The sequence below is a fragment of the Juglans regia genome, chromosome 1 (assembly GCF_001411555.2).
Source record: "Juglans regia cultivar Chandler chromosome 1, Walnut 2.0, whole genome shotgun sequence".
Lineage (NCBI taxonomy): Eukaryota > Viridiplantae > Streptophyta > Magnoliopsida > Fagales > Juglandaceae > Juglans > Juglans regia.
Window position 1 is genome coordinate 21,643,465 of NC_049901.1, and position 72,089 is coordinate 21,715,553.

The 72,089-nt window shown below is 35.4% G+C and overlaps 2 protein-coding genes and 1 long non-coding RNA gene across 3 annotated transcripts; 1 reads left to right on the forward strand and 2 right to left on the reverse strand.

The window, feature by feature from the left end:
• Positions 1 to 34,146: 34,146 nt before the first annotated feature.
• Positions 34,147 to 37,371, reverse strand: LOC109020422. Its single transcript, XR_002000926.2, has 2 exons — positions 37,098 to 37,371; positions 34,147 to 34,638 (listed from the first exon to the last, which is right to left on the reverse strand). It is a non-coding gene; the product is annotated as an uncharacterized LOC109020422 (long non-coding RNA).
• A 4,756-nt stretch (positions 37,372 to 42,127) lies between these two features.
• LOC109020425 lies at positions 42,128 to 42,622 on the forward strand. The gene has a single exon (XM_019002876.2). It carries the CDS (start codon positions 42,128 to 42,130, stop codon positions 42,620 to 42,622), a length of 495 nt encoding a protein of 164 aa, XP_018858421.2.
• A 7,239-nt stretch (positions 42,623 to 49,861) lies between these two features.
• Positions 49,862 to 52,969, reverse strand: LOC109020427 (E3 ubiquitin-protein ligase RMA1H1-like). The gene is made up of 2 exons (XM_019002879.2): positions 52,799 to 52,969; positions 49,862 to 50,879 (listed from the first exon to the last, which is right to left on the reverse strand). Exon 2 carries the CDS (start codon positions 50,837 to 50,839, stop codon positions 50,069 to 50,071), a length of 771 nt encoding a protein of 256 aa, XP_018858424.1. The 5' UTR covers positions 50,840 to 50,879; positions 52,799 to 52,969; the 3' UTR covers positions 49,862 to 50,068.
• Between the last annotated feature and the right edge of the window lie 19,120 nt (positions 52,970 to 72,089).

The following is a 72,089-nucleotide window of genomic DNA, read 5'->3' on the forward strand; positions in this document are numbered from 1 at the left end:
CCAAGAAATTAACCTGAAGTCGAAACCTTAAATCTTGTTAGAATAATTTCCTACAATCCATAGAATTACGCCTACCGGAATCAAAATCTCGAATGTCTAAAAAAAAAAATCGTTTTCCTAAAATATGCAAAAATCTAAAACCTCAGATGTCGCAGAACTCATTCCAAAGGTCCGCAAGTGCTAAAACCTTACATATCATAAAGAAAAATCATATCCTGGAGCCCGCAGAGTTCTATAACCTTAAGGGCAGGTTTGGGGAGTGGGATGAGACACAAAATTCTCATCTCATCTCATCTCATCATTACACCTTTTTCAAATCTCCATACAAAATATAATAAACAATTCAACTTTTTCAAATCCCAATTTAACTTTTTCAAATCCCAATACAATAATAATACTAAAACATAATATTTTAAACACTAAAACAAAACACAAAATTCTCATCTCATCCCCCAAACCTGCATCTCCTCAAAACTACTTTTAAAGTATGTGCCATCTCTAAATCTCAAATCTCCAAAGTTTCGAACTCGACGACGAGCAGCCATCTTGAGATCTTAAACTCAGTTAAATGTTCTAGGGAAAGAAAACAAAATATGTATAAATTAACTATAAATACCAGATAAAATATTTAAAAACAAGTTAAAAATAAATAAATGAATCAATGAAATCTTGAACTTGTTTTAACCATTCTTAGCCATTTCTTTAACCAACTCATACAGTCCATCCTACCCTTTATAATTGTAAACCCGACATCGATCTAAACTGTCTTACGTCTTAGAATCTAAACCTCAAAAATTTAAACCTTAAATTAATCTTTATAAATATTATCTCCTATATTCCACAAATTAAGCTTGTCGGATCTAAAATCTCTAAACTTCAAAATCTCAAAACTCAATCATAAAGTCTTGCAAAATCTAAAACCTTAACTATCCACATAATCATCTCTTATTCTTTAAAATTCTGCACCGCAAATCTGAAATTTCTTCCTAAACCCACAGATATCCACACCTCAAATGTTTATAATCTGCAGAACCTCAAACCTGCCCCGTTCCCGAAGGTCCGAAGAGTTAGCTCTTAATACTTAATATCAACTTCAATAACACAATTATAAAATCCAGAAAACTCCATAAAATGTTAATCCATTTAATCAACCCAAATATCTATGTTCCTTCATCGGGATAACAAAGAAATTCTCAATAACATAAATTAAAAACTCTCCAAAAACTCGAAAATATCCTTAACTCATCAAATCAAAATAATCGAAAATAAATCAGTTTACTAACTACGACTCTCAAATAAGCATTTGTACCCTCAGTTACATATTCCACTACAATCATCACACATTTCTAAAACTTCCTACTCTTATTCTCTAACTGAACCATCAAATTTATCTGAAAAATATTTGGAGATAAGGGGTGAGTTATCAACATCTCAGTAAGTTGAGGACATATACTAGTATGTAAACATGAGCATTTACAGAGTTAAGAATGCAGAACAAAATATTTTCTTTCAGAATGCAGAATTAGAATATTGTTTTCAAAATATAGCGTCAGAATATGTTATAAAAAATATTAGAGCGAAAGTTCGAAAATATTCATAATCAAAATCCCTTTGGCATAGCATAAACTGAAACATCACATTTTATCATATCATATCAGAATAAATACCATGTTTAACCCCCGTGGTAGGGTTGTTCAAACCCCGTAGCTAACCGAGCAGAAACAAAATGTGAATCTTCCCCTTATTCATTCTCGGAGCCCCGAGTGTGCACATAGGAAAGACTACGCAGAAAACCACTTTGTTTCCAAAGTGGGTGCACCAGAAACAGAAAAGTTGGTACCAACTTGAACAGAGGCCACAGTTTTACACCCGTGGTAAGGTCAGAATGGAACAAAAACAGAAACGGAATGTTATGCCAGAGGTTTTTAGAAATCATATCATAGTACATAAAACCTTCAAAACAGAACAAAATTAGATCACAAAAACATAATTTATGCACAAAATTTCATATTCACTCCTTTTTTCAAAGTTCAGAAACAGAATGTCAAAAATAAGCTCATGTTTACACCAGTCATGACAGAATATACTTTCTTCTTAAATAGAATCTCATGAGTAATGCAGAACAAATAACTAAGGTAGTTCAAATTTCTTTTCATAACCAAATATGTATATTTTCCAAAAATCAACCTCAGCTCATTTTATTTTAATGCAAAGTCTAGCACAAGAACCCCGCTTACCTGGATTTCTTAGCTTTTTTAGAATTTTCCTAAAAAACATCGAACAATAATTAATCGCCACCTATAACATAATCACGCAATTTTCATAAATTCCCAATCGAATACATATTTCAATATTTAAGCCTAAGATGCTAAAATGACCTATTTTATTTCTTCAAAAACTTAACTTCACGTAATCCTAAAATATCTTCACATTTTCTAAATTCATCAATATCCACTTAATCGAATTCATACCGAATAAGAATTTAATCGAGCAAGTATTAAGATAATTACATAACTCAATAAAAAGTAATATTTAAAATATCTAAAATACCAACAACATTTTATAAATAAATAGAATACATTAGCTACTAGAATTTCCATAAAATAAGTCATGAAAAACTCATCTCTTAAGAAAAATTGGTCTACTTCCTTTAATTAACAATATTATCAAAATATTATCTACACAAATATAATATTTAATGAGACTTAAAACAAAACCCATTTAAACATAAACCAAAAACAAAAAAACCTCTCACCCAAAAACATAAATCTGGGAACTTTCCATATATATATATATATATATATATATATATTAGGTTAAAACTGGTAAGTTCCCAACCTAGGTTAAAACTTTACATATATATACGAGTATATATATATATATATATAAATACACCTTATGAGCAAAAAAAACTGGTGATGAACGTAAACAAAAACATATGAATAATAGAAGTGTAGCGGTGGCATGGACTTACACCAGGAGAAGTTAGGGGACGCGTGATGGCTGGGCTAGAATACCGCGGTGGCGTGACTGGAGAGCAGGCGTGAGGTGGTGAAGCTGCCTACGTGGGGCGGTGAGAGCAAGAGAGATGCGAGAGAACAGAGGGTGAATGCATGAGAGGATGAAGCTGATCGTGAGCCTGAGGTGGCGCGCGGCAGACCAAAGGCTAGGCGGAGGTCGACAATGGTGAGCTCGGCGACTGGGCAGTGATGTTGCTTGAGGCTAAGGCAACTAGCGTTGAGGAGTTGCTGTATGGAGATTGCTCTGTTTTTAGTTGTGAAAAATAGAGGTTCACCGTGTGACTGCAGGTGACTTGGTGGCTTCCTTGCACGGTGGTTACCAGGCTGGATACGGTGGCTGGCCAGTGGTTGACTGTGGTGAGCAAGGGGGCTGGGCACCATGTGGTGGCTTCAATCGAAAGAGCACTGGGCTGTTGTTGCTTTGTTTTCGGGGGCTATATAACGCCCAATCTCGAATAGGTTGGAGAGTTACCTCTTAACACTTAAAATCAAATCTCATTGTACAAATGTAAACTCCAATTCCTCATTTACTCATAGACCTCATTGCTTTAAACGATCTACTCCAAAATAAATAACTAAGATTATGATGAAATCTCAACATAAAAGTCAACTTCCCAAAGTACTAAGTCAACAGAGCAAAACGAAACTATTCAATGAAGTTCTCCAATAATAAGTACCCTCTCTGTATTTAATAGACTATGCTCACAAAGCCTTACCCATGGTTCCTATTCTTGAACCTTCTCTGGAGTATCCAACGTATCTGAAAAATGTTGTGGAGATAAGGGGTGAGTTATCAACAACTCAGTAAGTAGAGGAAATATACTAGCATGCAAAGATGAGCATTTATAGAGTACAGTATGCATAACAAAATATTTTCCAGAGTTATCATGCAGAACAAAATATTTTTTTAAACGTAACAGAGCGATGGTTTTAAGACATGTAAAACCCAGAGTACTTTGGCACAACATAAGCTAAGCATCATCATCACATCCAAACAGAGTGTCTCACAGAGCATAAACCATTTTTCACCCCCGTGGTAGGGTTGTGCTAACCCTGGTGGCCAAACTGGGCAGAGACAGAGGTGAAATATTTCCCTTATTCTTCTCGGAGTCCCGAGTGTGCACACAGGAAAGATCACAATAAAACTACTTTCTTTCCAAAGTGGGGGCACTCAGAGACAGAGAAGTTGGTATCAACCCAAACAGAGCATAGCATAACAGAGCAGAGCATAGCAGAGACAGAGTCAGAGTCAGATACAAGATCAGTACACCATGCCAAAGGTTTTCAGATGTTATTTCAAAATAAAACAGAGTACCAAAATATAATCAGATCATTCTCACATACTGAAAACAAAAGTCGGAGCATCTTTTTAAATCAATGCACAATTTTTCTAATTCTCAATATTGCTCTTTTTCAGATTTCAAAGACAACATGAAAAAATTTAGCTCATGTCTACACAATGCATGTCAGAAAATATTTTTCCTTTTTCATATAGATTTCATGAATAGTACAAATAAGTGACCGAGGTTGGTTTTTCCCAAGTTCTCATTTCATCACAAAATATGCAAAGTTTTCAAAAAGTCAACCTCAGTCTTAATAACATGTATAAAGCCTAGCATAGGAACCCCACTTACCTGAACTTCTTAACTTTTCACAATTTCTCTACAACAGTACTAAATGAAAATCTATCGTCACCTATAAATTAGTCACGTACTCCCATAAATAACCAAATTTAACACAAATTTTCAATGCTTACAACTGAAACACTAAGTAATCTATTTTCCTAAAAAGCTAAATTCCGCAAAATCCTAAAATATCCTAAATTTAATACCACCAGCATATGATGTAGTAGGAAACCGTAAATTTCTTTAAACAATAGTAGTTCATAAAAAATAGTTAATAATATTTTTTAAAAATCATTGCAAACTACTAATCATATCTAATTTAAAACCATACAAGGTTTATTTCATATAATAGGCTTAAAGTGCTTAAAAAAATAAAAGATTAAAATACTTAAAAAAATAAAAGATTAAAATACTTACAGTTTACTACAAAAAATCAAATTGTAAGAATATTTAGTAATTTAACTTGAATCCGTAAATGTAAATTCTTATGCTTCAAACAAGACCCACTTAACATAAGTTTAATATGAAAATGATCCAATATGAAACCATCTAAATGAAAAGGGAGTTTTGCAAAATAAAAGTACCAACATGCATGCACGTTGGGTACGACTAGAAATAAGAAAAAAAAGTGGGACAAACTAAAAGGAACGCCTGGATCAAAACTGAGCAATACAGAGGCATACTCACTGAGGGAAGATGAAAGGCGCGACGGGACAGTGAGCTGGACAGGGATCGACGATGGTGAGCACGGCGGCCTGGCACATGAGGGGTGGAGGTCATGCACAGTGGTGCAACCATGGATGGAGGATTTAAGCACAACATCAGTAGTGGTCAGAAGATTGACTGTGTCTCGAGCCCTCATCTATCAACTGCGAATGGCCGAGCGTGGGGACACTTGGAGCAACGACTGGTGGTTCAAGGTAGGGCTCATGGTGATTGGGTTGTTGCTCGAGTGTGGCAGGGGCTACAACGTGCGACGCTTGTGGTGGCTGGGTAGCTTGCGGTGGGTTCGCTTGACACAAGGCGTTGCGGTTTAAGGTGGAACTGGTGGTGGGTTGCTCTATTTTTGGCATAGCAAGACAGAGGAAGTTGCTGGGCAATTGGGGCACAGTGGTTGGGCTGTTTTCATGGTATTTCTGATGTGAGGCAGCACCTTGCGAGGTGGTTGAGGAGGACGGTTGTTGTCTGATTCGCAGAGGAGGGATAGATGCGTGCGTGGGACAGGCTTATGTTGAGAACACAGAGGCACTAGGCCATGGGGGTTGACCCATGGTGGTTGGATGGTAGAGTTTCTAGGTGCCTCGCTACTTGGTGTAGAGAAGATAGCTTAATAGAGAGAGTTTGAGAGGATAGAAAAAGAAACAGAAAAGCATTGCAAGTAGAGGACAATGAAAAAAAAGGTGGAAGAGACTCGAGTGCTGGATGGAAACGAAAATAAAAGAAGAGAACTCAAAAAGGGGAAGGAAGTTCAAACTTCAAACTGCCTAGATCACGTGGAGATAATAGAGATTGGGTGGAGAAATCTTCGGAAGTGTAGAAACTAAAATTGAAAAACAGTTGAGAAGATAAAATGAGATAAGCTCACTGCAAACGACGTTGTGGGGTAGGAGAGGTTACTCAGCTGTGTGAAAACAAGAGAGAAAAAAAAAAAAGAAACAAGAGACTCCAATGGAACGGCCTTGGGTTTAATTGGCCCGGGTGCTACAGGCTAAAACAGGAGTCTACGTGCGATGGGTGTGGGGATGTCGTGGGTAAGGGGAGAGGGGGAATGATGGAAACCAATGTGGACCTAGTCTTAAAGATATGTTGCAAGTTCTAGATGAGTCAATTACAAGTTCAAGGGCTTAAAGGATGAAGATTCAGTTTTGATTCATTTGATAAGCTATGAAAAGGACAACAACATGACTTAAAGGCTTTGGGCACTTGAAGGCTTTCAATTTATTTAATTCATTTAAATGACTTATTTATTAGTTTAGAACAATTGAGATTATTACGGGAAGGACTTAAGAGGGCCTATGCAAGGGCATGCTGGGAAAATTATTATTTTATTGAACTAGGGTTTCAAGAAATTACTGTAGCGTTACTGTAGCCGCGGTACTGTTCATGCATGGGTGTTTTGGGTAAAAGAGACTTTATTTTAACTAGGATTTTAATTAAGTTTTGGTTTAAATACTCTTTGTAGCCTCATTTTTAGAAGTTTACGAAATTTGATGAATTTGTTCATTGTAAGTTGAGTTTATCTCCTCTTGTTCTTAATTGAACTTTTGAACTTATCAAAGGTAAATCACAGCCTTTGTGGCATTCCTCCTTTGTAATCTGGGTTCTTGAGACGTGTTCTTCAACGGGTCTAGATTTTAATATAATCTAGGTTCTTGAAACGAGTTCTCATCGGGTCTAGGTTCTCCATCCATTGACTTGATTTTGCCTTTCTTGGGGAGTTTTCAAATTGATTGTGGGTTCAAGGGATTCCATTTCCGCAGGTTCATATCATTTGGTATCAGAGACAGGTTTCCAATCAGGTCTAATTCTATCTTTTAATTATTGTATCTTTAATTTTGATTATAGGGCTTCATTGTTCTAGGGTTGCAAAAAAAAAAAATTAGAAACAAAAAGTACGCTGTTGAAATTCTTAGGGTTTTTTTGGTTTGACTAAAATTTGCATCTCCTAGGGTTTCAAAATTATAGGGTTTCTTACATCTCTAAGTTTGTCCATTGCTTGGAGTGTCGTTTCGTTGATTCTCTTCTACGTCATTGTCAATTCTTGTGTACTTGAATTCAATTGCTTGATTTTCAGAATTGAGTATTGCTGTTTGTGATTTCATTAGAGAGAAGAAGAGAAAAGAAAAGAAAAGACAGGAAATGAAAGGAAAAGAAAAGAAAAGAAAAGAAAATTCAAAAAAAAAAAGAGGAAAAGAAAATGTGGCATATTCAAAGGTTGCTACATAATTACAAAAAAAGAAAAAGAAAGAAATTTGTTGATTGAACCTTATCATCAAAGGAGCTGCATACATCATTAAAGTTGGTATCTTGTCTTATTGTAACTCTTTCATTCGTATAACTTTCTTGATTTTCGGGTCGTTTTTATTCCTTCCATGTTTCTCTTATTGTTGTTTCTTGGACCTAATTACTAGTTGGGGATAAAATAAGGTTGCATTGCCTTTATTGAGTTGAATTAGTTCTGAAAGAACTTGAGCGGGAAAACTCTTGTGGTAAAAGGCAAGAGAGGTGAGACTATTATCGAAAAAAAGCCAATTAAGAGTGAAACACGAGTGGAGTGCCATTATTCGAGTGTAAACACGTAAGGGAGTGTGTGAGGTTTTCTTTTTTACCACTAACATTATTTTGTATAGCACCTTATAATGTCTCATCGGAGTAGCTCATCACCAAGGGGGAGAGTAGATAACTCTTCCTTTGTGTTGCAAGCCATGCAACAACAGTTTGAGCGGTTGAACTTTGTGTTGGGTGAAGTGAGGGATAGGATGGATCATCAAGAAGCAGCGATTAGAAATCTGCAAGGTATGAGAGATAGGAGGCGACATGAGTCTAGTGTTGAAAATGAGTATGAGAAAGAAGAGTATGGTGATTCTCTTGTTACTAGGCGTGCATTCAATACACAAATTAAGATGGATGATACAAAGAAGCAGAGTGAGAACATTTTTCATACTAGATGCCACATCAACAACAAGGTATGTAGTATGATCATTGATTTGAAGAGTTGTATTAATTGGGCTAGCACTACTTTAGTTGAGAAATTGAATTTACGTACCTTAAAACACCCTAGACCATACATGTTGAAGTGGTTGAGTGATTGTGAGGAGGTTAGGGTAAATAAGCAAGTGCTAGTTTCTTTTTCAATTAAGAAATACCAGGATATGGTCCTTTGTGATGTAGTGCCTATGCATGCTAGTCATATTTTGTTGGGGAAGCCATGACAGTATGATAGAAAGGTGATTCATGATGGGTTAAAGAACATGTACAGTTTTGAAAATGATGGAAAAACAATCAAACTTGCTCCTTTAACTCCAACACAGGTCCATGGGGATCAATTGAAGATGAAAAGTGAGGTTGCTCAAAAAATAAAAGAGTGAAAATGAGAGTGATAAAAAAAGAAAGAGTAAAAGTTAGAGTGATCAAAAAAGAAAAAGTGAAAATGAGATTGTGCAAACAAGCAAGAGTGAAAGTGAGAGTGAAAGTGAAATTGAGCTGAAAAGTAAGAGTGAATGTGAGATTGAGAAGAAAAGAAATAGTGAGACCGAAATGGAGAAAGAGAGAAAAATGAGAGAGAAAAAAGAAGAGGGTGAGACTAAGACCTCAAGCAAAAGAGAGAATGAGTTGAAAAATAATTGTGAGGTCAAGAGTACAAAAAAAGATGAAGAAAAAGAGAGTGACAGAAAAAAAGAGAGTGAAAAGAAAAAAGAGTGTGAAAGCGAAAAAGAGAGTGAAAAAGAAAAAGAAAGTAGAAAGAAAAGAGAGTGTGAAGAAAGTGAGAGAAAAACAAAGAGAAAAGTGAGTTTTTATGCTAAGGCGAGTCTTAATCCTAACGAACTTGACGTATGTTTGCTTAGTATTGTTGTCTCTTTGTTGCAGAGATATGAGGTCGTGTTTCCAAGTGATGTATTTAGTGGATTGCCACATATTAGGGAGATAGAGCACTACAGTGATTTTGTGCTAGGTGCAACAATTCCTAACCGACCTTTCTTAGAAGAACATGAGTCCTTGACACACTTAAAGGGACAAGGTTTTTGTTTGACTAGAATGCGTGCTAAGCAGGAGGATTGTATTGAGACTTTTCCTCAAGTATTCAAATATACACAAGGTATGGAAAATTTTGTGGTTGATGCTTTAGCAAGAAGGTATGTCCTTGTCTTCATTTTAGATGCAAAATTTTTGAGACTTGAATATGATAAGGAATTACATGCTAATGATGATAACTTTGCTAGTGTGTATGGAACATGTGAGAAAGCATCATTTGGTAAGTTCTATAAACTAGATTGGTACTTGTTTAGAAATAATAGATTTTGTGTGCCTACTAGTTTTATGCGTAAGTTGCTTGTGTGTGATGGACATGGTGGTTTGTTGAGTAACCTTGGTGTAAGGAAGACTTTAGTTGTGTTTCAGGAACGTTTGTGGGAGTATCATTTACCATACATTGACTTGTTGTATGAATGTTTGTCGGAGTATCATTTGCATTTCATTGAGTTTGCATATAATTGGAGTAGTCATTCTAGTGTCAAGAAAACTTTAGACACTTTGCATGAACATTTATATTGGTCTAAGATGAAGAAATATGTCAATCGCATTTATGGCAGCTGCATTACAAGTAGAAACGTCAAATTTAAGCTTTTGCCACATGGGTTGTATACACCCTTTCCAGTTCCTAGTGAGTCATGGGTAGACATATCTATGAACTTTGTTTTGGGGCTGCTTAGGAAAGAAATGAGTAGAGATTCTATATTTGTGGTTATGGATGGATTTATAGAATTTGCATATAATAAGACTATGCATACTACCACTTTATATTCTCTTTTTGAAATTGTTTATAGACTTAATCCATTTACTCCTTTAGATTTAATGCCTTTACTTGTTGACAACAGAAGTAGCTTGGATGGATTTTTTTAAATTATTGAACAAATTAATGATAATGCATATGAAATTAATAATAATGTTACTAACATTTTTCCCTTTGAATATTACCGACCATTGAAAATAGAAGTAAAAACTATAATTTAATTAGAATAAACGAAATAACTGTTATGTTATTAATATAAAATCATCGAAAAAGTGCACGTCATAAATTATAAAATATAACACAACATATATCTTATTTGACTAAAAATTAACATATGACCAGTAGAACTACAAAGTATGATGGTAATAAATTAGACAAAAATAATTTAAAATTTAAAATTAATAATATTTTATTATTATACAGAGTCTAGATTGAAAATCAAATGTGGGCATTAGGTTTTAAGTGGAGTAGGCAAAAGACAAAGTATTGTGATATTTTGCGAATTTTAACTAATGGGATGGGCAAGCCGATGTTAATGATCTAACATGTTGTTTTATTTTTGACAAATGCTAGTATGCTGCCTAAGTTTGTCCTCTCACTTTGACCGCTCATGTATTTATTTTTGTTTTTTTTTAACTTAATGATTAAATTGATTTTTTGTGTATCGGTGTATTTTTTTATTTTTAGAAAATGTTTAAAAATGTTAAAAAATATGAAAAGAAAAAGAATGAAAAAACAAAAACACCAATGTGTGCTAGGCGGCCATCCCAGCGGTCATTACTGGGCGGCAGTCTAGCACTACTCTTTATTTCTACAAGGAAAGATCAAGCTATAAATTGACGTCTTTTAACAAACGATCCAGTTAAAGCATTCTAAATGTATGCATAAGCAAAAAGATATTCAATGTTAATCTTTTTTTTTTTAAAAAAAAAAACCATATGGTTTATTGCTCGTGACATGGAATGAATAGAAGGTGGATAATCATCCAATGCATATAAATCTTCCACAAGGGATAGAGAAGTTGGGCAGTTTGGTTACCTTCCCTTTTGACATGGGAAGCTGACCATGATTGCAAGTTGTTGAGAATGGTGCCATGTTTAATGGTGCCACAAGTAAAATAGAAGTTAGGGAGTCTTTCATACTGAAAATGAATCCAACATGTACTCCTTAATACATTGATCAGTATACCACGCATGAGTGGTTTGGTGATATCAACTACAACCTTAACTCTAAGGTAAGAGCCAATCCCTTCCTCGTCAGTATCTACGTCCTCTACCAATCCTATATTGCTGCCATTAAGTCTACCAATATCACGCGTCATCCCTCCCAAAGGACTATTGTGGAGTTGGATCCACATTGGTTCAGTAGAGAAGTTGATGTTTTTAGGAGCTACATGATCATCAAAAGGAGTCAAACATAATAAGTTACGATCAAAATTCCAAGGCCTGCCTTTCATCACCTTCTGAAGGTCTGCTGCATATTGAAACTCGATAACACATAGGTTGGAACCCATCTCCTTAAATTGTATTCTTCCATTTGCCTTTCACAGGGTGTGCATGGTGGATTTGAAGGCCTCCCCATTAACATTCTTCTCTGCTACGATGAGTCCAACCAAGCATAGTATGCCTCTAATTGAAGCAATGCTCTCTTTGGATATTTCCACTCTCTTTATAAATCAAAGAATAAAAACAGCAAGAAAAAAGAGGAAGCAAAACCAACTCCTTTGAAAAGGAGACACTCTTGCCTAAACCAAACACACTCCTCAGCTTTCACTAGAAGACCATCAAGGGGCCATGTTAATTAGATGATTACGAAGTGTTATTCAACGTTAATCTTGATAGACATACAATAGTCACCAAATCCTTAAAATATAAATCACCTGCATCATCCAAATGCATCTTTTAATATGATAAATACATCTTATAATATGTTAATCAAGAATGTGCACATATTCAAATTACAGGCGAAGGTTAAAAATATGCAACATTCTTAATAGAAATGAATGTACATACAACCGCCTTGTTAACATATATATTAAAAGAGATTTTTTTTTTTTTTGTCTACAAAAAAATTTTATAAAAGTAAACTTACAAATTGACGTATCTTTAGAAATAGATAGCCATAATAAATAAATAATCACTTAGTAAAATAATTTTCCTTCCAAATGTTCATCTTAAGGACGATCTTGTCATAGGTTTTTACTAATTTTAAACATAAATGCGTAACTTCTCAATGACTCAATATATCATTATTCATGTTTGTCTAACGATAACATTATTTTCATGGGCGTGTGATATGACCTAGACGATGAAGAAAATAGTTTTCCAAATATAAGTTTTTGGCCCACTAGCTCTCTCGATGTAAGGTAGGTCTCGTTTGTTTTCATAACTCCTCTTAAATTATTTCATCTCATCTAATCATTACAACTTTTTCAAATTTTCATACAAAATAAAATAAATAATTCAACTTTTTCAAATTTAAAAAAAAAATTAATATTAAAAAATATATTCTAACAATATTTTATTCAACTTTTAATTTTAATCTTAAATCATCTCATCTCATCTCATCTACAAAAATGACTTACTAAAATTTGGACAAATAATGATATGGTGGGATATATTTTGCTTGGGAAAAATAATTGGCGGCGTAGGTTTATCGAAGAAACCAAATTAAAACCTAGTTTCGATAGGCAATTAGTCTCATCTCAACTCATTACAAGAAATCAGGCCTTTTTCAGCACTCAAAATCGTCGCAAATACATATAATATTCGTTGCATTTGATCATTTTCGACGATTTAGTTTATTCCATTTTATCTCAACAATCTTTTTTTGATATATACATTTGGGAGAGGTGGGTTTCACATCTTAAAACAAAAATTATATTAAAAAAATTATATTCTAATAATATTTTAATGTTATAATATTTTTATTCAATTCTCTCTTCTTTCCCAAAATTCAATATAAATCTTAATTCAAACTATTTCACTATTATTCATAAATCATCTTATTATTATTCATATATTTATTATCTCATCTCATCTGTTTCTCCAAACGTGACATAACTCGATGAGCCCAATCTCATAAAATTTCAAAAATAAATTATTTTGTTGTGGTATGATTAAAATCTTAGAATAACAATATTATTCGTTATCCTTTCATTATTTGATATTATATGAATAACACGTTATCCATAAGAAAATTCAAGAACAAGTTTCATTCGTCCCCTTAAATCTCACTTTAGTTTCTGGAAGGGACATTTACACCCCTGGGCTAAGAGCCAATCTAAGGCCTAACCCATCTCTGAGGCCAAGCGCATCCGCAAGTCCAGGAAGACTTGTGAATGGCTTAAGGTTAAGAGCCCTACAGGCAAAGGACTCGTAACCATAATTATGGGTAAGATAACCCCGAAGAACTGGGGATGAGGCCCAAGACTGGGTACGGATATCTTGCTTGAGATAACTCCTACAAAACAGGAGATATCTTCTCCATTTAAATAAGGGATCACAAGGGAAAAGTACACAGGACTGGTGATTAGAGTTAATCGCCATCACGCCAACATCCTTCTATAAATAACTCGGTAGAGGTAACATCATCTTTGTCTTTATTTTTATATACTTATTCTCATATTGTTACTGACTTAAGCATCGGAGTTTACACAGGGCGACCAGCGCCATCCCATCATTATTGCAAGTGTCATCCATGCAATTGGTGGTGTGAAACACATCCTTAACAGTGGTGCCGTCTATGGAATTTTTATAGACTTTAGCATGATTTTCACATGCCAACCGTCACAAGATCACGAGTCAATCGAGATCCGGGACCGAGCATGACAGAGGCAGAAGGAAGGTTAGCAGAAGCAGAGGAAAGACTTAAACAAGTAATGGTAGTCGTTGAACAACTGTAGAAGGAGATTGAGGAATTAAAGCGGCAAAGGGATATTACCCCTGCCCAGAACGGACAACCTGAAGGAGATGCACACAGTGCCAGGGGGGTTAATAGCGAAGAAGTGGAGAAGAAGAAGATGCATGATGAACTAAGCAGTTTAGTAGAGAAATACGAGGAGATGGCGAAGAGGATCGGTGGCTCCTCTTCCATGGAGCAACTCCTCACACGCACAGACCTCCCTTACAACGAGGGGGTCATGGCGGTCCCCCTACCAGCTAAATTCAAAGTGTCACAGATCGACCTATACGATGGGTCTAAAGATCCCATTGATCACCTCGAGAATTTTAAAGCACACATGACTCTCCATGGCTTCCCAGGAGATGTGGCTTGTCACGCCTTCCCATTAACTCTGAAGGGAATAGCACGAGGGTGGTTCGGGACTCCTTGCCCAGGATCAATTGGCAGCTTTGAGGAGCTTGCTAAGCAATTTCTTACACAATTTATGGCTAGCAGAAGATGCCACAAGCTGGCTGCCTATCTATTAACCATAAAACAAAAGGAAGCGGAGAATCTGAAGAACTACCTAACACGCTTCAATAAGGAGAGACTCACCACTAATGATCAGGATAAAAAAAATCACCATAGCCGCACTACTGGGAGGAATTTGGCCTCGAAGCCCCTTCATGGCTGAACTGGCTAGATGAACTCCATCCACTCTAAGGGAGCTCATGGATCAAGCAGATGATTTTGTCAATGCAGAAGATACCCTACAAGCTTTGCTAGAACCACAAAAGCAAGAGACAAAAGCAGAAAATAGAAACCAAAACAATTCTAAAGACAAAGACAATAAACCAAACGGGCGGGTCCTTGATGATAGACGAGACTGATATACCAACCACCAAGATCATAGGCAGCGACTTGTGCATAACAACCACAATGTACAGGAAAATGGAAGAAACTCGAGAAGCGAAGAATTCACATCTGACAAAGGACAACACCATTGCACCTACCACCAAAAGCAACACCCATTGGACCGGAGATTACATCACCCTAAAGAGGCGGAATGAAGAGATGACTGGAAGTGGGGAGTTGGAAAGAATACTGGATGATTACATGAAGCCACAGAGGGAAGAAAATAGAGAAAGACGAGGCATAAGCCCCAAGCGCCAGAAACATGAGGAGTAGAGAAGAAATAAGTTCCACGACGCATGAGAGACCATGCATAGGCCCCCTTGGGCAAAATCTGCACTATAGCATGCGAATTTGTTGGCAGCGGTGCCACTGCATCTAGTAGAAAAGCCCATGCACAAAGAGCAAGATATCACGAGGTATACATGGCAGATCGGCCGCATAAGTACCCTAGAGCAAAAATGACCCTGAACATCTCATTCGGGAATGAGGATTTCCAAGGGGTTATGTACCCCCATGACGACGCCTTGGTTGTTACACTGCTGATAGCCAACTACACACCCAAATGAGTCTTGATCGACAATGGAAGCTCTACTGACATTCTCTTTTGGGACACGTTTGTTCAAATAGGGATCCCAACGAACAAGTTGTGACCATCTCCCTCCCCACTAAAAGGTTTCTTAGGAGAAGTTGTTCAACCCGTCGGCGCCATCACCCTTCCTGTAAAAGCAGGACAAGGCACCCACACAGTCACCAGCATGGCTAACTTTTTAGTGGTCAAGGCCCCGTCATCTTACAATACCATGTTGGGGCGCCCTACCCTCAATAACTTAAAGGTGGTCACCTCCACATACCACCTTAAAATGAAATTCCCAGTAGAAGCTGGAGTAAGCAAAGTCCAAGGGGAGTAGATATTGGCCCGATAGTGTTATGTTTAGAAACTGAAGACAGAGCATCATTAGTATGGTCAGTAGACGATTTAAAAGAACAGCTGCTACCAACACCTCAGCTGGAGGAAGGGCAAGACATGGAAACCAAGAATGAAGGTAGTCTGTCACAAGCCGAAGCCAACGAGCCCTTGCATGTATTGAAGCTGCATCCAGAATGCCCAACCGCCACCACAAAAAGTGGCTTTAAGCTCCCGCCAGAGTATCAAGAACCCTTGGAACAACTGTTGATCAAGCATAGAGATGTATTTGCCTAGAGCCACGAAGAAATGTTCAGGATAGATAATTCAATCATAGAGCACAACCTTTACATTAATACAGAAGCCAAGAAAGTATGGTAGAAGAGGAAATCAGGAGGCTCCTGGCGGCGGGCTTCATACGGGAGGCACACTATCCGGAATAGCTCTCCAACATAGTGCTAGTAAAAAAAGCCAATGGCAAATGGAGGATGTGAGTAGACTTCACCAACCTTAACAAAGGTTGCCCCAAGGATAGCTTTCCACTACCTCAAATTGACGTCATCGTGGATGCCACAGCAGGACACCAATTTTTGAGCTTTATGAATGCCTACTCAGGGTATAATCAAATCAGGATGAACAAGGCGAATGAGGAGAAGACGACATTCATAATGGACAAAGGACTCTACTGCTACCGAGTAATGCCTTTTGCGCAGAAGAATGCTAGAGCAACATATCAAAAGCTGGTCAACCGGATGTTCAAGCACCAAATCGGAAAGACTATGGAGGTATATGTAGACGATTTATTAGTGAAAAGTATGGACGTCGTACAACACCTAACGGATCTTAGGGAGTCCTTCGTGATATTGCGAAAGTTCAAAATGAAGTTGTACCCAGCCAAATGCACGTTTGGGGTAAATTGGGGCAAATTCCTGGGGTTCATAGTCTCACAAAGAGGAATAGGGGCCAACACTGAGAAGATAGAGGCAATCTTGAGAATGTTACCGCCTTGAACCATCAATGATACTCACTGCCTAGCAGGGAGAGTAGCACTCTAAACAGGTTTGTGTCCCGGTCCACGGATAAATGTCTCCTCTTTTTTCGTGTTCTAAAAAAGGTACACCCTTGGAACGACGAGTGTAACCAAGCTTTTCAAGAGCAAAAGAAATATTTAGCCAGCTCGCTCCTATTGAAGCAGCTAAATCAATGGGAAGCTTTGTACGTATACTTGGCAGTATCCCCCCAAGCCGTGTCAGCAGTCTTAGTAAAAGAAGAAGGGACAAAGGCGCCAGTATACTATACAAGTAGGGCCCTACGAGGTGCCAATGTAGATTGTTCTCGCTAGTAGTGGCCGCTAGAAGGCTACGACCGTACTTTTAGGCCCACCCAATAAAGGTCTTAAAAGAAAATCCTCTCGAAAGAGTTTTACAAAAATCGGACTCCTTCGGGCGTTTGGTCGCATGGTCCATTGAGCTCAGTGAGTTCAAAATCAACTACTCACCCAGAAACGCTGTCAAGGGCCAAGCACTCGTAGACTTTGTGGCAGAGTTCATTGGGTTCTTCGTTGAAACCACAGCCCCGCCGTTGGGGAAACCCTGGACAATCTACGTTGATGGCTCAGCATGCCGAGCAAGGGGCAGCATAGGGGTACATATCATCACGGAAGCAAGACAGGACCTTCATTTCATGGTGACACTTGCCTTCAAAGTCACCAATAACAAGGTAGAGTACGAAGCCTTGATAGCAGGATTAGCCACTGCCAAGGCGCTAGGCGCCAAGCAAGTAGAAGTTAAGGTTAACTCCTAAATAGTGGTTAACTAGGTCACAGGGGCCTATGACACTAATGGAGAAAAGCTTAAAAAATATCTCGAGCAGGTACTAGCACTACGAGACCAATTCGAACACTTCTCTATAATGCAAATTCCAAGGGCGGATAACTTTGTGGCGGACAAGTTAGCAAAGGCAGCTTCAACCAGGGACGAAGTGGAGTTGCCATGGGAAGTACAAAGGAGATTAATTGAAGTGCCAGCTGTCGGAATCTCGGTTGCACAGATAAGGCCCGGAATGCCAGAATGGGCTAGTGAAATATAAGAATATCTGGACACAGGAAAGCTCCCTGAGGGGAAGGAGGCAGCAAGGAATATTAAGAAGAAAGCGGCACGATTTGTCAAAATCGATGGTGTCTTGTACAAAAAGGGCTTTGCAACACCCTTGCTTAGGTGCATCTCACCAGAAGAAGCACAATATATACTTGCACAGATACACGAAGGCATCTGTGGCAACCATTCAAGTTGAAAAGTGTTACAATGTAAAGCCCTAAGGACAGGGTACTATTGGGCCAACACCCTTAGGGACGCCCAACAATTCGCCAGAAGATGTGCCCAGTGTCAGGTGTACACCCTAGTTACCCAGCTCTTGTGCCACCTTCTCGTGCTACTTTTCAGAGGAGGCCAAAGCAGCAGCCGCCTCCTTGAGCTTCCTCTCAACATCAGCTCGAGAGCACTCAGAGGAGTCCAGCGCCCCCTTAAGGTGCTAAAGCTCTGCCCAAGTGGTGGCCCTCTCCATCTCAACCGCATGCAGGGCAAAGCTGTCACTAGTTTGGAGGCTCTCAACATGAAAGAGTTTAGACTGAAGGTTGGACGACTCCTCGAGGAGAGAATCAAGATCAGCCTCCAAGGACTGGACTTGATCATCAGCCTGCTCCAGACAACATCGTATGTAATTTACCTCATCCTTAAGGCAGTTGTTCTCTTGCTTGGCAAAGAAGGAGAACTTTCATCTCTCGTGGACCTCATCCTCCAAATTGGTCCTTTCCTCCATGATCCAAGACGCTAGGGCTTCAACATTCTACACAAGCACAATAAAGTTAGGATCCAATACAAGCCAAAGAAAGCGCCTACAAACGAAAACAGACAAAAAGCAAAAGAAGCCTTACTAGAGCTAGCATTCTTCTCAGGCGCCATGTCATCTTTGTAACCGCCTCCTGAGGAGGCAAAGAGGTACGAGGACCAGCGTCCTCCCCCCAAGAGGCGTCACCCATTGAACTGGCCTCAGCATGTGCTGGACGCCCCAATGTGAGGACCAAGGATGCCGCGACCTCAGGCATGGGTGCGTGTAGGCCACCTTCAACTTGGGCGCCAAACGGCTCACTAGCGAACTCATCTTGGCGAAGGCCTACTCCGCCTTAGGCCCCAGCCTCCACGCCCACCTAATCATCGAGGACCCACCTCCCTTCGTGAGGAGTAATGTCCCCATCCCCTCCAAATGACGACGATGTCGGCGAAGGGATGGACACCCTATCTCCTATCTTGACCCGTGGGCAGAGTCTTGCCACCTGAATTAGTACAGGGTAGAGAATGCATAGAGGAGCCTAACCCCACACATGAATCCTCACCACCACCTTCAACTCCGGTCGTAGCGCCACAAACTGCAGGGACAAGAATATCAGGCGCCCTTTCCAAAACACACCCAAGGTGAAGGCGGCGTATATGTCGTTCAAATCACTCCCGCCACCAGATGCAGAATCCGCTACAGGAACTTAGGGGAATTCAAAAGGCCCCATCCGCAAAATCATTCCCCGAAGGGAGCGCAAGATTGTAGGCTAACAATAGGTCCTCAAGAGCCTGTTTCATCAAAGCACCCAGGTCATCAAGACCTAGGCTCACTAATGGGGAGGCTTTCTCAGGGACGCCACTAGCATGGCCTGACCAGGAATAGCAACACCCACGCCCGCCCTTACATCATTTTCTCAAGGGGCAGCAACGCTGCTAGGCGTCGCACCCACAGTGCGAGGACGTTTCATTTTTGGCTCCCCAGTCTGGGGAGTGCTCCTTTTCGTTGGAGGGGGAACCGATTTGAGCTTTTTTCCCATGATATGGGCGCGACTGGGCACTGACAAGAATCTGTCAATCCTGGAGTCAGAAAATGGGTCGTCCGACCACAGACCGTCGCGATCGTGGTCCTTCTCCCATTCGCAAACAAGGTTCACACAATTTTGTTGACTGTCTGCCAACTCCAACAACAAAAGTTTATCACTAGGGATGCGCCCCCAGTTGGCAGCAACAGGGTAATCCCTAATGAGCATTTCATCGACGGGATACTCCCAACCATCGCCAGAGATCAAGAAAAACTTATTGGTCTACTGTTTGGCATTAGAGTAACGCCCTTCAAAGGCCACCAGGTGTTGTCCACTCACACGGAAACTACAAATGTTCCCTGGCAGGGACACGACCCCATAGAAAGACAGGAACTCCTTTGCCGTAAGATCAGGGTATCTCTCCCCAAAAAGCTCCAGAACATGGCGGAAGACGACGCAGACGCACATCAACACACACCATGCTTTACTGTGAAGCTGGGTAGGAGCAAGATTCAAAAAGAAGAGAACATCGCGCACTGGGCGGATGAAAGGAAGAAGAAGCCCGTTCGTAAGGAAGCAAAACCTCTTCGTCGTTGCACCCCCTTTTCGGGACATTCATGTCCACCAACTCAAGAATGCAGAAGGATTCCCTCAGTTTGACGAGGTCTTCCACACCCAGAACCGAGCGCCAAGTATACCCATCAAAGGAAGTGGGCTGACATGCGAGAGAAGATTCGGGCTTCTATTTGGTCATCTTCTTGGCAGGACTGTGACTAGCCATTACGTAATTCTTGAAGAAAGGAGATGCAAGGAAAACAGAGAGGAGTGCGAAGGGGTCTGAAGAAAAGAGCAAAGCAAAATACAGAAGAAGATGAGGAAGACGAGAGAGCAAAGGAGAGTAATGAAATGGGTGACGAGAGGTGAAACAACGCGTAAAGCACACCCAAGAAAGGTAATCATGAGGATCCTTGGGAATCCGAAAGGTTTTGCTACGCCGGTAGTTACAGTTCTTTTTGAAAACCCATTAAATGAGCGGGAACAGTTATGGCTGACGTAAGTCATGTCTTTCCTAAAAAAGAAAGGGTGGAAGCTGGTGCACGCCATTTACCAAAGGTTATTGTCAAAAGAAGAAAATGAGTGAATTGATACGAACAAACTAGCGAGGTGAGTAACCAGCAAAAGAAAGAAAGACCAAACCATAGTTGTTTAATTTCCCATGCGTCAGCACAAAGGAAATTAGTGAGGTAACTGGAGGGGACATTTAAACCCCTGGGCTAAGAGCCCATATAAGGCCAAGCCCATTTGCAAGTCCAGGAAGACTTGTGAATGGCTTAAGGCTAAGAGACCTACAGGTAAAAGACTCGTAACCATAATTACAGGCGAGATAACCCCGAAGAACTGGGGATGAGGCCCAAGACTGAGTACGAATATCTTGCGTGAGATAACTCCTAGTAAATATGAGATATCATCTCCATTTAAATAAGGGATCACAAAGGATAAGTACGTAGGATTGGTGACTAGAGTTAATCGTCATCACGCCACACCCTTCTATAAATAACGTAATTTAAGTTAAGTATTTATTACGTTTTGGGAAAGAAGAGAAAACAAATTGAAGAAAAATATTATAAAGTTAAAATATTGTTATAATATAATTTTTTAATATAATTTTTATTTTAGAATTTGAAAAAGTTGAGTTGTTTTTTGTTTTTTATTTTTTGCTTGAATGTTTGAGAAAATTTTAATTATTAGCTTGAAAATATTGTAATGATTAGTTTGAAATTATTTATGTTTAAATGATGTTTAGGAAGGAAATGAGATGGAATGGGATAATATGATATGAGATGGAAATTATTTTCAAAAGAATTTCTAAACTCCCAAATAAAATTCAAAAAATTATATGTAAACTATTTTTTAACTTTATATTATTTTTATTTAATTTTTTTTCAAAATTTAATATAATATGTTAACTCAAATTATTTTACTATTATTTAAAAATATATTGCGAATATTCTAACTATCTAACCTTCAAATGGCCAATGTTGGGGCGGAACTAATAAACAATTCTTCTAGGTACAAGCAATCTTGTGTACCGATTGTGCACCGATTGCTGACATGGCTTATTATATTAAAAAAACATATCAAATCCCCTTCGTCATCCCCAAAATATGTCCCTTGCGCTTCTCGTTCTTGTTTTCTCAACCCCTGAAAAGCTCCCCCACCACATCCGCAGTACCACCTCCTCCTGAAGCTTCTCCTCCGTCACCATTGCCGCATTAGTTGTTGTGTCTACTACTGCATCCGCCACTGCCATAGTTGCGGCATCCAAAGACCCAAAACACCCGTTTCTCCAACATGAGCTGAATTCCCTTCTCTTCTCCATAGTTGTGCCATTCTCGATTATGTCTTTGTGCAGAGGTTTATGCTAATGAAAATGGCCTAAAAGAATCCTTGGGTGCGAAATATGAGAAATTATCCTCCTATGAGTTCTAGGAAAACAAGGAGTTTAATGAAGATCTTATTGATAACGATATAGACATGACAGTTAGACTTCAAATAGTCTATAGCAAATTGAGCATCCGCTCTGTACGTAGTGTTTTTGAACATTTAGTAGGGAGCAGACTCCAAAGGTTTGGTGGATCGGATAATAAAGAATTGCTTTAAAGGTGAATCATTCTATGACTTAATAGTTTCTTTCCATACCAATGGTAAATATCTGTTGGATGTTATATTTCAAGAATGAATGACTGGAAATCGTTAAGAACTTTCTTAATTGGAGGCCATTTTATGAAGGGATATCACATCTCTCTCTCATTTTCTACATTTCGTGTTGTATTCATAATTGTCGGGTGCTCTAATTTCACCATAAAAAGTGTTTTCAAATTTTTCCCAAAAATCAAATCCCCTTCGTCAAAACCAGATCCCCTTCTAAAACGATACTCATTTTCTAAAACGATACTCATCGATCTACATATACTTTACGAGTATATGTAGTATTACTCATTTTCTAAAACGATAGAAAAGTTAAATATAGGAAATTCAAATAATGAGAAATTACTTAGATGAAGTTTTTTTTTCCTCTATTTAAATAGTAATCATAAATGGAACAATTTTTTTTTCCCAATTTTAATGTAAAAAAATCAATGAGTTTATTGTGATAATAAAGACAATGAAGAAAATGTTTTTTAGCATGTAAAGGGTTGAGATTGGTCAACAAAGTAAAATGAAAAGTAAAATAAATGACGATGTGGCTCAATAAAACATAAAAATAATGATGCTTCATGAATGATATACGCAATCGATACTAAGTACTTCATTACAAAAGATTCATATTTGACCTGATGCCTCTTTATTTTTCATTTGATCTGAAGTGTTTGTAGGCTAATAACCCATAACAATATGTCGGTGGATGTCTGATGCTTGTTTTGTTATGTTTAAAAAAAGAAAAAAGTTGTCATAAAAGGTGCAAAAGAGGTGCCTTGTACGCTTCATGAGTTAAAAATTAAAGGAAAAAAGAAAGGGGCCAATGTGAACAAGAGCAATATGATGAATCTGAACTTTCTTTCACATAGTGAATCAGTTGGGTTTGTGGACTTCACCCTTTTCACTAAACTCCAAAGGAAAATGCGTGCTAAACGTGAGAATTTATTTATATTATTAGGTAGTTGTGTAATAGTTGAATGTGTTAAAAATAAATAAAATAGAAAAAAGATTAAAAAAATAAAAAAACTAAATCAATGAACATGGAATCCAAACCAACCATGAGACATAAAATGGAATTTTCCAAGGGTTGGTCTTATCTGTGCTTTAGGATTAAGACATGAAACAGACAACAGCTAGCAGTACTATTATTCTGCTTCGTGCCAAAGAAATCCAGTAAGATAGATTTCATTTCACTTGTCTTTAAATGTGGAAAGTATACATTGAAATGGAGATCAAGAAAAATACAATCTTCCTGTATACTCATCACTTTGACGTATGTGGACGTTAGGTGCTTAGTGTTATTTGTACAATTTACTACTTCTGTGCACCAAAGCCCAAAATCACAAACATTATTCTTGATCATCTGCATCAACCAAACTTAAGACGAACCAAAACTCCAAATCCAAACCCCACCAGCTAGCTGCATGCCCATGTTCTCTGCTAATTAATATGTGAGCAATGCTTTACCATCGCCATTAAACAGACGGAACATCAACAATGAAATGTGCTTTACTGAGTAGATGATAAAATATTCTACAAGTTTCTGGACTATAAAAGATAGGTTAGAAATACTCAAGAACTTGAGTTACAAGATCTATACAGATATAGGATCAGAAAAGTTTGCTCGACAGGCAATAATTATCAAGAACCAGAAGCAATAGTACCTTATAAGTTTGAAAGATGATTTTAATTGAAATGGAGATCAGGATCATGTTCCGATCAACCAAGATGGATGAGTAAAACCATGACATTTGGAGTGGGTGGCCGGTGTGTTTGATAACTTTCTCTATATGCATGCAAAACCACATCTTTTAGAGATTGATTTTGCATATAAAAATAAATAAATAAATAACTCTCACATTTGATTTTGCATAATCCAATGCTAGTGCATCTGCATATGCAACTACATATTTGCATAATATGCATTAGATTATGCATATCCAAAAATTTAATTTGTATAGCTATGAACAATATTTCTACAAATTTAAAAATACACTTTTCACTCTCCAAAACTTATTTTATTATTTTAGTTATCTCTCCTCCCCCCCTCTCTCTCTCTCTACCAGGGGTGGAATTTTAGGAAAAAAAATTTAGTACTAGTGTTAATTACAAAATATAAAAAAATAGGAAAAAAATAAATAATAATATTTTATTATTATTTGGCTAAAAAATATATAATCCGATAGATTTTCTTGATATGTAAAATCAATCTTTAAAAGATGAGATTTTGCATATACATATAGAGAAATCAATGCTAGTCATCAATGAGAGTTCTAGATGGAGACGTTGCTAGAGATCAGGGGCTTATGATCAGACAGTTCGTCAAAAGGTACTCCAATTGTTCATTATGTTAACCCCAAGTAGGTCTGCGTATTTAATTGCATGAATGTGGCTTCTCTTGATAGATTCCCCACTATAATGTGAACAGGTGCGCACACAGCTAATCATATATATATAAAAGAACAGGTGGAAATTAAAGAAATTTATATTTCTTGTAGAATATATATGTAAACGGCCACCTTATCATAATTAATTTACTTTATTTGTTTGAAATCACGTGGAAAGTACTATTTACAGGAAAAGAAAATGCCATGGAGCCACTCTTTCTGGATTTATAAAATCATCCTAATGTTTCCACTCCAATCTCCGACGATCATTTATGCAGAAAAGGAAGAAGAAACTTTTCTGTTTTCATACGTACATGGCCCCTGGCCATTGAGAAACTTTTCTATTTTTCCTCTCTAGTAATCATAAATGGAAGAAATTTTTTGAAAGTCAAACTTATTTTTTCAATTTTATGTAAAAAAATCAATGAGTCTATTGAGATAATAAAGACAACAGAAATGCTGCTGAATAGAGGCACCTATAGTGTGGTCTTATCAGAGACCAATAGAGAGGTGACAAGTAAGCATTCCTCAATTGTTAATGTGGGGACTCATACAGGGTATCTTAGAACAAAAACACTGCCCGATCAACTCTCTCTCGCTCCCCCTAAATCGATTTCCTCTCTCATTCGGTAATTCCTCCCGAACGACTCTCCCTCTCTTTCCTTCAATCGACTCTCCCTCTCTCTACTTCGATTGCGCGGCTCTCTCTCTCTCTCTCTTCTTCCCTCTCTCTCTCTCCTCTCCTTCGCTCTCCTTCAATCTCTCACGAGAAATTCCTCCCGAAATCAATCAGTTGGCTCTCTCTCTCTCTCTCTCTTCTTCCCTCTCTCTCTCGACTGTCCCTCACTCTCCTTCGATCTCTCAAAGGAAATTCCTCCTGAAATCAATCGGTCAACTCTCTCTATCTCCCCATCCCTCTCGCTCCTTCAAGTCAGTCTCCTTCGATCTCCCTCACAAAAACACTCCCAACAGTCGGGCACCTCATGTAACGCCCGTCCTTGTGCTGGGACTTTTTATAAAATAATTTTAGAAAAGACGACGGGAATTACAGTTCTATGTAAAACTTTTTGCTTCCATACCCAGGGTACAAGACTCTACGTTACAAAATAAAATGTGTTTTGAGAATAAAAGAGGTTTAGAACAGAAAACATCAATTTTAACGATAAAAAGACATCTCATACATTTAAACACTCATGCCTAGACTTTCGTGCTCTTCCCTATGAGGCCGCGTCCATCTTGACGCGTACTGCTCATCCAGTCCCTATGGGGGAGGGGCATACATAAAAACTAAAATGAGTCGATAACTCGTAAGCATTACTTCATACAATTAAAATATAACAACATAGGCTTTTTTTCATGCATTCATTATACCATACATACTATACATACATGCATGCGTGCATTCGTTTCAAAATGTCCATGGAAGGGGTTTTTCTTTAAGAAGGGTTTTCTTTTCGTAAAACGTATCTCCCGTCAGTGCCTTCATTTCTTAAAAAATTCATGCTTTCATACATTTTTTTTATCACTTTCATTGGTCGATACACACTGTTACGTCCCGTGTGTTGGGGTTAGCGGTTTTCTTTTAGACCCGGATTACGCCCTTGGCCACGAGTTTGGAATCCCTTTCATGGGGGGCAGCACTGGGTGCACTTCCAGTACTACTTACCCAGCATTGCAATCTGCCCATTTATTGGTACCCTTTGCATTCATTCATGTGATCGTTATGTATTTTCTTACAGTAAACATTCATTTCATTTCAGTCCTTTTTTTCAGTTCAGTCCTTTCCTTTTCAGTGCTTTTCATTTAACAGTTCATTCATGGAAAAACGTCATTTAAGAGCATGGACTTAAACATCATCTTTCATGGCATCATTTAAAGCATCAATTCATAGCATCCTTAAAACATCAGTTCATATGGACCTTTTAAAACATTTTCTTCGCGTCAATTAAAGCATCAACTTAAAGCTCGAGGCACAGGCCTAGTGTTCTTTTCTTAGAAAATATATACAATAGATATAGCGTATAGTCATCCATTCACATGCGTACAATTAATACTTTTGGTTGCATAAAAAGGGGCTGCCAAGGAAGGACCGTACATACGTATACCTTTGAACACTTAGTATGCTTTCGTAAAACATCTTTCGTGTCATTTCGTAAGGTATCGTAAAGGAAAAGCGTTTCATTTTCTTTTTCGTATATTTTAGAAAACTCTAGAAGAGTATGAACATAATACTTACCTGGACTCCATGCTACTTTCATATCATGCAGTCCATTCATGTGCGTGTCAGATGGCAACCTACATGCATACACATGACCTTGACGTCATTTTCTTTTCTTTTTTTTTTTTTGAAACTGAAATTTTGTATTCATTACTATAATCAAGCAAAATCACTCATTACAAGTTCTCTCTTTCTCAATGATAATCCTAATACAATTTGGTATTTCCTCTATCCAAACTAAATCTGTATCCTGATGTAAAGCGTCCTTTGCTAAAGTATGTGCTACTTCATTTGCATTTCTGTACATGAACTCGACACTCCAACCTTTCTACAAGTCCAGTAAACTCTTAGCAGCTTCAACAATGCTCCCATATACCGACCTATCTTCTTCCTGGCTATTCACTGCCTTGACTATCAGTTGAGCATCTCCTTCAGAGATCACTCTCTCCATCTTCAAATCCTTACATATTTCCATTGCCTTCCACAAAGCATGAACTTCAGCAACCGCTGGGTTATCAACATTGCTCTGTTGGCCTTCAACTGCAACCAACGGTTCCCCTTCTTCATCTCTAAATATAACTCCTATCCCTGCCTTCCTTCCTTTTAGATCGATTGCTGCATCCCAATTGACCTTAACATAGTTCTCTTTTGGTCTCTTCCATGCTTGATTCCTTCTCTCTAAATTGTTGCCTTGACTGTTAACTAGCAGCTTCTGTTGCGCCATTTTAAACTCATGAAGTTCTTCCTTTGCTGTTCTTAAACGATAAATAGAACTATACTTTACTTCAAATACTCTCCTTCTATCACGTGCTCTTATGTACCCTTTACTATGCTAAAACCTTCGAGATTTACTTACGGTCATACATCCTTCAAACTCAAGGTCTTGCCTCGAGTGTTCATCCACTAAAGTGAACCCATAATTCACCATAAGATTAAGACACTAGGACTTTCGTCTTACTCTTCCTGTTGACCACATTCTAACTCATGATTCCGACCGACGGAGTCACGCATCCCAATCCTAGACACTACACTCGTTACTGCCTTCATGCACCTTAGCTCACACTAAATGCTCATTCTCATCCATACACGCCACACGGCTTTAAGCCAACCCTGGGCTTAAGCATCGTGTAACCATGCTTAGGACAGATTACCCATTACACATGGTGAATCCGCCTGGCACATGTGTCTCACCAGATAACACATGTACCTAACCCTTTTATCACCTAAGACCAACATATAACATGTTGATCACATGCTCATAGGGACAAGAGCCATACTCCGATACCAACCTTCTCTTAACCCGGCTAGCATGACTCTTCATGCTACTCATCATTTTTTACAGTTCATCCCAACACTTAACACGATAAGACTCCGTTCACCACTACACCTTACGTCACGTCATATAGCTCGAGACTACTCCCAAGCTACACCGTGACCGTGTCACGTCACCTGACATTCGGTTACGTCATCTCTACGCCAACTCCTAACTCATCACGAGTACAGTCCCTCACGTACTCCTGTCACATCGTGACATCTCATTACGTTCCTGTTACACCATTCTTACACTAACTCCTCACCCATCACAAGCACGACTACCAGTAACCATGTCACTTCGTGACATTCCCCAGTCATGCTTCTGTTGCGCACTCTTACACTTGTTCTGCCACTTTACACATACTCCCAGACATAAGTCAATCACGGTGACACTTGTCACCTTAGACTACAGGCCATATCACAGCTACTTCAGGACACTGTTCCACAGTTCCCGACACTACACTATGCTCTACGCCCATCAACTACACAACCATCCTTATCTCTGCGATACGCCACAAGCTGTATCGCTGCACCTCATGGAGTACACCCTACAAATACGCTATGCCACATCACCATTATGGCGTACACGCCATATGGTGCATCACTCCATCGCATGGAATACACACCACGTATACTCCCTTCACACACTCTACGCCACACAGAGTACACTCAGCGTGTACTCTTCCCAATCCATATTACACCACATCACCATTACAACACATACTCCACAACCACACTTCACAGCACAGTCTACAACACTTCACAGCACACTACACAGATACGCCCAACACTTTACATACACAGCACATCACATGTCCATACTACACAGTGAACTCCACAATACTAACAACACAGTCCACAACCTAACCAATCAACTAATAACATAAATAACGAGGGATAGAGAGTTATACCATCGACGGGCTAACGCGTACGTTGCTCGCTGACCGTCACAGTCAATAATGTCAGAAGGGTCGTACATGGCGACTAACCCACGTACAGTAGCTGTCCACCATGTATGGTGGCTGTCCACCACATAAGTAGTAGCGGTTTGGGCTTGGGACTAGGCTAGGGAAGGCCAAGGGAGGCTGAAGGTGGTCTCATGGCAGCTAGGGTGGCGGAGCACTACAGAGCCGTGGGTTTCCAAGTGGAAACTCGTGTGTCTCAAAGCATGGGAAATGGATAGGGGCTTGGCTGGTCGTGGTTGGCCATGGAGGGGCTTAGGGGGTTTGCTGGTGGAGCTATGGTGGCAAGGTGGAGGCGGCACGGCGGCGAATCAAAGCCAACGGGTGGAGGGAGAGTCTGTGAGGGAGGGGGCTTGCGTGAAGGGTAGATCGGGGCTATTGGTGGTTGGGGTAGGCCGATGGTGGCCAGAGGAAGCTCTGGTGGCAGTGCAGCGGCCTGGGTAGCTGCGCACGGTGGCACAAGGGTGATAAACTCGTGCATGTGAGGGAGAGAGCTCGTGCGTGTGAAGGAGGCTACCGACTTCGGGTCAGAGGGAGGAGGAAGGGGGAGGTCAGGAGAAGCCCATGGTGGTGCTTGGTGGCCATGGGTGGCCGCATACGACGGCGCAAGGAGGAGATAATGGGTGAAACCCATTTCGGTCACTCATGTTGAGAAGAGAGAGAGGGTTGCACGTGGGGGCGGTTTGAGGTAGTTGGATGGCTCATCGGCATGAGGGGACGCCAATGGTGGTGGAGGTGAGACCGGGCGGCGCAAGACAGTGCCGGGTTGGGCAAAGGAAGAATCGGCTAGGGAGAGGGGGCTACAGCGTGCGACGTGAGGGAGAGAGAGGAGAGAAAGAGAGAAGGGAAAAGTGAGGTTGAAAGAGAAAAGGCTTGGGTATTTAATCCAGGCCCTTCATCTTGGGATCCACAAAATGATCTAACCATGGAGAATTAAAACACTGATTTGAAAAAGCGTAAACATTAATTTACTTAAAAGCACTGAGAGAAATTAAGGTAGAATATTATTTAAACTAAAATTTAATTTATAAAATAATATTCTTTCATCATTTATAAAATGATGAAATCTTATTTAATTTTAAAAGAATAAAACCATTTAATTTAATAGAGTTTTCAACATAATTTAAATCTCATAATATTTTAAATAACTGAAATCATTTTAATAATAATATTAAAATAATTTCTGAAAATTATAATATTTTTGGAGCTCTTCAAGAATATTATAATTGTCGTATTTAAAATCAAGTTTGGTTCAGTAACACTGGAAATACCTCATATAAATATTTTCAGTGTATTTAAAACACTGGGCGTACTTTATAAATCACATAATATCTTTAGAAACACGCCATCGAGATTCAACACGCATAACAAACTCGCAGTCACTAGAGAGAAGGGGCAAACTGATACATAATGTCCGTCCTCGGAACTTGCTTACGTCAGAAAGAATGAGCGTACATAAGAAGGAATGAGCGGGGTCTTTCACCTCAGGTACAATGTGTGTTTTTGTAATCCCTAATTTTATTTTTTGTACTCCCTAATTTTTGTAATCCCTAATTTCTAATGGTGTGTGTTTTGTTGTAGGATTTTTTTAATTTTTGGTTTTGATTTCCCATTGTTTGCACAACGACGAACCAAGCATTTATGGTCAGTGTTTTCTTACAATTGCATTTTATTTTCCAAACAAATTGCTATATTTGTTATCCTCTTTGTAGGATTCTGAATATGAGTACTAATAGTAGAGAACTTGAAGTAATCTGATGTAGTGATGGGTTTGTGCAGAGTTAGTGCGCTGGTAATGCTTGTTTTGGTTTAGCTTTTGCATTTTTTTTCTAAGACAATGGTGTGAATTTGCATAGTTGAATAGTAATTTGATAATACTGGGGTTTTTTTAAGGACTTAATCCTATATTGATTACATTGTTTTATGTTGGTATGAAAGATTTTGGGTGGAGTTCGGATAGCGATGATGTTGAGATACTAACGACTAGAAACTATCCGCAATGTGTAAATGAAACTATTGAGGAAGAAACCGGGGAAGATCAATGTGATGTGAATGTGGGAGATGACGTGAATTTGGGAGACTTTGATGATAATAGAGTGAATGTGGAAAATGGAGATGGAGATGGAGTCAATTTCATTTCCACTTCTAGCAGTAGAGTTTTTGAACCGTTCATTGGGAAAGAATTTGATGAAGTTGAGGACGCCCAAGCATTTTACAAGACGTATGAAAGATGAAAAGGTTTTGCAATGAGAATCAACCATACGCAATTATCGAGAGAAGAAAAAAAATTAATCGGAGTACACTATGTTTATACAAGGCAGGGATTTAGGCGTGAAAGTCTCAAACAGAAAGAAAGACAAATTATCAAAACCGATGAAACAAAGATTGGGTGTAAAGGTACCATGTGTATAAAAAAGGATGGTAAAAGGTGGAAAGTATGTAAGTTCATGCCTAAACACAATCATGAGCTACTCACACCTAGAAGTATCAGTATGTTTCGTGGACATAGAGGAGTGACACGCATGCAAAAAAATCTCATTCTCACTTTGAATGAGTCTGGCGTACCGACAAGGAAGATAATGTCGGTATTAAGCAAATAAGCAGGTGGTGATTTTAAAACTGGTTGTATTGGAAGGGATGTAGAAAATTTTTTGGAAAATAAAAGAAGAACATTGTTTGAAAAGGGAGATGCACAAAGGTTGTATGCGTTGTTAGTCAATGAGACAGTTGAATCCTATATATGGTTACTAAGAACATGGCAAGAAGCAATGCTTGGTCGTGCCCCTTCAACCATTATTATTGATGATGACAAAGCTATGATCAAGGCCATTGCAGAAGTACTCCCAAATACAACTCATCGGTTATGCTTGTGGCATATTTTACAAAACTTTTCCAGAACATTTGGTAAATGTCTAAAACAAGTTTCCAGACTTTTAAAAAAAGTTACATCATTGTATCCATGATATAATAACATCTAATGAGTTCGAGGAGGAATGGGTTACCATACTAGTGAAGTATGGTCTAGTAGGTAATGATTGGTTGCAAAATCTTTACAACCAACGAGAGGAGTGGGTTCCAGCTTACTTGTGAATCACATTTTCTGCCGATATGTCAACCATGCAAAGGAGCGAGAGCATGAATAAATTATTCAAGGATTATGGGCAATTGAGCACAATGGTGAGTGACTTTGTGCATCAGTACGAGAAAGCCTTAAATACACGCTATTTTAAGGAGAAAGTGAAGGATATGAGAACAAGATCGACTAGGCCGGTTTTGAAAATATGTTGGGAAATTGAAGAAGAAGCGGCCAAAGTGTATACAAAGAAGTCCTTCAGTATCTTTCAAAATGAGCTATTCAATTGCCAACGGTACAAATCATCAAAAGTTTAGACTGAGGTTGAAAATAAGATGTATGAGGTGGCACCTAAGGGCAAGGACAAACGTATTTATTATGTGATTGTGGACTGTAGAGAAGCAACAACAATATGTACATGTCATATGTTTGAGTTTCTGGGTATTTTTTGTAGGCATATCCTATGTGTCTTCATGAAGAAATCAGACTTAGATTGTTTGCCACATCACTATGTTCTTGAAAGATGGACCATCAACGCTAAGAGTTGAGCTATCCGTGAAATACCAAATTCTGAGGATCATGTTTCGACACAGGAAGATTCAATAATGCAAGAAAAGCCATTTGATGATGCAATTTTATGACATTGCAAAACTTGGCTCACAATCAAGGTTTAAAATGGACTATCTTTCTCTTGCGTTAGACAAGGTACACAAGGAGTTGCTTTTGATGGAAACTATTGAAGAACAAAATTTAGAAGGCGAAGACATGTCATGTAATGAATCCCATGTGTTAAATCACAAGTAATATCAAATTTCTCACAAACTTTACAAGATCTTCAACGGGTGCCAACGAAAGGAAGACCAAAATCTTTGAAAGCAAAGAACCCGAGAGAGACTGCATCAGTGAAGAAAAGGTGTTGTAGTATTTGTAAGATTGAAGGTCATACCAAGAACAACTATCCTTCGTTGGGGTATAGTACAAAGATCCTTGTTTTCCTTGTGTTTTAATTTATTAACTTCATTTTTATGCTTTTTTTTCCTTCATGTATGGATGTTGAAAATATAAATGACAACATATCACAAGGATGGATCTTGAACAAGAAACATGAGGTTGGTGTTTAACTTGGGCGTGCAACTTCTTTGTATGGTACTCTTATTGGCAAAACTAATTTTTTTTCTTTTATTGTTACAACCTATGGAAATTCACTGATTCACCAGCTCCATTCCTCTGGAAATTCAACCACTGGTGGTGGCGTCGTGGTCAGTGCTGCTACTGTTGGACTCACACATCAATCCGCCAATGATGTCTTGTTTTGTCTCTTTTTGTTTAAGTTTTTTGCTTAGCAACTGCACCAAGAAATGCCAAAGCTTTATTTGATATTTTTTAATGTTTCAGTTTTTTTAATGTTTCTTGGATGTTTGGCATTTATAGACTTGCTTGAGTTGAAGTCGTGCCAAAACTTATTTGATAGTTTTTAATGTTTCAGTTTTTTTTAATGTTTCTTGGATGTTTGGCATTTATAGACTTTCTTGAGTTGAAGTCGTGCCAAAACTTATTTGATATTTTTTAATGTTTCAGTTTTTTTAATTTTTCTTGGATGTTTGGGACCAAGAAATCAATCAAGAAAATTATAACTGATGATTTAATTCTTGATCTTTTGTCGGCATTTATAGACTTTCTTGAATTGAAGTCATGCCATGTTTTGATAGGCACAAAAGGTGGCATTCAAGCTAAAGCCATTGGCTTAATGAAATTCAGAAATATTAATTAAGATATGGCCTGGCTCAATATGAATCCATGATATTGAAGATTTTAATTGATTAACATATCTTAAAATACATCTCCAATAAGAAGTACAATAAACCAACTGTCCTTAGTACATGATTATCATTCAAAAGTTAAAACAATTACAGCACAAAGCAAAACAATACAAAACCATGACAAGAATAAAACTTTTAATGTTTCCTTGTACTTCTTTTCCATAACTTTGTATTTTGCTTCAATGAACCTACGTTCTTGATTGATCCAGTCATTTCTTCTTTGAGCTAACTCCAATGTCATTTTGCAACAACTGTTCTGTCCATATCAAAATCAAGCCATTGAAAAAATCTGCATTGTTTGTCCATCTTATACTTTGGACAATTGAAAACCGTCTGCCAAAACTAGTATCTTTCGCAGAAATCAGTAGCTTTGATGGAATCCCACAGTGACAAAGTGGTCTCTCCAACCAAGCTTTATCCATTCTTCCTGAAGTTCAAGAACTTGAACTAGCACCACTGTTAAACTTGAGAGGTAAGAACAGCAAGCTCAAAAAACAGTGAGTTGAAAATTAAACAAGAGCAAGAAACTATCTTGTGGAAACTAGCCATTTTTACAACCTTTCATAAGTTGTTTTTATTCCAAACATTAATACTATTTTGTATTGATGGAGTAAATGTGGCGAATGTAGTATCTCATGCAGAATATAGTGGCAAATATAGTGGCTCATGAAGGAAGTTGTTAATCTCTAATCCACTTGTGTCTTTTGTTTCAAAGATAATAAAGATTATCTCATGCAGAATATTGTATCACGTTTGAGATTTGGGCAAATGTAGTGCTTATATTACATACAAAATCTCAAGCTCGTATTGCATCCCACAAAACTCTAATACCTAAAAAAATATAAAAGGAAAAAACAAGAAGCAACACAAGATTATCACAATGCAATCCAATTTTCCTATATTACAATGATTCAGACCAGCTATAGCTAGATGTTAGAATTCCCAGCATACACACATAAGTAATATTTTACAACGGAGAAGAAAAATAAAACATAAGAAACAAGAATTTAACACACACACACACACACTATATATATATATATATATATATATATATATATATATATATTTATTTATATATATTTGCGCTAAGATTGACAATCCTTGTTAGTTAGTATACAATCCTGCAAGGGTTTGAATTAAACTAAAATTCACCTAATCCTAAAAGAACCAGGGTTTTAACTTTCCCACTTGATGAGTAGTACTTCCAAGAACATGTCAGTTAGTATAGCTCAATGAACATGTCAGTTAACGTTAGCTTGTATCAATTAGCAAGAAGGACGAGATAATACGCTATGTACTCCACGATTCTATCTTGCAACAGGTTTCACAATATTTGCTTAGCTGCATTTTCATTGGATACTAGGGGTTTTATCCAACTCAAATTTCTATCCAACTATGTACCTTCATTCTTAGATGGAGTCGAGGGAGGGTTAGGGTTTTGAAGTTTTTTTCAAGCAAGCAATGAAAAAACCCTACAAAATTAAACTTCAGAAAATTAGGGATTTCTAAAAAATAAAATCATGAGAAATACACTCATAATCTACTGTCATGAGAAGAAAACATGAACAACGAAATCCAAAATATAATTACCTCGAATCTGAGTTGGGTCACGAAATCCAAAATTATCTCTCTCAGGTTCGGTCACAAGAGAGAAGGTGAGACGGAGATGGAGTTTTGTTTTTGGTTTGATTGAACGAGCATAACCCAAAGTCTGGGTTTCAATTTCTCAATAATCTGGGTGGCTTCGATGAGAGGCAGTGAGGGCTTGGTGGCTTTCGGATGGAGTTTTGTGTTTCGGAGATGGAGATGGAGGGAAGTGAGAGACGAGATGGAGTTTTGTCTTTCGGATCGAGTGAGAGAGCAGAAAGAGAGGGAGTAGAGTTTTTCTCTTTCGACGGAAAGAGTGAGAGAGCAGAGAGAGGGGGAGGGGAGAATTGAGAGGCAGAGAAAGTGAGGGACGACGCAGATCTCCTGTTTACACGAGGTGTAATTTGGTCATGTGCTCGCTTACGTATCAACTTCCTACTGGTCTCCAATATTCTCACTTTATAAGAGTCTCCGGTCTGAAGTTATTCTCTAAAGACAATACAAGAAAAGGTTTTTGTAGTTCTCCTACCCGACCCGAAAGTGACCATTTCCGACCTAACCTAAAAGTGAGATATTTTGTTTGTCCGATTAACCGAATGCCAGATTACTCGACCCGAAAATAAGTTTGGAAAATCGGGTATTCCGACCTAACCCATTTTATTATTATTATTATTTTTAATATATATTTATTTATTTTTAGTTTACAGCAATTAAAGCAGGAACAAATATGATGTACATTTTGCAAAATCCCTGATAGAACCTCCCTTGACGAGAAGCCCCAAAAGCCATATATACAATTCGTCTAGAGCCAATTTCATATCAAACCATGGGCCATCTTGCTCAGGAACATCAAGAACCCTCCTAGCATCAATCTTGACATTATCATAGAAAACCCATAGGTGCTCGGTTTTTCTTCCGAAATAGGATAAAAATCTAAATATTTCCATGCTCTTTTCAAGGGTTCCTCAATTAATCGAAACCCATTATCAACCTTATCACCACCCAAGCTTCTATCGCAGAACTCTCAAGAAATGACCAAATAGATCAATAGAGTTCATTTCCAATACCCATTATATCTGGAGTTCTACAGTACCCAACAAACTGAAGAAGCAACCAAAAGATCGAGAAATCTTAGTATATACAGATCCAAAAAGTTTGTACAATCAAATTTCGGGATACCAATTAAAAATGAAAAGGCCTAGATACATAAAATGGGTTGAGTCGAACAAGAAATGCTCATTGAGCAAGGACCTCGCTTGTGAAGTACAGACTAGAGTCCGATCAATGAAAAGGATTGGAGCTAGTGAAGGAAACAAGGAATTTACCTGCGATTGAGCTGGTTGGTAGGGCGATATCAATCTTTCTGAGCTAGTCCCACGTGAAGTTCGGCTGCTGTGAAAGAGGAAGAGGAGACCACTATTTGGGAGAGAGAGTTGTTACCCTCCATGCAAGGGTAAATGAGATCATTACGTGAATTGATCTGAATTCAGCATTGGTTTTGAGGGATTGGGAGAGAGTGAGAGCTGCGAGGGATCGAGAGAGTGTGCCCATTTGGATGTCGTTTACGACTAAAAAGGGGTATCAGGTATTACCCAGTTAAAAAACAAACGGGTATCAATTATAACCGGTTTCCTTTTTACACCTAAAACAGGTCGGGTTTGAGGGTCGGTTCGGTTCGGTATTTCGGTCGAGATCGGGCATGCAGCTTTTTTGAACGGCCCCTAAGTATCTCCCTTCTCCTTTTGGTCATTACGCAACGCCTTCCTATACATCCAAATAAGAATGAAATTATGACCTGGATACCTGGTGGCTGGAGGCCCGATCTGGCCACCACATGGGTGGCCCCATCTCAATCACCAGTGGTAGCTAGAATCCGACCAACCCACGTGTCTTAGTTCTGATTACCCTGTGGTACCTTGGCCATCTGGGCCGATACCTGTAGTCACCATGGGTGGCTGTTTTTTTAAAAATTTAAAAATCAGTTTTTTGTTAGTTAAATATATTTATTATTTTTATACAATCATTAATTTTTTAAAAACAAATAACTTGTCATGTGACACTCTACGACTGATTTGCTTTGTTTCTGTTAACAAGAAAAATGGATGGAGGGTCCTATTTTAGTATAAACACGTAATATAGGATGTTACTGTTAAAAAAATTAAAAAAAAGGCAAAGTGCTACATCAAAATATGTCAAAGTACAAGGATATCCCATCAAAACTTTTAGTGACAGAAGAGTTAAAAATGGGAAAGTCAAACAAACAAGTAATGCGAAATCACTTCCATAAAAAAAAAAATTTCCCCTCTATTTAATTAGTAATCATAAATGGAAGAAAATTTATCATCTTCAAATTTTATTTTTTTTCAGTTTTAATGTAATAAAAAAAAATCAATGAGTTTATTGTGATATTAAAAATAATTTTTTAAGAGAAGTGATACTTATAATCGTGATTACTCGATGAGTGTACAAGCGTCGCATAATCACATTAAAAATAAATAAATAAATATAGGACTCGCATGAAAAAATAATAATTTTTTAATAGTAAATTTTATTATTTTTTAAAATGACTGCACGACACTTATACACTTCACGAGTAGCATTACTCATTTTTTAAAACGATAGAAGAGTTAAATATAAGAAAGTCAAAGAAACAGGGAGTAAGAAATACTTAGATGAATTTTTTCTTTCCCTCTATTTAATTAGTAATCATAAATGGAACAATGTTTTTTTCAATTTTAATGTAAAAAAAAATCAATGTGTTTATTTTGATAATAAAGGAAATACAAGAAAATATTTATTAGCATGTAAGGGGTTGAGATTGGTCAATAAAGTAAAATGAAAAATAAAATAAATGCCGATGTCATTACAAAAGATAATGATGCTTCAGGAATGATATACACAATAGATACTAAAGAAGTTCATTACAAAAGATTCATATTTGACCTGATGTCTCTTTATTTTTCATTTGATCTTAAGTAAACTTTGTACGACTAATAAACTTTGTACCAGTTATGGGCTCAACAAAGCTAAATTATAGCCAAAGAATAGCTAAAGTGCAAGATAATATGCTACAATTGGCTCAACAAATCAACAGTGATTTTAACTTCAAGTTAAATCACTAGCCAAATTTATTGAGCCAAAGGAACTAACCAAATAATTCTTTTAGACTAAAATATTCACTTGAGTTGAAGTGAATAAAATTATTGAAGAAATGTTATGTTTTATAGTGGAATAATATAGCCGTTGAAAAAATATAGCTGTTGGAGAAATATAAGTTAAAAAAATATATCCGTTGAAGAAATGTAGCCATTGGAATAATATGAACGTTAAAAAATTAATAGGTAGTTTTTTAATAATGAATAAATATTTAAATTACAATTATAACTAAAATAAATGAAAAGTGTAAAATCAATATTTTATTAAAATAGTGAAAGATTTGTTAAGTCTGTTATTTGATGATGATGAAAAGTGACTATCTAAATTTGTAAAAGTGAATTTCTTAGACAAATTTTAGCTAAAGTTTGTTGAGTCCATAACTAATGCTCTAATAACCCATAACAGTATGGGTAAGGCCTGTTTGTAAGTAAATAAAAAATAAAAAATAAAAAAATTCTCTAAGGGTACGTTTGGGTGTTGAAAAGTGTTGAGAAGTGTTGAGAATGTTTGTGAATAGTTATGAGTAGATATTGGAGTGAGTTTGTGGGTCCCATTGAGAGTATTTTGAGTTGTTTGGATGTGTGAAGCATGTTGAGTTGTTGACTTTTGAGTAGGTAGTTGAAAAATGTGTGGGTCCCATAAATATTATAGTGATTTTATTTTTAGTAATAAATATTATAATGATTTGATTATAGTGATTTTTTAATATTAATAAATATTGTAGTGATTTTATTTTACTTTTATATATAATAATGATAAATAGTATAATGATTTTATTTTTAATTTATATATAATTGTGATAAATATTATAATGAGATTATTTATATATATATATATATAATAGTTATAAATATTATAGTAATGTTATTTTTTATTTATATATTATAGTGATTTTATTTTTAATTTATATATAATAGTGATAAATATTATAGTAGTTTATTTTTTATTTATATATAATAGTGATTTTATTTTTTATATATATATTATAGTGATTTTATTTTTTATTTATATATTATAGCGATTTTATTTTTTATTTATATATAATAGTGATAAATATTTTTTATTTATATATTATAGTGATTTTTATTTATTTATATATTATCATGATTTTTTATATTTAATAGTGATAAATATTATAGTGATTTTATTTTTTATTTAGATATTATAGTGATTTTATTTTTTATTTATATATTATAGTGATTTTATTTTTTATTTATATATTATAATGATTTTATTTTTTTATTTATATTTAATAGTGATAAATATTATAGTGATTTTATTTTTTATTTATATATTATAGTGATTTTATTTTTTATTTATATATTATAGTGATTTTATTTTTTATTTATATATTATAGCGATTTTATTTTTATTTATATATAATAGTGATAAATATTTTTTATTTACATATTATAGTGATTTTATTTTTTATTTATATATTATAGTGATTTTATTTTTTATTTATATATTATCGTGATTTTATTTTTTATTTATATATTATAGTAATTTTATTTTTTACTTATATATTATAGTGATAAATATTTTTTTATTTATATATTATAGTGATTTTTTATTATTTATATATTATAATGATTTTTTTATTTATATTTAATAGTGATTATTTATATATTATAATGATTTTTTATAGTGATTTTATTTTTTATTTATATATTATAGTGATTTTATTTTTTATTTATATATTATAGTGATTTTATTTTTTTATTTATATTTAATAGTGATAAATATTATAGTGATTTTATTTTTTATTTATATATAATAGTGATAAGTATTATAGAATGTTTGTGAATAGTTATGAGTAGAGATTGAAGTGAGTTTGTGGGTCCCATTGAGAGTATTTTAAGTTGTTTGGTATGTGAAGTATTTTCAAAAGTACGAGAATACTTGGAAAGTGTTGAGGATATTTCGTCACCCAAACACAGCCTAAATCTCTAGATACCAAGAACTTCTTCTCTGGGCTAATTTCTTTTTATAGTTTTCTTATATAAATTTATCAAGGTGGTATTTATTATCAGAACTTAAATGTTTTGAATATTTAAATTTTGATGCGTAATTTATGAGTTACGTATACCTAATAATAATCGTCTGAGCTTCTAAATTACTCAAGTTCTAGTTCCATATAAGTTCTAGGCCAAACTCACGCTTGTCTTATTTATTTTCACAACTCCTTTCAACTCATTTCATCTAATTGTTACAATTTTTTTAAGTTCTCACCTAAAGTAAAATAAACAATTCAACTTTTTCAAATCTCAAAATCAAAATAATATTAAAAATATATATTCTAACAATATTTTATTCAACTTTTAACTTTAATCTCAACTCATCTTATCACATCTATAAAAATAAATAAGATTAGAAACTCATAAAATAAAATAATATTTTATTTAACTTTCACGTTCGATTAATGAAAGTTCTAACAGAGGACTTTGAACTCAAATCAAGCTCGACCTGAGCTGAAATCGCTACAATTGTTAATGAAGCCAAGCTCGAACATTCATTATTCGATTAAGCTTGACTCGATTACGTATAGTGTTGATCGCCTTACGGCCTACGTGCCAACAAAGTTGATTAGGTTGTGAATCCAATTTGAGTTTTGTTAGAATGTACATAGCAGCAAAACACATCAGCAATGCAAGACACGGCTCTTCACAGCTCAGTTGTACCTCATCAGCAGAATGTGGAATCAAGAGAAGTTTCTAGATTAAATCCAAATGGATGAGCTATCATTCTGTTATGATTTTCTGTACTAAAGTTTGTTAGGATCAGATTCTTTTATTCTTTTTGCAATGTATATATTTACATGCATTATTGTACGAGACATATCGATCATAATATACAGAAAGTATTTTCTGCATCTTCTTCCTCTGCTTCATTTGCTCTGTTATCTTTCTACTTTTATCAAAACCGACATGGTACCAGAGCCATAATGGCTTCAGACGATACAAACCCTCCACCCAACACCAATCCTAAAGACCCTTCCAGCCCATACTTCCTTAACCCAAATGATGGTCCTGCAACCTTACTCACAAACCACCTTCTCACTACCGAGAACTACCATTCATGGGCTCGCACCATTCGTCGCTCCCTTCGAATCAAGAAGAAATTAGGGTTCATTGATGGAACCCTTCGTGAGCCCACCTCTCCAAATAAATTGTTGGAACCATGACTTGAATGTAATGACATGGTTGTGACTTGGCTCCAAAATGCTATGTCCCTCGAAATTAAGAATAGTGTTGCATATGTTGAGACAGCTCATGCCCTATGGCTTGAGTTGGAGCAACGCTTTGCACAAAATAATAGACCTAGAATTTATGAATTGAAACAGTCCATTCACTCTCTTACTCAAGGCGATGATTCAGTCAGCCTCTATTTTTCAAAATTGAAGAGTTTACTTGATGAACTTGTTAATTTTGAATCCATCCCTTCTTGTACTTGTGGAGCCATGAAAGATGTTCTTGCAAACCAGCAGCGTGATTGGATGATGAAGTTCCTCATGGAACTCCATGATTCTTTCACCAACATCAAAGCCCAAGTTATTCTGATCAAACCAACACCCAGCTTGAGTGAAGTTTACGCTCTTGTTCAACAAGAAGAAAAGCGTAAACAAATCTCAAATAATTCCAATTTGAATAATGCACTTGCTTTAGCCTCAAGGACTCATTTCTCAAATACCTGAGATCCTCCAAAATATATTGGTTCCCAAAAGAGAGATAAACCCTTCTGTAGCCATTGCGAAATTCCTGGCCACTCTTTCGATAGATGTTTCAAAGCTAATCCACATCTTGAGAAACTTGTTTGTACCCACTGCAATCTTGCTGGCCACACTATTGAAAGATGCTATAAACTTCATGGCTATCTACCAGGCCACAAGCTCTCCAATCGAACCAAAGGATCTGACTCATTTGCAAACCAAGTCAGCCTCTCACAACAAGATCAGATCAGTGAACCTCCTCAAAATGTTCTCACTAAAGAACAATATCAAAATCTTGTAGCTTTGCTTCAATCACAAACTTCACAACCTGCTGCTAATCAAGTTCAGAACATCAACACACCATCTTGTCCCTCGACATCCACCATGACTGGTAACACTTCTTGTTTTTCAGTTTTTAATCGTGCAAGTTCTACCTCCATTCCTTTGATTATAGACACAGGTGCAACCGATTATATGATCTGTTGCACCTCCATCTATACATCCCCACCTCTCAAAGTATCTTTTATAGTAAAATTACCAAACGGTAACCAAGCCAAAGTGACACATAAAGGCACTGTCCAACTCAATGATACTATCATCCTCAAGGAAGTCTTGTGCATTCCATCCTTCACTTTTAACCTTCTTTCAGCTCGAAAACTTACTCAAGAAATTTCTTTTAGTTTTATTTTTTTTACTAATGAGTGTTTTGTGTAGGACCTTTCCTCTTGGAGCACGATTGGGAAGGGTGAAACTCACAATGGCTTATATCATCTCACCTTGACAGCAACACCTGCAACAACCCTTGTTACTACTTTTAATGCTTTATCTTGTAACAAACCTTTCATTTCTGCTTCTGTTTCTCATCCTCAAAACGATCATAATTTATGGCATTTTAGGATGGGTCACCTATCTAATTCTCGACTTTCATTGTTACAAAAAGACTTACCACATCTGAATTTTTTCAATGCAAATGTGCCTTGTTCTATTTGTCATCTCTCTAAACATCATAAACTCCCTTTTCCAGTTAGTGACACTCGAGCACAGAAACCTTTTGACATTATTCATTGTGATATATGGGGCCCTTGTTCCCAAACAGCATATGATAGCTCCAAATATTTTCTAACAATTGTCGATGACTTCTCACGAGCAACTTGGCTATATTTAATGCATAACAAGTCTCAAACCAGAATTCTTCTAAAATCCTTTTGTTCCCTTGTAGAGACTCAGTTTCAAACAAAAATTAAAGTCATTCGATCCGACAATGGAGCTGAATTTGCCATGACAGAATTCTATATGGACAAAGGAATCATCCATCAAAAAAGTTGTGTTGAAAGCCCCCAACAAAATGGGCTTGTAGAATGCAAACACCAACACATATTAAATGTTGCCCGTGCCTTAAAATTCCAATCTGGAATCCCTATTTCATATTGGAATGATTGTGTGATGACTGCCACTTATCTTATTAACCGAACCCCATCTCCCAATTTACAAAATCAAACACCATATCAACTTCTCTTCAATACCAAACCAGCCTATACTCACTTGAAAATTTTTTGTTGCCTATGCTATGCCTCCACCTTAAAACACAATCGCCAAAAATTTAATTTCCGTGCTCGAAAATGTCTCCTGCTAGGATATCCCTTTGGAATCAAAGGATACAAATTACTGGACTTAGAAACTCATTCCATTTTTCACTCAAGAGATGTAATTTTTTATGAGCATATTTTTCCATATAAAAATCAGCACTCCTTTCAAACTTCTCTTACACCTCCATCAACACACTCTCAATCATTTCCTTTACTTGGTTCCGATACTACATCTTCACCAAACAACAATTCACCAAGACCACTACCAGCAGCAACAGACATCCCTTCACCACATATCCCTTCATCACCTCAACCACTAGCACATACATCACTTTCATCATCTACTCATTCCCATCTCCCAATGGACATTTCTTCATGCATTCAGCCTCCTCCTCGTCGATCAAATATACCAAAGAAACAACCATCTTACCTGCGAGACTACTACTGTCAACAAGCCAATGTGACTTCTCCTTCACTATCCAGCTCCAAGCCTAAAGATAATTCACATAACACTTGTTCTTACCCTTTATCTTCAGTTTGATCACATGATAAATTGTTACCAACACATGCTGCATTTGTCACCTCCATCCTTAGACATTCTGAACCATCTTCTTATACCCAAGTTGTGAAGTTTGTGGAATGGCACAAAGCTATGGATACTGAAATTAGTGTTTTAGAGATGAACAATACTTGGGACATTGTTGATCTACCTGTTGGAAAAACGGCTATGGGTTCTAAATGGATTTACCGAATCAAATATCACTCAAATGGGACTGTGGAGAGACACAAGGCACGCTTAGTTGCCAAAGGATACACTCAACCAGAGGGACTTGACTACCATGAAACCTTTTCCCCGGTTGCCAAACTTGTGACAGTAAAAAACTTTTCTAGCTATTGCTACCATCAAAGGGTGGACTCTCCATCAATTTGATGTCAACAACGATTTTCTACATGGGGACTTAGAAGAAGAAGTCTATATGAAAATGCCTCCTGGATATTTGGTTCAAGGCCAAAACAAAGTTTGCAAATTGAAGAAAAGTTTATATGGCCTTAAACAGGCTTCTCGACAATAGTATGCCAAATTTTCCTCCTCTTTGATTAACTTTGGTCTCACTCAATCACGGGCTGATTACAGTCTCTTTACAAAAGGAATTGGCAACTCTTTTATAGCATTGTTTGTATATGTTGATGATATTGATGTGGCTTCTAATGATCTTCAAGAAGTTTCAGCAATCAAGAGTTTCTTGGATACCAGATTCAAAGTTAAAGATCTCGGGTCCCTCAAGTATTTCCTAGGCTTGGAAGTGGCTCGAAACTCTACTAGGATCCAAGTATGCCAACGCAAATATGCCTTGGATATTTTGCATGATTCTGGTTTGCTTGCTTGCAAACCTAGTTTGATTCCTATGGATCCAAATCTCAAACTTTCCAAAGATGAAGGGAAGTTACGTCATGATCCAGCTGAGTATAGAAGATTGGTTGGAAAACTTCTCTATCTAACCATAACTCGACCTGATTTATCATACTCAGTGAATTTACTCAACCAATATATGGCAACACCTCGTGTTCCTCATCTTCAAGCTGCATACAAAGTACTAAGATGTGGCAAGAAATCTCCAAGTCAAGGCTTATTCTTTGCTGCTTCATCATCTTACCAAATCACTGCCTATTGTGATTCAGATTGGGCATCTTGCCCAGATACAAGGAGGTCCACCATTGGTTATTGTGTGTTTCTTGGCAAGTCACTCATATCCTAGAAATCTAAGAAACAAACAACCATTTCACGAAGTTCAGCTGAAGCAGAATATCGATCAATGGCAGCCACATCATGTGAGATTGTCTGGATAAAATACCATCTTGCTGATCTTACAATCTCTCACACCCAACCTGTTGTTCTTCATTCTGATAGCAAATCCGCATTACATATTGCAGCCAATCCCATTTTCCACGAACGAACCAAACATATAGAATTAGATTGTCATCTAATTCATGATAAAATTCAAGAAGGCATCATCTCTACTGCCTATACTCCTTCCAATTCTCAGATAGCCGATATTCTCACAAAGTCCCTTCATTCTCCATTGTTCAATTCTCTTTTGCTCAAGATGGGAGTTATTGATATACACTCTCCATCTTGCGGGGGGATGTTAGAATGTACACAGCAGCAAAACACATCAGCAATGCAAGACACGGCCCTTCACAGCTCAGTTGTACCTCATCAGCAGAATGTGGAATCAAGAGAAGTTTCTAGATTAAATCCAAATGGATGAGCTGTCATTCTATTATGATTTTCTGTACTAAAGTTTGTTAGGATCAGATTCTTTTATTCTTTTTGCAATGTATATATTTACATGCATTATTGTACAAGACATATCGATCATAATATACAGAAAGTATTTTCTGCATCTTCTTCCTCTACTTCATTTACTCTGTTATCTTTCTGCTTTTATCAAAATCGACAAGTTTATCTGACATGATTACTAGAGATGATGTCGGTGGATGTCTGATGCTTGTTTTGTTGAATTGAACCATGTTTAAACACCCCAACACAAGCTTAAAAGAAAAGGCAGCTGGGAACAAAAATCAAAGTTGTCATAAAAGGTGCAAAAGAGGTGTCTTGTACGCTTCATGAGTTAAAAATTAATGGAAAAAAGAAAGGGGCCAATGTGAACAAGAGCAATATGATGAATGCGAACTTTCTTTCACATAGAGAATCAGTTACTTTGTGGAATACACCCTTTTCACTAAACTCCAAAGGAAAATGCGTGCTAAACGTGAGAATTTTTTTTTTTTTACCCCTTTTCCTTTTCTCCAGTACTAAAGTTGTTGTCACCAATCATTTTTTTTTTCCTTTGCACTCAATTATCCATATGCTCTTAAAAAAGAGAAGTGATAAATATACAACCAATTCACAACTTTGTAATAAAATAATTATTTTTTATTTCAATCACATATAAGTCGAAGAAATTTAAAAAAATAAAAAAATAAATATTTTATTAGGTAGTTGTGTAGTAGTTGGATGTTTATATTTTTGTTAGGAGGAAAGAGATGGTATTTTCCAATATTGAGAATTAAATTAGACTTTACACTCTGAAATCCTCTACACTGTTAAAAATAAATAAAATAGAAAAAAAAAAAAAAAGAAAGCAAAAACTAAATTAATGAAATCCAAACCATGTATAAGACATAAAATGAAATTTTGAAATCCTCTACACTTTACAATTTTCCAAGGGTTGGTTGGTACAGACAGTCTTTTATTATTTATCTGTGCTAATTTAGAATTAGGACATGAACAGACAACAGCAGTACTATTATGTGGAAAGTAAAGAAATCCAGTATGATAGATTTTCACTTGTCTTTATATGTGGAAAGCACACATTGATATGGAGATCAAGAAAAAAACAATCTTCCTGTATACTCACTTTGACGTATGTGGACATTATTAGGTGCTTAGTGTCATTTGTACAATTTACTGCTTCTATGCACCAAACCCCAAAATCACAAACAATATTTTAGTACTTCTGCTTAGGAGCTGTCATTATTCTTCTTCATCTGCATCAACCAAACTTAAGACGAACCAAAACTCCAAATCCAAACCTCACCAGCTAGCTTCGTACCAATGTTCTCCGCTAATTAATATGTGAGCAATGCTTTATTTGAAGAAATTCATGAGTCTAACTCATCTCATATCCACGTACGATAAGAGATTATTCCACAATATTACCATCACCATTAAACAGACGGAACATCAACAGACAGTTCGTCAAAAGGTACTCCAATTGTTCATGATTGCATGTATGTGGCTTTTCTTGACAGATTCCCCCCCTATAATGTGATGAACAGGTGCCTCAGGTGGAAATTAAAGAAATTAAAAGCACCTTTATATTTCTTGTAGAATATATATGTATAAGGCCACCTTATCATAATATATATGTAGAATATATATGTGGAAAGTACTATTTACAGGAAAAGAAAATGCCATGGAGCCACTCTTCTGAACTTATCCTAATGTTTCCACTCCAATCTCTGACGTCGTTTACGCAGAAAAGGAAGAAGAAAAATTTCCTGTTTTCATATATGGCCTCTGGTGTCTGGTGATTAAACTTTCTCTTCGTGATTATAGCCTATATATAGATGCATGCATGCTTCTTCATGTGTATTATAGTCAGTTACATACATAAAGATGCAAAAGGCAAACCCCATATATTGATAAATAAGCCGAAAGTTTCTTAATTATCCCACTTCGCATTTACGTAATTGGTGCATGCCTTCATCCTCTCACTACAGTACACGTACAACGGCTACCATTATCAAGATTATGAAAGGCCACTAGCCAATTATATATATATATATAGGTGTCATGTCACATCATCTTGGTGGGACTTTAGATGCAGTGAATTAATTTCTACCGGCCTGGCTCAATAAATTGTTTTTTTCTGCATTAATAGATAGGTCACCGGCCGGCCTCCTCAAAATGTTAATTATTGTCACTTTATTATTATTATTACTAAAAGCACTTAGAGTGAGTTGTGAGTAGAATCGCAGTTTAAGAGGGGAAACCAAAAGAATACATGGGGGGGTAAAGTAAGTACTACCACTTGAAATCCTACTGGTTGCTTGAAACCCTCAAGGAATTTTTGGAAAAACTTGTGTCAAACAAACAAATTACACGCATTGTTGTTGATACATGTTGTTCTGTTCTTGACATGGACGGATCAGCTATTCAGCAGTGATGTCTTTTGGCTGCTGCCTCGCTCCTTCCCTTTTTATCTTTGGGTGAATATTTTGGGTCTTCACCAAATTGTCACTGCAAATGTTATAACGTGAAGGACAAACAGAGAATTAATGATAATCAAGACATTTTGCTCGTGACGATGATCATGATGGCTTGCTTTGTAAAGGGTCTCTTTGGATAATCAATTAGGTCCTCTCAATTCGTTCAAATATGAGACTGGTTTGCTTTGAAATTTCCTCCTCATCTCTTGAAGAAAACACATGACGATGACTTTATGCTAAACTATTTTCGTCTCGGTTGGTGATGAGTCTTTATCATTTGCTCACAAACCTTTTTACATTTCGGGTACTATACCCAATTCCCATATATATTATTTTCAGAATAACACTAAGTACAGTCGTAGAATACGCAAGGGTCATGCAGTCGCTTTAATTTTTTCTCATACAAGTCTCGTATTTATTCACTTTTTTCAAAATAATTGCACGACACTTAGATACTCGCAACTACAACTATCATTTCTCATATTTTCTACCCTAATAAGTTAATAACCATTTCTTCGATGGCGTTTGTAGGGACGTGCAGAAAATGTTGTTTATGAGCCATAACGAATCTAATAAAATCATCCTGATCATACTAAAAAGACCCTGAGTTCATTTTAGATAATCAGTTCACCTAAATAAGGATTGCTTGTCATTTTAGATAATTAGTTCACCTATATAAGGATTGCTTGTGAGCACAGCATTAGCCCAATGCCTGCCTACAATTAGCAATCTCAGTTTCGAAACTAAAGTCAAGCACGGAAATGACTTCCGGAATTTCACGTAAATTCAAGTGAAAATACGTCTTTCCCGTAAATGTGTCACAATTGTCCGAGTGGGATTTAGAAATTTCAACAAAGGAACATTTCACACGATGCATATTATTAAATCTCGGCTATTATGAGTTAGGATTCAAGAATATGGTTCCAAGCTAAAAACAAGACTCAATTACATATAATTGCAGCTCTGGAAGTGCAATATCCCTCACATGATCTACGACATCCGGCCGATTAAGCGTATAGTGCATGCTCGTAATTTTTTTTTACATGTATACAATGAGGAAGAAAGAGATTCAGAATGTGAGAAGACACAGAATTAAGCAACAGAAGAGGAAAAAACAGATTCTGCTGAGCGACTTATCAGCCTGCATTACATGCCTTCTGACTCTTGGACTATTGCTCCCTGCAAGATGGTATGAATTTGGATATGTATATAAATTTGTTAAGGTATTTCCGAACACCCTTGCATACACCATTTCTCCAAACACACCAACCCGAGAATCGAATGCATTCGTCATTGTACCAGCTCGGTTAAACAGCGATGAAGAGTCATGGCCTGGGTTGGGGTGGTATTGCTGTGCTTGATATGAATAACCGTCATCATAAAATTGCTGATCAGCTTGGTATGGGCTAGTTGTGTTAGTTGATCTTGGTAAGTCAACTCCACAACCAGGACCAAGAGGTCTTCGAGGTATAACTATACCAAGATGCGCCTTATTGCCTTTAGAACGCTTTGTGGTTTGGCTCTTGCAATAGAGTGGGACTAGGGATGTTTGAGAAATTTCAGCTTTGCATACAGGACACTGCTGGTGTTGGTCTTCATCAGATACTCTCTGGAAATGAAGCCATTTGTAAATGCAGGGCCAGCAATACAGGTGACCACAGAGTGTGACAACTGGATCTTGCACAGTCTCTAGACAGATGTTACAATCAAAGCCACCGGAGGAATTATTTTCAGAGTCAGGGATTGCATCCGAGACAGATTTCCACTTTTCTAGGGAAGACTTTTCCTCTCCAAAGGAGTCATTTTGAGGTATGGCCTCCTCAAAGAACTCTATATCCATTTATCGGTTGCTAAATACGTTTTCCTTCGATGCTTTAAATCTGAAACATAAGAAAAAACAAGGTTAGAGTCATGCGAATCTAAACTGCAGCTCCAAAAGCATGTCTAACAAAGAAGGTTCACTCAATTCAAAGGGAAAAGAAAAGAAAATAGAAACAAAGGCAAAAGAAAAACATATCTCAACCAATCTCCCTATGGATATTTAACGTATAAGAATTTCAAGAAGCTGAAAATCCTATCAAGAGAAGAATCATCAGTACTCACTAACAGTGTAGATTTGTGTTTTTGTCTTTAGCTTTTGCTTTTTATTATTTCTTTTTTTCTTTTTTTTGCGGAGAAAGATGCAGGAGACAGACAATTGTGTGCAATAATACATCTACTGTACAACCACCAACTCTTGATTTTGGACCTGCGTTACAATTAACATCAGAAAGGGCCCAATGGCGAAAAATACAGCATTTGGTCCCATCCACCCAAAGAACAACTTCGAATAAATAATGAATTCGTGAGGCCATCCACAAGAAAATAATACATGGGACCCCACTAATTTATACCCAATAAAATTACAGTTAATTATGTATAATGAGAAGTTGCATAGAACCGCTGTACTGGAGATTGAGACACAGAATCATCGTGGTTGGTTCTTCTAGAAATAATCAGTACAGATATCACAAACCCACTTTGTGTTGATTTTACAACATCAAGAATCCCATTCCTATGTTGGCATATAATTATCAGTACAGATATCACACCACTTGAGGGAGGAAATTCAATGGAGGATGGTCTTCTACAAAGCTTCCTTACAGATTCAACCAAGCTTTAAATAAAATAAAATAAAAATTATCAAAAGACTGATGATATCCATGAGTGAACATGACAATTTTTGGCAGGTGGGAATTGGGTAAACATGAAATTATCTAACCAATTTACAAGACATAAACCTAAAGGTGCTCAACTCCCATCTACCTACCTTTCCGATTTCAAATTTCAATGAAATAGAGTACCTAACAGAAACAAAATTCCAATGCTTGACATCATTTTGACTTGCAACTCCAAAACTATGAAACAGAAATTCCTTGAGAAACTAAAAGCCGAAATTGGAAACCATATAATTAGCTTAGAAAACGAAGAAGATTCATAGCCAGCAAGATTTTTCAGTTTACAATACATACATCTATCATACCCCGTCTGATTCCATCCCTATTAAAGATTCAGTTTTAGAGCAAGTCGAGACGAAATAACACAACAAGAACTGGAGACTTATATCATTATTCATACTCTTCCTGTGCTGCACTCATATATATTTATATGTGAGCAGAGGAAAAGTTCATATGAACCACCATAAAAGCATCAAATTCCCCTTACAAAAATAAAAACGAACCGGACAATTCTAATACTGCATTTAAACTACTCTTTGGAAGGTAAGCAACCCCATAGTCTTAAAGCAGACAACAGAGTTTTGTGAAAGCTGTGTTGGATCAAGATTAATGAAAAACGCCGAAATTTCACCCATTTTTATACCAGCAAAATGAGCTCTTTAAATCATCGAAAAGGAAAAAGAAATCAGCAAAGAGACAAAACAAAGCAGAAAACTACAGAAACCCAGCTAGCAAATTCTGGTTTTTCTTTTGCTAACCCTCCAAAAAGACCCAGGTCCCTTTTGTTTAAACAGAAGGTCAGAAAATATTTGCAGGGAAAACAATTAGGAGACGGCTTTTTCTTTCTTTCTTTCTTTCTTTCTTTCGTCGTCTTTCAAGAGCCAGCAGTAAAGTTATATCTATCATAACCAGGAAACTAATTGGAGTATGTCATCCCCGAGAAAATATTTGTTCATAGACAGAGTCCAATCTCAACGAGGCCAGAGATGGATCTAACCCCACTAGATTCTTAATCAATACATGTGGTTTGAGACTCTAAACGCACAGAGAGAAGAGAGAGAGAAAGGGATTGTGAAACGTACCACAAAGGTGAGAATTGATATTTCTCTGAAACTTGTTGGCAATGGCGAATCAAAGAGAGGCGTGAGGTGGGGTACTGGGAAGGAATGGAAGGAGAGGGTGAGACGGAGGAATTGGCTTCGAGGTATTTATAAACGGAAGGAAGAAAGAGGTCTCCTTTTTTTTTTTTTAACTCTTTGGAGAACGAGGTCTCTTTTTATATGCATAAATAAGTAACGTGTGAGAGAGAGAGAGAGAGAGAGTTCACAAAGCGTAGTACTTCAGGTTCAGGATAAACATTAATCCCCACGGGCCCACGCACGTTCGCCCTCAGCTCTCTCTCTCTCTCTCTCTCTCTCTCTTCTTTCTTAAGCTGACGTGTCGCCAACACGTTGCGCGTCAGTTGGAGAATATTTTTATCCCTTCCTTCCTCCTGTTCGAGATTACTCCTAAAAAAACAGAAATGCTTGGATCTCGAAAATGGTTCTCAACATTTTTTTTGAAATTTTTATTTTATTTAGTAATTAAAAAAAATATTTTTTAATAATGTTATAAATTTTTTATTTTTGTAAAAAAAAATTTTAATAATTAAAATACAAAAAAAATAACATGTTCTGCTCAAAACATCTTTTAGAACAAATTTTCGATACGAAAACTGTAGCATCGCTCCTAAAAAAAAATATTCTTATCTACAATCAGATTATATAAAATAAATTTCACAAACAACTATAGTTTAATATAATTTATGAAATTATAAAATTATTCTTATGTAAAATAAATCTAGCAAATGTAATGAATTATTATTTTCATGTAATTCTTTTATAAATATAATAATATTATTTTGTATCACCATTTTTTTATCTAATGCTCTCTAATATCTATCACATTAGTATTTCTCTTGTTGTCTACTATAATTTGTAAAATGATAGATATACAATTATTTTATAATAATTTATATAATTATATTTTAAATGAAGCATAATTTTTAAAAACAATTTATAAAAATAACATTATTTTATATAAAAAATAATAATTTAATATAATACCACTTTATTATTCTATTGGTAGTTTTATGTCAATATAATAAAATGGAAATATGATAAGAATATATTATATAATATTTTCAATCTTTAATTAGTGTCACTTGACATGATACGACACCATATATATTGGACTTATTATATCTTTCCTAATTGCTCAAATCATATTGTTTTGAAATCATATGGTATTAATGATCATTAAATGACAACCAAAGGATTACTTGTTTCACCAAAATTTTTGTTCCATTAATTGCAACTATTATTTTCATCCAATTTGAGAGTATCTCTCTCCATAATTTATAATTGGAAAAATCTATTTATCATTTTTTTTATCATAATCTTCTTAACATATTTTAATGTAACATTAAATGATAAGTACACAAGTAAAATATAATAAATAATTTTTAATTATTTAATATCATATTATGAAATGTTAATAATAAAATAAATAGTATTATTTATTATAATTTACAGATCTCATTTACTTTTTTTTTTTTTTCTTTTTGGTAACGGCAAACGCAAGACACGGTGAGACAATTTCCATTTTTTTTTCTTTTTTTTTTTTTGGTGGATTATTGTTGTACCTAAAGGAACGAAGAGTGAAAAATACGTGAATGTGCATTTTGCAGTCTGCAGCGTCGATGGAAAAGTAAGCTACGCCTAAATATATGTTGATTTTGCTCGAGCGTCACAGCCAAACTGACTCTGACATTTGTACGTTTTACTCCTTTACGCATCTCTTATGAAAGCTACATAAACATTTACACACATATTTTATATTGGAAAATGCTGTCTCGCTGGAAGCTCTTGTTGAGTTCTAGTATTTTTTTTATATGTATTTCTTTTAGTTTTTTTTATATAAATATTTTAAAAAATAAAATAAAAATTACAATATTATTAAAAAATATTTTCTTAATCACGAAATAAAATAAAAAATCATTTTTATTCTATTTCGTGATTAAAGAAGTTTTTTTTTTAATAATTTTTTTTTACTTTCTGATTAAGGAAATATTTTTTAATGATATTTTAAATTTATTTTATTTTTTAAAAATATTTAATAATTTTTTATTTTATTTTGTGATTAAGAAAGTATTTTTTAATATTTATTTTTTTTACTTTCGGATTAAGAAAGTATTTTTTGAATGATGTTTTAAATTTATTTTATTTTTTTAAAATATTTTAAAATATAAAAGATCTATATAAAAAATAATTTAAATAAAATATATGTAAAATAATATTACACCGCAACAAGAGCCCCCAACAGAAGCTTCCAATAGAGACTGTAGCATGACCCTTTTATATTAATTTGAAAGAAAAAAAAAAAAAAACTGATCTAGAATTTACACAATTAAGACAGAAGAATTTTTGCTGTTCTAGAATTTACACCACGCGTCTTCTAGTTCTTACCTGGCAGTTTTTCTTTGCAAGCATTAAATGAACTATTGTATTAATGCAAGGTAAACAAGTTTGAATAACTGTTGCGATCCATGCGAATCAGATTTTCAAAGTAGATTTTTTAATATATATCTTAAATTTAGTTATTTTTATTATAATTTTGAATTTTCTGCTGTCTACCCAATTGTATTGAACCTAAAATTCAAACAGAAATTTTTTTTATAATTACTTATCTCTGAAAATCTATATCCAGCTTTTAAATTAATTTCGACACTTTTCAACGCCGGTATACGATATATCTTGTTAATTTTATTTTTTTTTTCTAGTTTTTTTTTTCTTTCTCTTGTTCCAATGTTGAATTAAGATTTTACTCCAAATAGGCGCATTATCTAAATCTAGCCATTTGGTTAGTTATGAAATGTTGTAAAAAAAAAAAGAAAAACATTCTTATAGTTCATCTGAATTTCGACCCGAACATCCGGGTATATCTAGACCGGAATTCGGAAATTTATCCCATAATAAATAAATAAATGGTGATAGTTTTACAAATCAAATTATATATTGGTGGTATTGGTGCATCGATGCATGAAATGAAACAGATCTAGAGCTGGTGGCATTGGTTCATGTATAGACTAATTTGACACAATTAATAGACGTATGACCACCACATTAGAACAAAAACAACAACAACAGCAGCCGGAGGAATGAAAGATTTAAAACGTACGACCACCACGAATTAAAGTTTAGACCAGTACTATTTTACGTTTGTTAATGTGTTTGACTGCTGTCCAAATTTGAATTCCTTCCTCCCAGCTTGTACTGTTTAAACAAACGCACACCGCGCGCCTTGTTGGAGCGAAACGCTGCCTTTTCAACTCAAATAAAGACTGTTTCTAGCACGTTTCATTTGCTTCATCCTCATCAATATCACGTTTTAAATTTAACAATAAGATATGCAGCTAAGGTTAAAAGGCGGAAAAAGGCAATTCAATATGATTAATTATATTAAAAAAATAATTTTTTTTAAAAAAAAAATTATTGGATGAATACTTTACATTACGAAAAATGTTGGATACTGTATAAATCTCGAATATTCTCTTTAAATAAAAATGAAATCTACCATTAAAAAAAAATTATTTTTTATATAGATCTCTTTTTTTCCGTTTGTTGGGAAATACGTGTTTGTCTTTAAACACTCACGTGCCAGTCCATGTGACATTCACTTTAGCTTCTTCTAAAATGGCGTTGAAACTTGAGAGTACATGTGCCACGTGTTCTAGAAAATAACACCAATTTAAATAAATAAAAATACTTTAATTGAGAAGGTCGGTCCAATGTAATCACTTTTATTTTATTGTTTCTTATTTAATTTACATTTTTAAGGCTTATATAAGACTAATACTAAATATAATTATAAGTTGTGTAAGCGTCGCTCACTCCTCTTAAAAAAAATATAGTCCATCATAAAAAGAAAATTAACTTTTTCATGTGCGCGTATCTCATATTTATTCACTTTTGATATTTGTGCAATCTATGACTGCAAACATCATTTCTTTAAATTATATTAGATTAGAGGTTATTCTATTTCTTTATCTAATTATAGTAGAAAATTATTTATATAATTATAAAGTATAATTATAAAGTGTTCAACCTCTACGTACTTCTTTTAAGAAAAGTAGAAGAAACTTTTTTAAAAAATCAATTTTTTATGGTGGACTCTACTTTTTTTAAATAGAATGCAGGACTTGCATATCTTAAAACGGTATGTAACATTATTCATTTACAATAGTTATAGCTTTTTGACACCCTTCCAATAAGGGACACATTTTGATAAGTATTTATTTTTATCCACCCATAATTAATCTTATTCTAAATAAATATTATATTATGTGCATATTACATTAAATCTATAAATCAAATTGACATATCTTTGCAATGGAAAGTTTTGCCCAAAAAACTATTTACATTGTAGTGTGTTGGGTTTGTGGAGCCTAAATCTTTTTTGTGGTGGGCTGATTTGATAACTCAGTTCGTCAATGTTTCGTTACGTTTTTTGGTGGAGTTTCAATACATTATGGGGGTCTTGAGAGCAATGGCCCCAGATAGAAAGTTCGATACTTTGATTGATGTTTGCGAGATAGGGTAAACTCAGGCATACAATTCGCTCGATATTCACTCAAGCGAGTATTAAGTAGAGAGTTCGTTCAAGACTCACTTGACACCTTACACAAGCGAATAACCTAGAAATTGTGATATTAGGATTTCTGCTATACAACCCTATATATATGTTTATTATGATTAGTATGGCCATATTGGAACAATGTATTTGGCCCTAAATTGTATTTTATCATTCATCAAAATAATAAATCTTCTGCAGCTCCGTAAACGTAGGCATGTTGTCCAATCACGTAAATCTTTGTGTCGTATGATTAATTTCTTATTTTGTTTTATTTTTATTGCATCGTTTTTAACAACATAGCAAATCACAAAATATGTTACAACAAAAGAAAGATGTGACCTTCTACAGTTTATCAAAAAAGTAATAGCAGATACAGTCCTAGAGCATGTAAACTCCGTGAATTTCCTTTAAAAAAAAAGTATGGTCCATCATTAAAAAATAATTTTTTCATGTGACTCAATTTTATCCACTTTTTTTTCAAAAAGAGCGCATGAGACTTGCACACCTTAGAATTGCTAATATCATTTCTCTTATTAAAATATATATCATGATCACCTTAATTTCTTCATGCTTAATTATTCTATATCCGTAATGCCATTTGCACAAATAATTATCTTCTTTATTAATTATCTTCTTCATATATATAAGATGGATATATATAGAAATAAATGAAGCAACTACTTAAAATTACCTACATATATATTGTGCAACAAAGTAACTCTTCCTATAAATATATAAATATATATATATATATATAATATACAATACAAAAGGGATAAACTAATGTTTGCCAACTTTGCCGCACATTTTTCTCCCACTTTATTATTATTTTTTTATAGGAAATAGACTTCATTTCATCCATGAAAGAAGTTACAGCTTTAACTAGTTAATACAGAGAAAAACTTCGAATACAAGCTAAACTATGTACACATTTGTTATATGTCTCCCCCCGCACACAAATTTCTTTACGACGAGCATTGTCTTAACTTTTAGAAACTCTCATAAGAGAATATCACTCTTTGTAAAAAACAGAGATAAAAAACCAATCCTCACCTCCAAAGAACCCTATCCAAAAAAGAAGACTAATTATATTGTACACAAGATCAGCTAGAACCATGCAGAAAATTAATTAGTCTGTGAGAAAATTAATCATCATTAATGTATCTAGAAGTTTTTAATTAATCATTGATGTGTTTTATGCATCCGACTTAATATTTAAAACCATTCATGGCCGGGTTAATGAAGCAAAGACCAATTAATGAAAGGAGTACAAGATAATTAGTATATATATAATACTATATTATTTCGGAATAAGAAATTAATGTATATTAAACGAGTTTAATTATTAATTGTCTTCCGAGTTAATTAATTATCAGGAGCAGCAGTACTGCTAATAAATTAAGTTGGGATCATATAATTGGAAAAACATGCATGCATGCAGGATGGACGTTGGAATTTTCACAAACAAGGTTTTTTTTTTTTTTTTTTTTAAATTTAAATGGTGCGAGTAGTACTTGACCTCATGATTATTATATTATTGTCAAGCTTATAAATTATAATTACTTCCAATTCTATGTATATATATATGGTTGACGTACCATTTGGAAATGTTTTTTTGAAGGGTACTATTAATTACGTTGATCCCTTTGTAAGATATTGGATGCATGATAATGACGGCAGGCAAAGTCAATGGCTTTCATAATGCTAGGCTAGCTAGCTACTCATCAGACTGTATGATCATCGGAGGCAAAGTCAATGGCTTTCATAAATTATAAATTACTAAACCTAGCTATATATTATTATTAAGTGATGATATATTTATTAGGAATATGATCATACGGTACAAGCACGTCGTATGAACTTGTATCTGAATTAAGCAGCTTGATTATTAAGTCCAAGTAATGAATCATGTCAACCATATATATATATATATATATATATGATTAATTAAGGGGGATCGGTGCTATATGTTTATGTATGTATATATATATATATATATAATATTTCATTACAAATAATTATAACAATGCTACGTACGTACCTTGATGGCAAAATTAAAACATGTTTGGTGTGGATGAAAAAGAAAAAAATTACTCTACAATAAAAACAAACATTTGTGACGGATTATTTGCGATGATAATGACTATTTGCGATGAAAACACTCGTATTAACAAGAAATAATCATTTTCACAAAAAAAAAAAAAATCACAAATTTACAATTTTCTTGTCGTGTGCAATCTTTACCGGCTTGCGTGTGTGTGAGTGTATATATAGAAATAATCTACTCATCATCTCAATTTTCATTATCTTCTTATCATTCCATGCTGTGGTATTAGATGATAGGTTTATAAGTGAAATATAATAAATAGTTTCCAATCATCTAATATTACATCATTTCTAATAATAAAAGGATAATGCTATTGGAACCAACATTTCTAATCGAGAAAGCTGACCAACAAGTGTAAATGTACTTTTTTATTATTATTTTTTATTTCAACCATTTTTTTATATATTTTAAAACATTTTTAAAAGGGAAAAAAATATCAATTCACTAATTATCACTTCCTTAATTATTAAATTAAAAAAAATAAAAATATAAAAGGGCAGGGAAGTTACGGAGATGGGATGTTATTCTTGAGGAAGACAATGAGCAAAGTTTGGCGGAGACTACTAGTCAGCCCCGCCATCCATTATGAATCTCTTGAGTTGGAATTGTCGAGGGCTTAGAAATCATTGGACAGTTCAAGACCTCTACTGTATGGTAGGGGAGAAGAGGCCCAAATTAGTGTTTCTTATTGAAACAAAAGCTAATGCAAGCAGGTTGGATAGTGTGAGGAGGAGGTTAGGTTTTGAGGGCTGTTTTGTGGTGGAGGCAGTGGGAAGGAATGGAGCCTTGGTTCTATTGTGGAAGGAGGAAAAGGAGGTTGAGATTTACAACTTCTCTCAGTGGCACATTAGCGCGTGGGTTGGGGTTGGGGGTGAAAACAAAAGATGGCTGCTGACTGGCTTCTATGGCCAACCCGAAACAAGTAGAATGAGGGAGTCATGGAACCTGTTGGCAAGATTATGTCCAAGTAATCAGACTGCATGATGTGTCTTGGGTGATTTTAATGAGATCACTTCCCAATCAAAGAAGCAGGGGATAGTCAAAGAAGCGAGGCACAGATGGGATCATTTTGTGAGGTTTTAGAGGTTAATAGTTTGTTTGATCTGGGCTATAAGGAGGGTAAATTCACTTGGTGTAATCAACATGCTGGTCCTTCCTTACAAAGGAGAGGCTAGACAGAGGAGTGGCAAATGGCATGTGGATCTCAAAGTTTAAAGTGCATGAAGTGGAGGGTTTGGTTGCTAGAACCTCAGACCATAGCCCTTTGTTGTCGCATATGGCAGAGGGGTCAAAGGGGGTTATGAGGAGAGTGAAGCTATTTAAATATGAGGCAAAGTGGGCAACAATGGAGGGTTGTGAACAGGTTGTTGAGGGAGAATGATAAAATGGGGATAAGCTTGACTTTTCCATGCAGAGAATCCAAATGGCTCTTACAGCTTGTAGTGGGGCTCTAGTCAGATGGAGTAAAAGGAAAGAAAATGAGGAGGGGAAAGATCTGAAGGAAAAAACTGACCAACTGGAGAAATTGAGTGGTAGAGAGGGGCCTCATGATGTTGAGAGGGTGAAGTTACTGAAAAGGGAAGTGGGTTTGTTGCTTGAATAAGAGAATCTGAAATGGAAACAAAGGGTAAAAAGGAACTGGCTCCTCTTTGGGGACAGAAATACTAAGCTTTTCCACGCTCGTGCCTCACCAAAGAGGAGAAAAAATGAGATAAAGTATGTGGTTGATTCCAAGGCTAGAGAAAGGGTGGGGCAGGAGGAAGTGGCTGCCACTTTTAGGCAATATTTTCGGGGAGTCTATCAATCAAACAGGCCCTCAGATGAGGTGATTTCTGAGTGTGTCTAAAATAAATGGGAAAGTAACTCCATTGATGAATGAGAAACTGTTGAGGAGCTTCACAAAGGAGGAGGTTGAGGCAGCAGTGTTCCAAATGGGGCCTTTGAAGTCACCTGGGCCAAATGGTTTTGGAGCCTGTTTTTATCATAATTTCTGGAGCATTGTGGGAGATGAGGTGTGTAAGGCATTACTAAATTTCCTAAATGGAGGGGAGTTGAACCAGTCTCTAAATCACACCTATATAGTGTTGATTCCTAGGGTCAAAGAACCTGTTTTGGCTACTGATTACAGGCTAATAAGCCTTTGCAATATACTGTACAAGATCATTGCAAAGACTCTGGCCAACAAATTAAAATTGGTTCTTGATGAGATCATTTCTAGTACTCAAAGTGCTTTCATTCCTTAGAGATTGATTTTGGATAACATTTTGGTAGCTTATGAAGCACTTCATTCTATGCAGAAGAAGAGGCATGGTAGGGTGGGCAGCATGGCTATCAAAGTAGACATGTCCAAGGCATATGATAAAGCAGAGTGGAAGTTCATGGAGGGTGTGATGAGAAAATTGGGTTTTGATGAGAGATGGACTACACTGATAATGAGTTGTGTGTCATCTGTCTCTTTTGAAGTATTGCTGAAAGGCCAACCAGGAGGAGTTTTTAAACCATCTAGGGGGTTGAGGCAGGGTGATCCCTTGTCCCCTTATCTTTTTCTGCTGTGTGCAGAAGACTTGAGTTGCTTACTTAATAGTTTAGAATAGAAGGGGGTATAGGGGGGGGGGGTGCCTGTTGTAAGAGGGGGGACTAGACTTACTCACCTTCTTTTTTCTGATGAATGTGTCATGTTTTGTAAGGCCAAGATGGAGGATTGGAGGGCCTTCAAGGGCTTGTTGGAGATATATGAGAGGACATTAGGCCAATGCCTTAATAGACAGAAAATTGAGATTTGTTTTAGTTCAACTACAAAAGCTCAGGAGAGAAGATTAATCAAAGAAGAGGTGGGAGCTAGGGTTAGTGGATGTTATGAGAAGTACCTTGGCCTACCATCAATGATAGGTAGGTCAAAGTACAATACTTTTTGAGGTATCAAAGAAAAAGTGTGGCAGTGGATTCACAACTTGAAAAACCAGTTTCTATCCCCTTTTGGTAAATAAATACTTTTAAAATCTATAATTCAAGCCATTCCAAGTTACCATATGAGTGTCTTTAAATTGCTAGTGAGGTTGTGTAAAGAAATCTTGGGGATGATGGCAAGATTCTGGTGGGGTTTTAAAGCAAATGATAGAAGAATTCAATAGTGTAGCTGGAAAACAATGGGGAAAGCCAAGGTAGATGGTGGTTTTGGATTTAGGAATCTGGAAAGTTTTAACAAGGCCTTATGGCTAAGCAGTGCTGGAGGCTTATGACTAATCCTACTTCTCTGTCATAAAGGATTTTAAAGGAGAAGTATATTAAGCAAGGGACATATTGCAGGCTAAACTAGGCTCGAGGCCCTCCTTAATCTGGAGGAGTTTATGGGTGGCTCTTGAACTTCTTAAGGACGGGTTGAGGTGGTGGGTGGGCAATGGGAGAGAGATAAAAATCTGGGGTGATAAGTGGGTTCCACAACCCTTAACTTATTGTCTTCAATCTCCAGTAAGGAATTTTGATAGAGATTCAAAAGTGGCAGAGCTTATAGATGATGAGAGAGGGTGTTGGAGGGTTGAGGTGATTAAAGACACATTGAATGCAGAGGAAGCTAAAGTAGTCTGCAACATCCCTATCAGTCTGTTAGGTCAAAGGGACAAGGTGATTTGGGGGCATACAAAGAATGGGGTGCTCAATGTGAAAAGGGCCTATCACTTGGAGATGGAGAGAAGGGGTAAGGGTTTTGGGGAGTCCTCAAATAGGTTAGGGTGGAGGGATAGGTGGAAGTCAATATGGAGCCTTAATCTACCAGGGGTGGTGAAGTCCTTTATGTGGAAGGCACTAAACAAATATATCCCCACGAGAGAATTTAAAGAGAATAAGAGTCATTGAAGACTCTCTTTGCCCCATCTATAAAAGAGAAGAAGAGACTCCCTGTCATGTGGTCTGGAAGTGTCTCGCTGTTTCTAATGTGGGCTAAGCCCAGGAGCCCAGTGCAAAAATGGTCTAGTGCAATAGTGGATCTAAAGGAAGTATGGGAGTTGATGTCTCAAAGGCTAAAACAGGAGGACTTGGAATTGGTGGCTCTAATCATGAGGAGCTTATGGCACATGCGAAACAAGCTTCTGTTTGAAGGCACATTTTCTAATCCAAAAGTGGTGGTCATGCAAGCACAAGCCAGTATGGAGGAATTGCATGTAACCCAGAATAACCAAATTGGGGGTACAGGTGCATGCATATTAGAAGAGAGGGTTATAAGATGGCAGGCTCTAATGGGTAATGCTGTTAAGGTAAATTGGGATGCCGCCTTTGATTCAAAGTCGAAAAGGATGGGGGTTGGGATCATCATGAGGGATGCAAATGGGGAGGTGCAGCTAGCTCTGTGTTCAAGTCTAGAAAGGGTGGCTCACCCGGTGATTGCAGAGACATTGGCTCTATGGAGAGAATTGCAGGTTTGTGCCGAGTTGAATATGGGTGAGATTGTTTTTTAGGGTGATGCGTTAGAAGTGGTAAGGGCTGTCAACAGCAAGGAGGAGTGTTGGAGTTGGTATGGTCAATTAATTAAGGATGTAAAGAAGGTTTTGTTTGGTAGGCAGAGGTGGTCAATTCAATACATTAATCGAAAGGGAAATAGTACAGCTCATTGTTTGTCAAAACTAGGCATGGCTAGTGAGATAGAAAAAGTTTGGATGGAAGACTGTCCAAGAGAAGTGTATAGCACAATTATACTTGATAAAAGTTGTAAAGGAACACGTTGATATGGAATGAAATTTACAGTTTTACTCAAAAAAAAAAAATCATAAAAATGACAAATTACATATTGATGTGTAGTATAAGAAATAATAAGTAAAATTTTTCATATCTAATTATTAAGTCCAAGTAATGAATCATGTCAACCATATATATATATATGTATATGTATGTATGATTAATTAAGGGGGATCGGTGCTATATGTATATATATAACATTTCATTACAAATAATTATAACAATGCTACGCGTACGTACCTCGATGGCAAAATTAAAACGAGTTTGGTGTAGATGAAAAAGAAAAAGTTACTCTCTACGATAAAAATGAATATTTGTGACGGATTATTTGTGACGATAATGATTCTTTGTGATGAAAATACTCATATTAACAATAAATAATTATTTTCATAAAAAATATGGTCACAAATAAATAATTTTCTTATAATGCATAATCTTTATCAACTTGTGTGTATATATAGAAAAAATCTACTTATCATTCTAATTTTTATTATTATTTTATTATCTTATAATATAATAAATAATTTTTAATTATTAAATATTACATAATAAGTAAAATTATGGCACCTGAAACGGTAATCGAGGTAGAAGGACTGGAGAACAATCCGAGGCAAAGGATAACGGTAATCGAGGAGCTGAAACTATGGATCGAGGAGCTGAAACTATGGACCAGTACCTCGTATTTCTAAACAGGAGAACTACTGATCATCTCTGATTGTCCAGTCTCAGATCGTTGCCAATCCACTTTACTAACCACCAACCTCGATTACAAATTAATTATGGTGGGCACGTGCGTGGGACCAAGCCAACCAGTAAGAATAAACAAGGTTGCCCCTCCTTTAACTACTGTGAGCTTGTACCTTTAAATTTATTATTAACATAATATAATATATTATATAATAATATTATAAAAAGAGTATTTTTATAAAATTATATTATTTTTATAAGATTTTTTATAAAAATATTTTTTATTTAAAATATTATTGTACAATGTGTTATATAAAATATTATGTGTAAATAATTTTTCTTAGTATAATTATATCTTTTTCATTCAAATATTTTTTAAACATATTTAAATATATTTAAAAAAAAAACATCACTTCACTTTCTTAATTATTAAAAAAAATAAAAATCCGAACGATAACTTTGAAGAAAAAAAATCATAAAATCAAAATTACATTATTGGTTACATAACTTGCATGCACATTTTTTCTCGTGTCTTTTGAGAATAATGAAAGATTTATGCCTATCATCCTCTTTAATTTACTGGCATATTATATATGAAAAATTTAAACATACACATAGCGTATATTAAATAAAATGATAAAAATAATAAATCATATGTTAATATATGATGTAGAGATGATAAATAATATTTTTTATTAAATATATAATTCTCAAAAACCCAAAGAATAAAAGAAAAAGGACCCAATAGAAGGCTGCTTAATGAGCATATGAAGACACAATTGGGTGAGGATTTTAGTATTAACTTGTACAATTTTTCTAAATGTGCAAAAAGTTTAGATTTATTAGATAATTTAAATTTTAAAAACATTAATTAATTGATTCAGAAGTACTTTTATATCTTTTGCTTGAATTCGTGAATAATTACTTCGTGGCGTCATAAGTAATTATATATATATAAAGAGAAATAATTTTTATAATATAAAATGTGTAAGTTCTATATATATATATATATATATTTAAATGATAACTTTAAAATTCATAAAAAAAAGATAATTTATTAATAATAAACTCCATATTTTTTAAAAAAAAATTTAAGAGAAGAACTTTATTATTATTATTACTCTTTGGGACCCAAGTGACGTGGAAAGAGATAAAATTGAACTTGAGATTTTGATTTTTAGAATTTTGTTTTTGTTTTTTTCATAAAAGTTGGATTTCTAGAAGAAGAAGAAGAAAAGGACGTTAATAATGAAGGTTCGGGATTCGTCTACCATGCGAATGCGACATGGCAGATGTCTGGTTGCGCAGCATGGTGGACACCGTCAAAGGATGGGACACCTTTTGACAACAGAACCCAAGTGGTTGACATCCCACGTGTCAAGATCCAGAACCTTCGTGGAGTAACCGGTAAGGCGACTAGTAGTACTTGAACAACAAGATCCAAATCTAGAAATTACTCTCCACGTAATTATTTTTTGAGAAAATGATATTTATAATTATAAAATAGTGTTATACATTTAAAAATAAATAAATAAATGTGAGATATACATAAAAAGAATTAATTTTTGATAATAGATTTTTTTTAATAAAAGTGTGTGATATTTGCACAACTCATAATACTCTTATTTCATTTGTCTAAATTTAATTATTTTACTTGTATTCAAATAACAAATATCTCGAGGAAATCGATGTATAGATAGAAATACTCGTTGCAAAACTTTTGTGACTTTATTATTATTAACATTCTGCAAATAAAAATGTTAAAGATACGAGGTTTGTGTACACAGATCAACAGAGTACTCCTCGTAAGAATACGAACTCAAATTTATATTTGAAGTATACGAGCGAGAGAAAACCAATAAAATGAAAATACAGTACTAGTACTAATTAAATATGATTGACATAAATATACGTATGAATGAAAGCATTAAAACAGAGTATTTTAGCAATATAAATTATATAATATAACGTTATTCGTGTCGAATACCTAATCGATCCATTGTATTAATCTAAAACGTAGCTTTCATTATAATGAGTAAATGTTCTATACATATATATGTATATATATATGTATGTACCTCATAACTAGAAAAGTGGTGGCGATATTCCAAATGCCGCTTACTATGATCACAAAGTAAACTAGTTAGTAGTCTTGCGTGCATGCCCTCCTCCCACTTCAAAAGGAATTAATAATAAAAAAATTCTACTTATCATCGTCTGCATCACACATCATTAAAATTATGTGATTTATCATTTTTATCATTCTATTTAATCACACATTTTGATATTTTTTTTTTTTAATCACGAGTCTGCTTCACTAGAGGGTTCTTTAATCATATGACAAACTGGTACGTGGGCCACCAGGAGCAATATTTTTCTCTGTTTAATTTTGGTTCATGTACTGTGGTGGGTATTTCAGTTGTTAAATCACAAATAAATATATAGTTCATGAGTCATCATTGTAGTAAAATATGCAATAATGGAGGTGTATCCATGATCGTGACGCCTGTTAAAGTCATATGCAACTTGGTTCAAGTTAATTAATTAATGCACGGTTGAATACGGGATACGGCCATCCAATCGACGGGATCACCTTCCAATATATCCAAATGAGTTTTGTTATGTATAAATCTGTATATTAATATTATTTTTTTATATTTTATATTTTAAATTTAAATTAATATTATTTTTAATAAAATTTAATTTTTGATTAATTATATTAAATGAATGTACGAATTAATATATAAAATAGCTATAATTAAGTTTTTCCTATCTGAATATAGCCAGACAGCAAATGAACTCTCTTTCGATTCCTGATCAGGATTGGACGTTTTGGAATGATTAATTCCGAATCATATAGATAAGAAGAAGAAAGCTATGATAGTGCGATGAGCATTATCCATTAAATAGTTTTATCAGAATGGCATCTTCTTTTTTTTTTTTTTAACTCAAAAAAAAAGAAGATGCCATTCTGATAAAACTATTTATTTATAATTAATTATTTTTTATAAAAATAACTATTTTATATTAAAATAAATTTATTTTTATCTCAAATAATTATTATTATTATAAATAATACGTGACAAATACCTTTTTATTTATTTATTTTTTATAGTATGAAAATGGTGAAAGGGAAATGCACGCCCTCCAATATTCCAAATTGTGGGAACAAAGATTAAACAATTTGGAAGGGATAATGATAACATGGTCCCTTGTCCAAGTTGTGTCGAGGGTCTGTCTGGGAGTGAAGATATTTCAATATTTTTTTAAGTATTTTTGTACGGATAAAAATATTTTACACGTCAAATACAGTGAATCATCTTCGTATTAAAATCTCTCAAAATATTACTATTATAAATAAATAAAAAATAAAATCACTATAATATTTATCATTATTAAATCTCAATAAAAAAAATAAAATCATTATAATATTTATCACTATTAAATATAAATAAAAAATAAAATTACTATAATATTTATCACTATTAAATATAAATAAAATAATATTTATCATTATTTTTTATAAATAAAAAATAAAATCACTATAATATTTATTACTATTAAATATAAATAAAAAAATAAAATCACTATAATATTTATCACTATTAAATATAAATAAAAAAATAAAATCACTATAATATTTATCATTATTATATATAAATAAAAAAGAAAATCACTATAATATTTATCACTATTATATATAAATAAAAAATAAAACCACTATAATATTTATTAATATTATATATAAATAAAATCATCATTAAAAAAATCTTATTGGGACTCACATTTTTTTCAATTATCTATCTAAAATTTAATAACTCAACATACTTCATACATTCAAATAACTCAAAATACTCTCAATGAGACCCACAAACTCACATCAATCTTTACTCATAACTATTCATAAATATTCTCAACACTTCTCAAATATTCTCACTACCTAAATGTAAATATTATTAAATGATTGAATATTGGTAGTGACTGCCATGGGTGTTGAAGGGACGGACAATTTCAAAGGAGATGGTGCAAAAGACAAATGATCTAGAGTTATTACAAGAAATTTTAGTTTTAGGGATAAGATTATTTATGTAACGCCCTAATGAAATGTTCAAACTACATGACCTATACTCTAAAAGGACTAATCAATGATACAATTAGAGCCACATTAGAACTTTATAAAGAGCAAGAACTTCTCCTTCCCAAGCAACGTGGGATCCCATACACCACCTACCTTTATCCATATCATATGGGGTATCACAATTTAGAGATGAAAAAATTTTCGTTTCTAAAAATAATTATTGGAGACGTCTCAAAACATGAAAGACTTTATAAAAAAGTAAGAACGGCTAAAAATCCGTTTGAACCAGATCTTTTGAGAAGAATTAAGTCGTCTCAAAACATTAAAACTGTTCGAAAGGTCAAAAATACGTTCGAACTTGGAATTAATGTTTATTCCAATGATTTTTAATTTGTTCGAATGGTAATCTTAGTGGGTAAGTAATTTATTTTGGTGGAGAAAGTTTAAATCCGTTCAAACCAAAATATGTTCGTTCGAACGAGAAAGCTGATTTGGTGGGAAAAATAGACGGGAAGGTTGCAAGCTCGATCAAACACACAATTTATGCATTCGAATCGAACATTCGGTGGGAAATTAACTTAAAATTTGCGGAATTTTTTTAAACCTTGTTTGAACGAAACATAAAATATTTTCAAATTCATAAATTAACTTTATGTAATTAATGTAAAAAAAAATTAGTGATTTATTTTATGTTAAATAAATATTACTTATAGTGTCATTTTTTATATTATTGTGAACAGTAAGTAAAATGAAGAAATAAATATAATTAACAATAAACAAGCTAGCAAACACTAAAAATAAAAACCATACATTGATTGCGTCCCAAAAATATAATGTATGGCAGGAATATAATGTATGACTATTTGAATATTTAAATTAATTATACAAAATATAAATGTCATGATTGTCCATATAAAATGTACATTTAATACAGATAAAAGATATACAGTACTACTGGGCTAGATCGTGTAGCACCGCCTCGACTCCAGCAATGTGTGCCTCAATATCAGTCACTCGATACATGATCTTCGACTCAGTCTCTGCGAGGGCGACCCGAACTGCATCAATGATCTCTGATTTCTATGCACGCATCCCTACACGCACGATATCTACAATCTCCTCATAAGTAGCACTGTGTGATGCACTCTGTGTAGATGCCTCACCAAATATGCCCTCCTCATTGAGTGTCGACTGCCTCTATAGTGGGTGCACAAATACAAAATCTAGAGTGTCCGGTGCTACAAGACAAGGTCGTCAAGTTGATCGGTCTAATCGGCTCCTGAACACGCTTAAACTCATCTGGCCTGACTCATTTTGATAAGAGGAATCGTGTGAGCATGACTCCAAACGGCAATATATCTATCATAAATTTTTTTGATAAGTATAAGCAATATATATATCAAAAGGAATAACCAAATACACTGAATAAAATAAAACTCTACCTGTCGTAATATAGGTGGCCTCTGATCGAATCCTAGCGAATATATATCTCGCTAAGTCGATAGGCACCCCACGAGCAACCCGTAACATAAATCGTGCCCAGTCCATGTTCACCTCAGTCTTGTGCAGTCGATGATCGATGTTGTTGGTTATTATAATGTTTATAATTTTGAAAAAACTAGATAAGTTTACTTGTTTGATACTCTTGCTCCCATCATAGGAAGGAGCATCTGGACCCACAACCAACTCATGAACCTCATAATGAGCGAGGCCATCGATCTCATACGGCATCACAGTTCCTCCTCCTCTGCAGTCTCTTCATTGAATGTAGGTGTAGACTGATTTGTAGGCACCACGTTAGGATATGCAGTGGACAGTCGAGGGATACCTAGAAAATCAACAACTGCATCAACTAAAAATCATACCGAGGCGCCTCGAACGAAGAAAGTGTATGCCTCATCCTTCTGGCTGGCATAATCAAGTTCTATACTCAAATACAATATTGATGTACGAAACTATCTTGTATGTGCCTTCGTCCTTCTGATCGATGATCAGTGTCCAACCACGATCGAGAAAGATAGATGAGAGAGAATGTCTCTCCCACAAAAGATCCATACAATCATCTATCTTCACCTACCTCTCCAACAAAATAGTCATCTCTCAAACTTCTTCGCTAGATGATTGCCCTGACGCAACCCGTTTCTTTTGTCGAGAAGCCATTGGAATGACGCTAAATTGATGATAAAAAATTAAGGACAATGATTACATAATATCATAATTATAATTAAATCAAGGTAATTATATCTAAAAAAAATTAAAATAAAAATGTACCGTTCGAATGCTTAATAACCCTTTCGAACGATGTTATAGTGCGCTCAATCGGAAATAAATATTGGTTCGAATACTCATAGATTGTCGTTCAAACTGTCTAATTATGGTTCGAATGAAAAACTATTCGTATGTCGTTCGAACGACTTATACACGTTCGAACAATGATTTCTGGTACAAAATCGTCAATGGCTGAGTCAACTCAGCATTGCCAAAACCATAAATAATCGGTTTAAAACCTTTATTTTTCCTCTCACAACAACAATGAGAGGCCGGGATGACCATAGAGCCATCCCGTCCTCCATTTCTAGCCAACTATGGGGTCAGAATGGAGTTCTTTTCAAAACCTCATTTTCAAACCATTTAAAACAAGTTTTAGGAGAAATTAATCGGTAAAAACATTGGTGAGAGGACATACTTGTTGCAGATTGGAGAGTGGTGGTGGACGGTGGCTTCGATGGCGGTGTTTGGCAGTTGGTGGCACTAGAGCGGCGTGGCAACGAGAGTGGATTTGGTGCATTCTAACGACGCTGGGTCTAAACACGATCCCTAATATTTATTTATTTTCCATTCGAATGCATTCATTTTATAGGTTCGAATGCTTACGAATACCGTTCCAATGGAGAAGAAATATTGCTTAGGTTATTATTATATTTGTTATATAATATAATATATATACTTATACTACTTATATATATTATACTTCAAACCTACAACTATATAATTATATACTACTATAGTTATAATATACTTATATAGTTATATATATATTTGTTAACTTGTATTATAGTTAGATATACAACTATAATATAGTTATATGTTATAACTATCA

Bases quoted from the DNA above. Each gene is read 5' to 3' on its own strand.
- LOC109020425 (XM_019002876.2), top strand. From the start codon at position 42,128: ATGGTTGTGACTTGGCTCCAAAATGCTATGTCCCTCGAAATTAAGAAT.
- LOC109020427 (XM_019002879.2), bottom strand. From the start codon at position 50,839: ATGGATATAGAGTTCTTTGAGGAGGCCATACCTCAAAATGACTCCTTT.